General features: G+C 38.2%; 1 protein-coding gene across 2 annotated transcripts; it reads right to left on the reverse strand.

The window, feature by feature from the left end:
• Positions 1-411: 411 nt before the first annotated feature.
• LOC100891646 lies at positions 412-49,643 on the reverse strand. Of its 2 annotated transcripts, XM_003728043.3 has the most exons (3): positions 49,029-49,643; positions 23,456-23,677; positions 412-3,595 (listed from the first exon to the last, which is right to left on the reverse strand). In XM_003728043.3, the coding sequence occupies exon 3, from the start codon at positions 3,562-3,564 to the stop codon at positions 2,014-2,016; it is 1,551 nt and encodes a 516-aa protein (XP_003728091.1). In that variant the 5' UTR covers positions 3,565-3,595; positions 23,456-23,677; positions 49,029-49,643; the 3' UTR covers positions 412-2,013. The 2 variants fall into 2 exon arrangements, with proteins under 2 accessions (XP_003728091.1, XP_003728092.1); XM_003728044.3 differs by lacking the exons at positions 23,456-23,677; positions 49,029-49,643 and adding an exon at positions 19,140-19,480.
• Positions 49,644-68,823: the final 19,180 nt, after the last annotated feature.

Raw genomic sequence — 68,823 nt, forward strand, 5'->3', positions numbered from 1 at the left:
CAAAATACGGAATTAAAATATCACTTGAAATATGAGTTCATACCCAGTAACAGGTTTTCATTTTTTCAATCAACGAGTTCCTTAGGTTGCAATATGTTCGTCAGTGATATTTGATATAACTCTATTCCTACTACCACAATGGTCCCAAATCATATAAATACTATATAAAAAGGGAAGAGGTCGTTCAGGTTTACTTCTGCATCCCCTAATAAAAAATGTCAGCACCTTTATAGATGTTATTACATGTATTACAAAATAGAAATTTAGAATAGAAACTTATTACGTCACCATTATGTTAATGACGCAGCGTCAAGACCACCGTTAACTCATTTTATCATACCCCTCGTATACGAGGCGTCATTTTACCTGACGTAGAGTTGCGTCATTTTACCTGACGTAATACTACGTCATTTTACCTGACGTAATACTACGTTATTTTGCTGACGTAGGGTTACGTCAATGACGGCCGCGGTATTTGACATTCAATTTGAGAGTTACATCTTTCAAAAGAATTACAAGACTAACAGTGCAGACATATACCTTTGAATTACTTGTGGATGCGCATATACATGGATTCGACTGAAGCACGAAATTAAGACTCAACAGGACATTTTCGTAATGTCATCAAATGTAATGCACAAATCTTTGATAAGTGCCTCGTTATAGATTATTTCATTCACATGTTATGATTAATTAGAGTACAATAGTCAGAATGCGAAGTGCATACATGTGCATTACGTGCTGTTAGGTAGGATAAGCCATAATGTTTGTCCTATCTGGCAACAATTAATGTATGCAACTCGCATCTTGACTATTAAAATACAATTATTCGTAACAGGTGAATGAAATAATTTGTAACAAAGATTTGTGCATTAAATTTGATAACATTGCGAAAATCGTCTATTGAGGTGACTCCTTGCGTGCAATAAGGCTTACTGTTACTGATTCCCGCAATAAATGTTGCTAATGAATTTCATTGCCATGGATATATGATTACATACAATGTTTAATGATGGCAATCTATAATGTGAATTCATAATACTTTTGTAGACACGGAACCATTAAGGTAAATAATATGATCCTTTATCGTACAGGTGATACAAATACCGTCTTTGTAGAGAACATACTCTAACCGAACAATATTTTGAATACTGAATAAACAATTGAAAATGTAATTTCCCTAAAAAACAATCACCGATGTATTAAAAAAAGGTAACAAATGTTTAATGGCAAGATAAATACAATTGATGAAGATAAACGACGTAGAAAAGGGCAGTATAGTAAGGAATTATTTTTTTTTCGTAAATCAACAAATGATAATAATGATAATAGTAGTGAGTTCTTACATAGCGATCATATTCTATCAAACATTACACTCCTGGCACTTCACACAATTATCTCTTGTACTTTTCGGGGCCAAACAGCCTAACAATGATCAATGTTTCATCTCGTTGAACGATGTTTGAAGGAATAATCAGAATAAGTTAATGAATAATGAGTTAGATTTGATTGTGATTAATTATCGAAAGATGTCTGATTTATTCAATTTGAGCACACACCTTGGGTGATAATTAAGCTCAATGTAGTTCATTGATTTTGAATAAACCTCATTGTCTGTATATCAAATTGGAATAATGAACATAAGGTATTTGTAACATTAAGGTCAAGTTGGGTCATGTTTTAATAACATGATATCATTATGTAAAGAATTGATGGGACCGCATGATTACATTATAAAATAGTATAAAGATATGTTTTTAAAATATCATGCAAGACAGAAGCATAGATCACAAAATAATGTACCGCCACAGAAAGCAAAACGAAAATATTTTTTGCTTTTAAGAAGATCACAGATCCCTTCGTTGTTTTCAATGCATCACGAAGTTGTCTGATGATTCTTAAAGTCGGCAATGTCTCCTCACACCGGCAACGTCCAATGGATGTCACGTTGAGGTTTCACACAGCTGTTTATAGTGTTCTTTGTGAGGAAAAGTCTGATACACTTGTTCCGTGTCATACGGAATAGCGTATATCGGGCGGTTCTGTGGCGGCTCTCTGGTACGAATGTCTCCTAAGCCGCACAACAATAACCAAGAGTATAACTAATAAAACGAGCATGAAAATCAGTGCTAAAGGTGTGCTGATTTTTATTCTCCTTTCCGTCCGGATATCTTGTTCTCTTTTTTTGTCCCTACCCACTGCATTGTTTCTTAGTCTCTCTGTGACAGTTAATATTGCTGGCAGCGACAGCGTCGTTGTCGGCGACGCGGTCGTTTCCCTCGTCGTCGGCTCTGGAGTGATTATAGGTTTGCGAAGGATCTCCAGATTGGCCTGCCGGACGGTGACCAGTTTCTCCTGGCAGAAGATCCCGCATGCCATCACGTCAGTATCGTTCGTCCGCACGTTCTTGATGGCCATGTGCGAGCCGTCATCAGAGATGATGATATGGTCCTCGGGCGGTGGTTCGCCGCCGATTGGAAACCAGACAGCGTTGCCGTCCTCAAGCGTCGTCGAACAATCGAACTCGATATCGTCGCCCTCCGACGCGATCGGCATCCCAGGGTCAATGGTGATGATCTCCGGCGTCGTGGGAGAGGGCCGCTTATTGACGATCAAGGGTCCGATATTGCAGTTCCTTGGAGCGTTCCTGTTCGACTTGAGGCACTCATGCGATAAACATACTAACGAACATATGAACGTGGCACCAGTCAATTCAGGTGTCGCCACGACAGAATGTTCACTAAAAATAAATTCCGAGCGATCCTCGATTGGTGTGGATATCACATCGATGCTTTTATTAAGTTGTCGAAACCAAATCAAATGCCATGGTGGGATTCCCTTCTCCGACTGACACTCAAATCTTAAAGTATCACCTTCCACTACTGCTGCTTGTCTTTTGCCATTCAGGTAGCACTCTGGGTAATGCAACTCCGGCACGTACCTGACTGTGATGTCGAGAGTTGCTGCTGCTCCAGGGCGGTTGATGCCCCGACACGTGTACTCGCCGCTGTCATTACTATGCACGAATTCGATCGTCAGATTAAAAATGCGACGCGTATCGTCTGACGTATCGTGCGATACTGACATGCGTTGAACGTCCGCTGCAGGAGCAAGAATATCGTGCGTGCTCAATCGCTCCACCTTGTACCAAGACGCTGTCAAGATTGTTGGATCTAACACAACGCAACTAAGCGTTATCGTGTCCCCTTCCGCTGGATTTGATTCTACTAAAAACGCTTTGATGGCAGCGCCAGCAGTAAAGTTTGTCCTCGTGGAAGCGGTGGGCCAACCCGAGTGGACCTTACCAACGCTCTGTACCGACGTTGATTTGAATTCCTTATTCGGGATTGTCGTCTCTGCTAGGTCTGTGCTAGTTCTTTCATCTATCACTCCATCTCCTCTTGTGCCACCAGCTGCAACGAGTATTGTATCAGTTCTGATGTCTGTAGGGTGTTCTGGTGGGAAGTCGGTGGCCAATGGTGTTGACAGATCGACCAACTGAGAAGCGACGTCACTGGCAAGAAAAAGGGACATCAGGATGAGACTTGGGAGGAGTTTATCCATCTTGCTGTGTCACTCCGGGTCCAGATGAACTCTGAAAGATATAAAAGTAAAACAGTGGCATGATCATTTGTTAGGCTAGGAAGAACAAGACAGAGACATTACCTCGACAAAGAAATTACAAAACAAAGTGACTGCATATTGGTATATTCAAGGCAAACTAACATCAGTGTGGCCTTTGGAAAGAACGGAAACATGTAGAAGTTCATGTAGAATCTTCGAAGGTGATTGCACCACACAGACAGTTCATCGTTCCTGATTTTGCAATGCCCTGATATAACTCGAACGCTAATATGGCTACCACTCATTTTGGTTCAGGCATCTGGTAGCCCTTTCTGTTGTGATAGGTGCCATCGAGTCGTCCCCGACTCCTGGTGACTTGGTTGACAAACCCTCTCTAAGCTACTTTGTCCTGTGCAAGTACGTAGATCTCTCTTAACGAGCCCTTTTTAAGACACGCAATAAACACCAACGCCCATCTCATCCACTAAAATCCGTTCCAATTCAATGTCTCACTATCGCAGTACACCTTTCTATACCAAGAGTCTGAACTTCTTTAATTCTAGAAACGCCAGAAACAACATTCAATTATTTCCCTGAACTTCGTTTGAGTTGATATCTTCACAAACATGTTCAGGATGTACCTTCCGTATACTGAGAAGCTCGCTATTCCTCCAAATAGCAATCATAGAATCAGCGACGTCATCGCGACTGTATGTATTGATTATCAAAAAGAAAAAGGTATTTTCTACAAAGAGTGTCACTGTGATCATAAAAGTCATGTTTCATAAACCATTCGCAATATTCTTCAGACATCGTAGATTGATGGCTTATGACACCCATTGTCTGTTGTACTTTACCTACCTTGCAGATGTAAGGAAGTTTTGACAGTTACATTCTAAAGGTACTAAAGGTCTTTTTCATCCCATGTTTATACCCAATGGCGTATTCTGTATTATATCACTACAGGTAGTCCCGATACGTGCTCCGTCACAAAGGAACCCTGTAGAATCGGCTCAATTTTTCAATAGCTGGGTATTGTTGTTCATAAATATCTGGGTAACTTTTCAAAATATTTTAAGAGCAACACGATTGATTCTAAATCCCCTTGATTTGTAACGTCCCATACCGACCCAATTATACCTGAATCGAGTGTTCTGTTGTCAAACCTCAAACATCAGGGGATGGTGTCTAGTCGAGGTTTCGTTCTCCTTGTGTTCGAATTCTATTTCATTCTCAGCTGTTTCTTCTTTGAAAGCCTTCTCAGCACTATGAAGTGCAGTTAAATTAAAGAGTTGATAAATGGGTAGATGGAACAATGGTTGGAGTCGTTGGCCTATTAAATGGAGTGTCAGTGACCCTGTTGCAGTCAATCCTCTGCTTCTCCTCCATTCGTATTCATAGGTGTAACATGTGACTTTGACATAAGGTACTGTCCCCCAAGATAATGCAGATGCAGTAATTGAGGTCATACGACTACCAACTAAAGATACTCAAAGAAAACAAACATCCATATTTTCAGACGCATATGAACCAGTATTGCTGAAGGAACTTTAGCTCAGGTCTGTTAAAATGCACTGAGATACACACCATGAAAATAAACTGCATATAATTTGGGCTGGTCCTAGCGAGGATCTTTAACCATGATCGACAACAATGCAGATGCTTTTTCATTGCTCTTAAAGAGAGAATGACCATAGCAAAGACAGAAATAAATGGGACTTCAAAAAACAAGTTCATGTATTCAAATCTAATGCACATGTTTATCGCATCGGTTACTCTTGATGTTGAACATACCTGACATAGTAACAACTGATGTATGAAACCTACTGCACAAACTGTGGGATTAACTAAAAAACACTTTAGAAATATGATTGATATTACTATATTCTAAATGAAGAACCATTATTCATGAATTCTTAGTGTTTGTAAGGCTTATTTTAACGGAAATTACAAGAATTAAATCTAATTTGTGAGTCGAGGAACTGATATCTTGAGTGGCTTTTAGATGGTACCTTAAAACCCATATCAACGTCTCCGTCTGGTGCAGCGTTAGCAAGGAGATTATTGCGGTTTATTCTCTTCCATCAATAATAGCATCATCATTTTAATAATGGCGGTAAGGAATGACCTTGAACCAGAAAAATTACTGTAGGCTAATGCGAGGTCATATTATCTGCGCTTCAATAAATTAAATCAGTGATGTCGGAAACCTAGTTACCATTGCTCAGAGATTTGTTTCCTGTGTCGTGCACAACCCCTTTCAGCTTGCTTTGGTGCCTGTGTTAACACTTCTTTCTCGTTTCAGTGCATGAAGCAATGAAGGACACACGTTATGATAAACATATAGCCAATGTTTTGCAGAGTTGCAGACTGTGTTAACGAGCTGAGAGTCAAACCACCTGATCTAAGGTTTGCAGAACGTGTGTATTGGCACAACAAATCGGAGATATTCTACATTTGCTTCGCCAACATTTAGCTCAGATTGAATTTGGACATCGTCAAAGATTTGATTTTAGAGTTAGAGTGTTGGATCCAGCTGGGTTGAAGCTATGAGAATCAAGCTTATTAAAGCCCATGCTTTGAAAAGTTGTAGACTTTGTTTATGAGCTCACAACATTTGACGAGTGTGCGCATGGGTACCATCAGTATGATCAGGTAGATAATGTGGGCAGGAAATATCGAGGGTCCGACGTTTTGCTCCGGATTTACATTTCGTCGAAGATTTAGGGTTAGCGTTAGTATTGGATCCAGGATAGAATTCATGAGACGTACTCCTCCAGACGTGTAAAACATTGATCGCGGAGGAATTTGTCACTTGAGCAAACGTGGTACAATCGAAATACCGAGGGAGTGTCTGTCCGTAGGGAGACGAGGGTAATCTCAAAGGACCCAATTCAACAAAAGATCGGTAATGGCTTGATGGTTTGCCTTTGATGGTAATCACGGCTGCAGACAGTCTACGATCAATCACAGACAGAATGGATAATAGACTGAAAGGCCTGTAGCAGTGATCAAAATCAATATATACTACCTGTCCAAAGGTACAATATGACAAGTTCTGGGCCCAGTATTAAAGAGTTGCGACTGATTCATATCAATCGCAACTTAAAATCAGTCGCGACTGTGTACTTAATAAATAGGAGTTGCGATTACTTTCAAGTTGCGATTGATTTGAATCAATCGCAACTCTCTTTAAGACGGTACCCTGGACCGCGTAATATGAAGAGTTATGATTGATCTTAAGTTTGATCAATACACGATGAGCCATAGATTTACGCTCAATCAACGTTGTATTTATATTTAACCAAAATCCATGTTATTTCAACCATGGGTATGTCCATGTTTCAACAAACACATTCTGAAGTTTCAGTGTAGCAGTGATTCTCAATATGTACTTTCAGCTCCACATTTCTACTGTATTATATTATCTTCTTTCTTAAAGTACTGCTTCTCAAAATGTCATGATGCTCAAATGATCGAGACTATTGTTTTTGTCGGATTCGAGCGGTACTCGGATTCGAAATGCGAAGGTCGTTGGATGTAGCTATGCCATGACATGATCTTTGGCAGCCATTAGTTTACATTAACTTTGCCACTCTCCACCCAGGTGTAGTAATCGAGGTAACCATGGTAATTGAGTACTCCGTAAGATTTATTCCAGGACACGCGATGTGTTTTGGTAGCAGGTAACGGAGTTGAACTGGGGTCATAATTTTCAAAAGCACCTTGGAAGCGCGTTGATACATTGTATCATCATAATATGAACTACACCAAAAAAAAAACATCATTATTTTCATCATCATGTGTTTAGTTATTATTATGACAGAAACATTCACGATCAAAAGAGACATTGTTACAACCATACATAAAGCAGTAGCAAAGAAGAACCAAACCACTGTCATGACTGTGAAATGGATAAACGATAAAATGTGAATTACATTCTTGTTGGAAAAGAATTGATTTCAAATCTCCATGAAAAAAGGGGATTTGGTAAAATACCGATTTGGCGAGCAAGATCAGCAAGGCGCAGATTTATATCCATCTAGACTTGCGTCTCACACAAAAGAACAAAAAGACCATTGCGATTGCCCATCCAACCACCGACTTGACTTTGAATAACATTCAATATCATTTTCGTTCTCAAGGCAGAAATACGACAGTAAAATTGTATTTGCAAGCTCACGGGCACATCAAACGAGGAGAGACATCGCTTTTCCTTTATCTTCTCGTAGAAATTATGTGCAGGAAGTGGATTTTCTTTTAAAAGCCGCGGATTGCTTTTGTTGAAAATCTACCTTTCAAATCTCCTTTCTCTCCCGTAATGTATTTGTCATAAGTCTTGAAATCGTTCTGACGCCAGCGAGAGCTAATGGCAAACTTGAGCGACTTTACTCCAAAATTTAATTGTGGATGTGGTCGTTGGGATTGGGTAGGGTGGTTGGTTGGTGTTAGGGCTGTCCTGCTGCAGATACGTTGGACCATTGTCGTGAATGTGTTGCCATTACTATACAACCTATATGCAGCTTGAGGGTATCTTAAGTACAAGTAAATTCACACAAATTGTGTGGTTTTATGATACAATGGGAGGCCCGTGGTAGAGGGGGCTGGGGGTTCAGAGCAGTCTCATATTTGACCGCACGACTTGATAGACACGTGCTCACCACGGCATAGGGCACTTCACTCCCTTCCCTTTGAGCATGTTGAATAACCCCAATATTTTACTTGTGCCTGTGACCTGTGTAGCACCCCACTTGTAAAAAGAGATTCACTGGGTGGGTTTAAAAATGCTTCTACCTTTTGTAAAAGAGACGTCAGCTACGTTGCGTTATTACCTACGCTAATAAAGCCTATGAAGACAATTGGCGCACGCGCCAATAATTCAACGCAATGTTCTCGCCGACGATTTCGTAATCGCTTTCTATACGTTGCCACTTTCAGATGGAGCGTCGGAAACAGTGCCAATCGCTGTAACAGTTCTGCGTCAGAGATTGGCTCCGTGTGTGCAACGTGAATTGCATGTAATACATCATAGACGATTGATAATGCAGCAGATATACAGCAGTTCATTATAAAAATGGCGTCATGTTCAGTAAATAATATGATTCCACCTTATTCAATCGAGATACTTACCCGAACTGGTGAACTATAGGATGCGACATACCATGCATACCTTCCCCAAATATATAGATAGAAGAATATATATATCTTGGATGTCGGCGACAATAGCTCCTGCTATGTCCTGTTTATTGGAGCGATATGTACGTGCGAAATCACAAATATCATTCGTTGCAATGTTCAATTAAATCGAAGCACTCGGTTTCTTTCAAGTACAGCTATGTCATTATGAGCAGTGGATTAGGTGTGGGCGTGTGGGACCTATTCCAAGTTCTAAAGTACACGTCGGGTCTTCACTGCAGCACACACCAACATGACTCGTGCAGAAGCGCTAATGAAAAACATTTTCGCTTCAGAACTTATATCAAGCGCCGAAGCTAAAAAGCCCCTTCCTTCGTCTGCGACACAATCCCAAATTACATCCCAAACAAAAAGATAGCGAGGTATTAAAAGACTCGCTGACATGCCGATAAATCAACTTTCAAAGATGGCGAAAAGTGTAGCATCAGTACAAAGGGATTCTATTCAGAAAATCCCTCGTCAAACATGTCTTTGCAAAACCACACTCATAAACTTTGAACTTGAAAAGTCAATTATACAATCTAGCCCTCTCAAACGGCAAATCCCCATTTAACTTTGCTCTAACCTAACCATCGTTTTTGGAAAGAAGCACTTCTGGTAAAGAGTTTTGGGAACAAACAAATATTGAATAGAATTTCATTGCTAGTTCATTAACAAATGTCCGGAAATCGATCAATAGTATATGTTTTAAATATTTGTTTTGGAAGGTAACCTTCAGTATTTGGAAGAATGCAAGTACGTAAATAAGCTAAAGCTACTTCTCAACATGTGTAATTGCTGACTCGATACATTACCTACTAAATGGACCATGACATTAGGTCACGACCATCCCCGAATGCGCTCTTTGATTTGATTCTAAAGCTGAGGCAAGATTTCTTCATCAAGTTTGAAGGAAAAAAAGATATACACACTACAGTAGTTTTGTAAACTTTTAGCCTAGAGATTGTTATCATTAAGGCATTTCTTTGAATTTACACGCTTATAGCATTTGACCTTTGACCATGTTGATGATAAGTATGATTATATTAATTTAAATTATCAGTTAACTCGCAGATTAAAATGAAATGACTCACCTACATATAATTTGAGCAGAGCTATTGAGTGGAGTTTAACCTTCGGTACTCTTGATAATTAATTTGTTTAAAGTTTTTTTCGCAACTAATTGAAATGATCAGTTTGCTAGCATGAAGAAATCATCTTATATTGAACGGAATTTAACCTTTAATCCTGGTAATGATAATTACAAATTGCAGTTAGCATGGTTAGCGCGAACATAGTGATCAAATCTTAATAACTCCATGCTCTTCCCCAGAAATGTTCGTCCCCACCTAATCGATCATAATGTTTTCCAATTATAGTGAATTTGCTGCAGATGAATCGTTTGGGTATATCTTTAAAGGTAAAGACCAGTTATGGTCATGCGATTGCATTGTGAAAGAAACGTTGTGGAATCGATCAGAAAAGGTTGATCATCTAGCATCTAGCATCTGCAAGGTTCTGGAATCATCAAAATGATAAGAAATTTGGCCCATTCTTCGTAAAGTTACAAGCACTATACACAGAAAGATGTATATGGGACTACCCTATATCTCTCACAGACCATGAGAGAAAAAAATTTACGAAATATATGAATTAGTAGGCGGTTTCCCGGCAAATTTTGTATCATCATGCATTAGTCAAAACATATTCTTTCACATGATTGGTAATGAGAGCTACCATTTCATTTTTTTTTTAAATTGGGGCTTTTCCAATACTGGTCTTTACCTTTAAGAACATCTCTTTATCAATGCAAATACCATGACATATGAAAAGCAGTAAGTGCGGCCTATACAGGGGTATATTCAGGAAAGGGTAGCGCCGACGTACATGTATACAGCTCGTATGTATGAAAGCCTATCAAACCTGCCTAGGGGTACATTTCCCCCACCCCTCCAGACCGCGGAAGGATTCAGCCCCTATCTTTTAATTTTCTGGATACGCCTGTATAATGTAACACGATGATCCACAGATTTCATTACCCAAAGATTCAAGTTCATTTATCAGCAGTAAATGGCGTCTCATATCGATTTGAGCGTGAAGTTTACGATAGCCCTCCAGGAAACATGAGCACCTGCGTTACTTGGCTGGGTGTGTGTGATATTATATTCCATTTATTACCAAGAACACTGTATATGTTGCATTGTACATACAGTGTCTTTACATTGGAAATGCGACGATAGTGTTTACAAAATCCTTTCTACTTCCCATTGGATGTTTTATCCAACGTTTTATTCCAAATTATTCAAAGGGAATATCACCAGACAAGATATACACAGATATTTAAGCTATAACAAATTCGTAGTCAATGCATCGATTCGAACTAAGAATGCATTTCGATGGCAGACAGTAATTTTCGGCGATTAAAAAACATTTTCAAGGTTAAAATGTTCTGGAAATACCAATAAAACATTAAGTAGTTTAACCTTTTCGTCGCAATTCTTTGCTGTAAGGATAACTGTGCATTGCATTACATAATAAGTAGTGAACAATGATGTGCTCTTCTATTGTGGAAAGTAAATGTCATTGGATTGAACTAGATTGCAACGAACCGAGATACAATCTTTATTCGTGAAATCTCTTGAAGGATTCAGGAACAGTAGGGAAGTTTGTGAGTACTTATAACATAATGTATAAGTATTTGTCACGTGGTGGAAACCCACGTGATCAATATGGGTCCAACTTCGATGAGAACGCTGTGCATTTATGTTGAGTCTTTTTAATCTAAAATCAACATCTTTTATCTGCTTTCTTTTGAAATTTCCTTCAACATTAGTGTTCTGTCATTGTAAGCCTGTCCTGACAAAGAAAATCACCTTGTGATTCTCGAGATCAGATTAAAATAACCTGTCAGATTAATTCTGCTATCATAAATTTCCACCGAAAATGCTCATCCTCCTCTTCCTGCATTTAACGGTGCGGAAGAGCAGGGCACGCAAAACAAGGTCATAACGAACCATTGTTACACCATGTATTCCCAAAGACTACTTTAGGCCTGGCGGATAAAGCCGGTGACTTATGATGGCATTAATTAGTGTATATTGCCTTCCCATGTTTGAAACGGCCGTGGGAGAGCTATTCTTTGCCGTGTTTTGCTTTCGCTTTTGGCTCACGGATTCATGGCATTTAGTCCAGGTTATGTCAACGTTCAGTGCATGGTGGGAAATCCGTTTAAAGGAAGCAAGCAACAACAACAACAACGAAATAATAGCGACATTGGCATTGTGATCTCGCGTTAGTGGTGTTGAACATCAGACATTGGCCTCTCAGAGGCTCAGCCCATGGGGTACGGCGAACATAGCCAGTGGAACAGAACAGTTCTATAGAATGCTCTGTGCATATTTCATACAAGGCACTATTCATGTCCCACATCAATCAAAAAAATGTTTTATAACAATCCTTACTTTAACGATGTCTCGTTGTTTGCATTCTGTAAATTCATAATAAAAATGAAGTCTCCCATTCACCTGAGTGTGTGTTTATAGCTTATCTTCGGTTCAATCATATATACTGCCACCGATCATCAGATAATCATCATCCCACTGGGTTTGGCTAACGGAACAGATAGGTTCAACAGAGTACTGCAAGGTTGGTGTTCGGTACTACAGGTATTAATGTTCAACATCAATCAAAATGTCCATACAATATCCACTCCTTTTTTTTAACGATTTTACTTTATTTCTCGAATTATGTCATACATGAACAAGTATTCTGTTATTAAGTCGTCATGTTATCTGTCATATCATCACAATATTTGTGTAGCTTTTTGGTCGATGTCAACTGTCAAAGGCTAAAGAAGCAGAACGATTCCATGAAATACATGCGCATGTTTAATATAAGGTACTAACTTCATTCGATCCCCAGGTTGACGTGGTGTCGCTGTTTCCTTTAATTCTATTATACAATATCAACTATTCTTTTACAAATTCTCAATAATTCAAAGAAGAAAACACATTTCGCAAAAAGCAATTAGCATTTTGCAAAGATCAAGATAAAGTTTGCAAAGATCAGGACACATTTTTGCAAAGAACACGACCTCAACTACTTCCGTAAAATGATCTCAAGGGTAATTTCATTACCCTATTGTATATTATATAGAAATCATGTTCGTATTACGTAATACGTCATTTGTAATGGACGCGCATTGTTAAGGGTGATGGACATGGCTATTTAAATTGCCTAAAGTTGATTTTCAAAATAAGTTGCGAATGTATTAGAGATTAAGACACATTTTGTAAAGATCAAGACACATTTCGCAAAGATCAAGATACATTTTTCCAAACAGCTGCTACCCTGGACAACCAACCCTAGGACGAAGTTTTGAGCCGAGTCTTTGGGGTAGCTGTCTGAGGGTGTATAATTTAGCCCCTGGGATAGTTATCCGGGGGTAAATGTCCTAGGAGTCTGATAATGTCCGTAGTGTGTTTGTTCGTGGGTTAATATCCTAGCTAAGTTTTCCGAGGGAAGTTGACCGGGCATACACATCTCATAAAACAGCTTTGAAAACTTATAACGAGCAAAGTCTGATTATTCTTGATCCATAAACATTGACGACCATTTCAAGTTCACACAGGTGAGAAGCCTTGAAAGAAAACTTTCAATTCAAAAGTGTTAAATTTTATCGCAAGGTGTTTATCATAAATATAGCTTGTATACGTACTTCCTTTTGCTAGCACAACCTCCTTTGGGGTTCAAATTAACTGTGGTATCAAACATATTCTGCCGAATTATAACTTCTGCTGTAGATACAAACAAAGTGATTTTACTATATTTCTTCATTTTGCAGCTTCTCTTTGCGTTCCAAACACACTCTGCTTCCGTCATACATTCATCAATTAAAAAGAAAATCCTCTCTCTCTCTATCTCTACCGCCTTTCTTTATACCCCACCTCTCTCTCTCTTTCTCTCCTTTTTGTCTCCCTCTTCCTACCGTGTTTCGATAATAACTTTTCCAATCCCCTTTCTGGTGTTTGCCATTTTGCCATTAAAATAAATATGGTCTTTTCAGCTAACAGGCATTCGATTCAAGAACATCCTTCCGGTGTTAATGTTTCTCTTGCTTCGCTATTCATCGCTTGAAATCATGATAAAGGAACTACCTGTACAACATTCCACTTTGTAAATTAGACAAAAGATTAACCTTGTTCTTTCACGGTGTGGAGAGCACAATACCAGGCACGTAAGAAATGAATTACTGTCATTATATAGTGTGCTTGATAAAGATTAAAGGTAGTCCCCAGATCAAATGATATGCCGTCCAGGAGACTCTCCAACAGCCAATCAGAACAGTGTATCACAGTAAAGCAGTGGGCTTATCTGTGTCAAGATTGGTTTGCAGGAAAACACATTTTGTCAGTCAGTGTCTGCACTGCAAGACTAGGCTGGCATCATACTGCATTTGCTCTGTATCTAGTTGCTCCGGGCACAGCCAGAGACTGACAGAGCTCATTTAATCAGTAAGCATGCATTTCATATCAAATTGTTTTTTGCAGATATCCTACTTTTGGACCTTTGAATATTCATTGTACGGGTTAGTGTTACTCTTAATAGTAAAACTCTACATGTTCTTTTTGACAGGTCTTCCCTATCAATATCTATATAGAAACGCACAACTTTAAAAGTACGAAGATAAACCGATAGCAAGGTGGCCTGTTCTTCAATAGAACATGTAGAAGATACCCTTCAAACCCATTATAAATACTTCCAAGAAGACGACTGTTTCACATGCTGTTGATTATAAACCAGACAGACACAAACAAATCAGACAAACCGCCACTGTCTGTAAAAAGTACTATGTTCTCGGCAAAGGACATACCAAGGTAACGTGAATTTTTTGTTGTTTGCCCTTTTGAAAAGGCTTCCGACTAGCTTCAACGCTAACGGCCCCAAGCAAATAAATACAAACTTAGCATCAAAATCGATTATTAACACTGAACTTGAAATTCAATTAGCCAAAAGAGAACAGATTTAACGTTGCACAGAGAGCTATTCTAGTATTTGACACCAAGCACCAAAATGTTAAACGCGGAACACCGGCTGACTGCGAGGGAACACACGTAGTCCAAGTGGTCAAGGCTTATACATACGCGATGCCAAGCACCAACACTTTGACTGTTTAGCACCTTTAATGAATGTTTTAACCCACAGTGCCCCATGGAAGACCAATTAATGTTGAATGGTCTACCCTGTTAAAAAAATAATTTTATAAATGAATAAATAAAATTAAACGAAAACGCTCGAAGCTTTCATAATGGATTTCTGCGTGAAAAAGCAAAACATCCACACTGAAACTCTACGAATTGGCAAAATTCTACTTTGTTTATAACTCACTGACTACACTGAGTATACATTTATAATGGTACAGATCTAGGCCATGTAGGCCAAGCTTCGAACACCTTTTACACCAAACGATCTTGAAAATTTCACGAAGGTCCCGCGTCGGCGAGCATGAGCTAAAAAGTGCGTACAGTTCATGGCTACTTGTCTGCCGTGTTTAATCACGTGATCTTTCGCATCAAACCCCGAACAATGGCACCCAGTAAGACGTCTCCTAAACCCGTCCTCCTCTTTTCTTCTTCTCCCTTTCCCCGTCTTTTCATTCCATTTACTTAGAGCACTTTCCACACCCTTGAAACTCTTGTCCACAGGGGCTTCAACTCGGCACCACTCATTTAATCCGTCCTTTAATGTTTCCCTTTTCTTTTCATTATTTGCTTTGGTTTGAAAGTGTCTAGCAACATCATGAACAATGACATTATCCATGTGGTAATACAGTCGTAGCTTTAATCTTTTTTCCTTCTTCAATGTGTTATCATGCCAATCACGGTGTATATCTAAAGACTGTTCGGTTTGCGTATTTCTTCCACCCACTGTGTATTTCTACATCAGCATGAGATCGTCAATGGGTATGCACTTTATTATCATGATTACAGACAAATTCACTGAAAGAAAATTACATTGAATATGAATAAGCACTGCCTTTATTTGTTATTGCTTTTTGTACAGCAGTTCCTTCAAACTTCTCACAAATGCTGAGCTGAACAAAATATCTCTTTATTGGTTTATATTTTCTCCTCTCATCTATTATCTCAGAATCTTAACCCGTTGCTTACTGGAACCTGGTGGTCCCTGTGTTAAGCCTATGGGAATTAGATAAATCAGTAGCCAACGGGTTAATAGTTTTACTCCGTGTTTGCGAGACAACCTCTATTTCATTAAGCTACTATGAAGCAGACATTCTACGCATGGCTCTTTCTCTTTCTATCACCATCCCTCTCTTCCTCTCTTTCTCTCTCTCTCTCTCTCTTTCTCTCTCTCTCTCTCTAGACCTCTCTCCATTCATCCAGCCAACCGATCACACGAAGTTCATCACATCCATCCACCCTCAAGGTGACCTCTATCCGGCCCAGTCGATCAACCCTAAAATATAAAAAGCAAAAAATTGCCCAAAGGGACTACAAACCCAATATTTAGCCGAGCAAATTGAAAAGAAACCTTTCAGCCGAAAGGATACGTTTTGATAACAGTGGTAAAAGAGCGTGACAAAAAACGAAGCTGTGGTCAGTTAGAGCTCTATGCCTCCCCTCCGAAAGCTTTGTATACCAAATGAGCCGAATTGATGTATTACTCTAAATGATTTTTATTAGATCGCTACGGTATATTTTTAGCTCCCCCTTCCTTTTGAAACGGCCGGGGAGGGTAAATCAATGGAACAAAAGACGTAGAGGAAACCAATAATATTGACAAGGGGATGTAGACACTGATGGGTCAAAAGGGTTGAAAAACCATGAAATGTGATTGAAGGAGATCACACGTTTTATTTTGTGCGGTCTCGATCTTTACCGGTTGCAAATTGGTGCATGTTGAAAGGTGAAAGGATATTGATAAATCAGTCATTCAATTTAAAAAATATTTCATATTGACACAATAACAAGAGACACTGAAATGCCACTCTGTGATTTATTTCTAAAATTGATAATTTGATGATGGTCAAGAGGAAAACGGAAGAGAATTACACACACAAACAAAATTTAAAAAAAATAGTGCTCGAAAAGGCGGTTACACATTATGTGGCTGCGCTCAATAAATCTGCTTGGTTTCGTACAAATACAACCGAATACACAGCTTCGTCAAATAAAAGTATGGTTGGTGAGGGTTCTTTGGGGGGGTAATTTGAATGACAGGCAGAGGTTCTTTCATATTAATGAAGAAGGTACAGGATTGTTCCAACTCTTTTTGGCAACTGTCCTCCGACGTTTAAATATCATCTGATGAATAGAAAAAATGTAGTTCGACTAAAATGGGTTCAGTGGATTAAAAAATACACAATAGATGCTTTAAATAAACTTCCCGACAATACGTTTTTATCAAACAATTAAAGTCTCAAAAATCACACTTAAAAGTAGACTTTTTTGTTTAGGTGGGCAATTTTTATTTACTCTTTTTCATATCCCTTCTAATCAACACAGTACGTACCACAGATAACTCTTCGGTTTGAGATATTCATAACAAATCTAGTCAGTGGTCTTTGATATCCTTTTAAAATCATTTGATTTTAATCTCGCCTGATCTCGCTTTTCAATCTGATGTATGAAGTGTATGTATAGCAAGGAGGGGATACAAGGATATATCGAATACGATCGAAATTGGTTAATGTTATGCAACATATACGAGAAAAAAAAATCAAACAAAAAACAATAAATGAATTGGGAGCTGGAATATATCATAAAACTTTTATAATTGTTGTGTGCTTTAAGAAACATAACCTGAAAAACATGAACATACGGGCTGTCATCACGCTCCATTCGCCGTCTACATTAGTGAAGCACGTTTTGTAACGGATGCTCAGTTTTATTCCAGGAATTTTTCTCAATTTCAAAAAGCACTTTTGGGTAGGAAAGTGTCTCTCCATAATAAATAGAAAAATGAGAGTTGATTAGAAGGACAACGTTCGATAGCGGTGACGGGAGCAGGAAAAGCAACCTCAAAATAGACCAATTTGAAATGAAAGTTGACACAAAAAAGGGTCAGCATTGTCAACTCGTTGTCGGTAAAGTACAGGGGACCAGGGTCGAGTGCATGGAGGAAACGATTATCACCTTTTGGTTGAGTAAAAGACCGCCAAAATTAAACGAAACTGAGAGTGATCGACTCGGTAGATAACATGTTATCAGAAGGGGAGGTCTTACCTCAACGAATTATTAAAACAGAACTTTAAGTCTCTACAGAATTACTTGAAGAAATTGCATGTCAATCACAAATGAAAATGTATACTAGATGACCGATATTTGTTTGGTATCATCAAATACGTTTCATTGTTGTTTGATACGAAAATATATTAAGGAACAAACATTAGGTTAGAGCATAACCATGTTTAATTCAAGAGAACTGTATTACAAAAGATTTTTTAAATCGTTAAGATCGCTAGAATTAAAAAAAGACATAACGTAAATTGTATTATCACAACTCGTCAACTCGAAAAAGAGGTGGTATTTTAGATTTGCACAATATTCCTGAGATAGTCAGTTGGCGTACTGATATAAAAATGTTACTATTGCTGAAACAACACGAAAAGGTCTATAGGACGAAGGAATCCTGACAATGTGCATAGTACATTTGCCACTCTCCACCCAGGTGTTAAATGGGTACTGGTAGGAGAGAATTCTTTGAGTGACGTAAGCACCGAAATCGGTGGCCTAGCAGAGCCAGTGGAGAGCAATGCACCTTGAGTACCCTGCGTGGTGGAGAATTATGTGCGCTATAAAAATAACCAATACTAATATTTTCATGATATTTTTTTGTTTTTATATCTGACTGATATATTACTGATAATACAGTACACACTATGATACACACTGTGATACCCATTATGTACCCACAGATAACGTTTTTCTATTTCCTATGAATAAATTATCATCTTGTAAAATGAGAAAATCACATTGACAAGATGGGGCTGAGGCCATAGATAAAACAAACTACCAGCACAAAATACATCCTTACAAAATCAATCAATGCAAACTCTCTCTTTTTTTCTCTCTTCTCCGAATCAGGAATAAAGTACATATAAACATAAGCACAGGTAAATTCACTACCATGACCAAGCAATACCACTACTTTTCCTATAAACAAACGTCAATAGTAAAGACTAATTCTACCATTCACGAATATTCAAAACTTCCAGCACCAGATATACGCTTATAAAATCAATAAGTGCACAACTCTCTTTTCTTTCTTTCTCCAAATCAGGAATAAAGTACATAAGCACAGGTACATGACGAAGCAAAACTATACTACTATTCCTATAAACAAACGTAAAAAAGTTATACCATTCACGAATTGTTTACCTTTTTGGAAGCCCCTAAGACCATCTGTGCATCCACTTCACACGTTTCGTTGCTATCCACACGAATAAATGCGTAAAATTAAAACGGGTGATGCAACTGAAAATACGTCAACAAAATAATAGAGACAGAATGTGTGGGCGGTAAAAAAACACCGGTTCGATGCCATACCACGAGGTACTTCGGATAATTCAATCCTCTCTTCGCGCCGGCGACCAAAACAATGACAGACGATTATGGGAGAGGATGCGTCTCATCCATAATATATACATGGAATCATAACGCAATAATTAAACGGCCATGCCCCCGCCACGTGGAGAGTTCCGTCGATTGTTTCCCTTGGGGAGAGTGGGTGAGAGAGAGGGAGAGAGAGAGGGTGAGAGAGGGAAAGAGACAGGGGAAGTCAACGATCGTGGTTACTATGCTGGAGTGAACTTTTCCCCCCTGCAAGGTCGAATTTGTTTGGGGGTATAGTAAGTGTGCATGTGCCAGTTCCATTCATAAAAACCTCGACCAATCAGACGGGCGCGAACATTCGTTAATCGATTTCCCGCCAATTTATTCTCCCACACTCCCAATCACCTCCGTCATGGTTTTGTAGACATTTGGAGTCACTCCAGCGGAACAAACGAAGAAATAAGACATAACGAGGATGGGTGGGAAAGAGAAAGAGAAAGAAGGAAGAGGGAGAGAAAACCACAGACATAAATAAAAGCGATGTTTGATCTAAAATGAACCGGGGGAAAAATCGAGAAGAAAATATTGGAAAGAATGGAGGAGAACAAAGGCTGGAATGCACCGCGCATCATGTGACTGCCATGCATAGTAATTAACCCGTTGAGTCTGGTTCACCTTCGTCTGACCGGGACAAACGTAAATATTGGAGGACAATGCATCGGAGAACTTCTGGCCCTGCATGTGGTGGAATACCGCTGCGTCATTCACCTGGCACGGTTGTACTGCTCTCTGTTTTATATGCAAGTCGAGTGTTAATTGCGCGCGCGAACCCACCGGCGATTATCGAAAAATCGATTATCGTCTCAAGGCATGATTCCATTGTCTGTATCCACAACACAGTCGGGAGAAAATTATAAACCAGACGAACCACATCAAAAAGAGAGAGAGAGAAAATATGTCCACGAGCCAAGTTTGTACATCAAAGTGTAAATCAACTCCACAGCTTGGTCTAACACACAACAACATCAACAACAACAACAACAACAATTTATTCAGTAAGTTGGACGTGATCATGAACGAATAAACTTGATCATGAGTTTTAAGGAGGTAATTTGTGAAGAAAATCCATGAACTACATAACCTAATTAATGAATACCAAATCAAATCATTCAAATGGACACATTCTACACCGATGGTTGTTGTAAAGCTGAAAATTGTATGGACATAGAACCCATTCTTATTTTCAGTTGAGATTGAAAATACAGTATAAAATGTCCAATGCTAATGAAGGAAATCAAATGCTGATGCACAGAAGCAAAAGAAAGTTGAAGTCATGTACTTATTCTCAATCATAGTCTAACGAATTGACAAAACTTGCACTTAGAAATAAGAAGAAAAAAATCGGGAAAAGTATATTGCCCCAATGACCCCGATATCAACCCGCCACCAAAACATTGGGGCATAACAATGCAAAATGGCGCCAAGGAATGAGATGAAATTCAACGCATACCTTTCAGACTTGGGTTCAGCATCCGGAGGTCATGTGACATTCAATTGACATTCGCTTCCTCTTTTATCATAATGGGCTATTATCGATCTATATTAGATATCACACGTGTCGTCTGCCGTGAAAGTGGGCTTCATAATAGGACGATTTTAGATCTAGAAACGTAAACTCGCTTTAGAAAAAAAAAACTCATGATGGGATCCAATCTGCTTTAATAGCGATGGTCGACATGACAGACAATAATGCTTTTTATTTGTACTTAAGCTCTTAATGACAAAAGAGTTAAGATCTATGACCGTGAACTCGCTTTAGAAATACATTCTTTAAATAGAATACAGGAAATGTATATGCTGCAATCTGTTGGTCGCCATTTCAATCTGTTGTTTATATCAAGAGATCAGATCTATGTTTAAGAAGTCACCTTTAAAATGGGTTTTATACATAAAATACATAAAATGAATATTCTGTTTCAATAGTGGTTGTCGCACTGGTAGACAGATAATTTTTTGTTTTTATTTTGAATCTCTTAACAGAATAATTATTGTGAAAACGCCTTTGAAAACATATATTATATAAAATACAGGTAATGTATCTGTTGCAATCTGTTTTAAACAGTGGTGTTTGCACTGGCAGACATTAAACAAAGAATCTGACTTACTTGACTCATTGATAAAAAGAATGAAAAACTAAAAATATGCTGATCTTTGTAAGAAGTCACAATTTTGGACAAATTCCAGCAGATTTGCGATTATCTGCCAGTAACTTTCAAATCATTGTTTGTCTTCATTAGATGTGAGCTTCGTGTGTGTGACAAAGTTATTAATAGGACGTTTTTTTATAGTAATGATCAATTTAATAATAAAAACACATATGTCCTGAATTTGTGTTTTACAGAACATACCGATTCTGAATTTATCTTTCTAAGATCAGTTAAATCTGCACACTAGCATCCTGTATGATACCAAACTTGAAAGGGTCGTCAGACAGTGCTATTTTATAGCTCGCCACCCCTGGCCTCGATCACACGTGGGAAAAATCATATTCCATCGAGGGAAACAAATGTTATATTTTTAGTTCATAGTTATGATAGTTGACAATCTGGCGGAAACTGTACCCAGGTCCACGTGAGAACGGTGTTGCTATTTGTTTTACTTTTCTACCGTTGTGGGCTCGCGTGGGGGTAATTCATATTTTTGTTCAATATTTCTCAACAATATATCCATACTGTACCCGTTTTCATGCATGTACAAACACACAAAATACAACCGTTATCGAAATCGAAAGCACTGCCCTTCAAAATATCCGAGGCCGTTTACTTGCACTATAGCAGTGTAGACAGTCGTAATTGTATATGGTTTTACGAATATTGATTTTCTTAACGACTGAGTGTAAATAATAGTGCAATGCGAACTTTTGGACTCGTGGTTTTACTATGTCAACAGTAAACGAAAAAAATACATCGGTTTGTAAATCAGAAGCTCCATAATTATATATATACCTCCTGCATGTACACACACGCGCTCATCTCACACACACATACAAAATGTATGATGAACGTATGTATGTATGAATATTTGTATATATACTTAGCTTTGTAGGTTGAAGTAGTTATTGTCCTATTTTTTTCGAAATGTAACTCGTTCCTTCGCCAGGTAGGTTACACAATTATATAGATGAATTATAAAGATATAATACTTGGCAGAAATGTATTTTCAAATCGTCTTTCTTATGTTTCTTAGTAGACGCAAATAAGTGGACATAAACGTACATAACTATACATATATAGGCCTACACACACTATATATATATACATTCACACATAATGTACATATACATACATTATTGGCAAGAGTACAAGTTGATATACACCACTATAGAAGCCGGTCCTCGTGGAAAATTCCACCACTCCTAACCAATATGCATTTACAATCGTATTCCCTTCGTTGGAAGCTACCTTCCAAAGGTGTGCGTGGATTGGCGTGTGCGCAGTGGCGTACGCAGGATTTTTTCAAGGGGGGGGTTTTGAAATCGCAACGACTCAGGAAAATTTGAAAATCGCGCCGGCCAAAAAGTCGCTCAGTGGGGGGGGGGGGGGGGGGGGGGGGGGGGGGGGGGGGGGGTAAGCGGACACTTTTTTTTTTTTTTTTTGGGAGTCCAAAAAAAAATCGCAACGACTTAGCCAGCCGAAAAGTCGCTCAGTGGGGGGGGGGGGGGGGGGGGGGGGGGGGGGGGGGGGGGGGGGGGGGGGGGTAAGAGGACACTTTTTTTTTTTGTCTCGAAATTTGAAAAATTGACATTTTGCTCCGTTGGGTGGGGGGTAAGGTCACCTTTCTTAGGTCAGCCATGGGGGTGATTTTTTTTTTTTTCTGATTTTTTTTTTTTAATAATTTAAAAAAAACAAAACAAAAAAAAAAAAATCCAAAGGGGGGGGGGGGGGTTTTAGGGATTTTTAGGGGATTTACACACATAAAAATACCAAAGGGGGGAGTTTAACCCCCAAACACCCCCCCCTGCGTACGCGCCTGCGTGTGCGTGTGTGTGTGAGGGGGGGGGGGGGGAGGGTAGACATATATATTTGGGTTGAAAGAATAAGATTTAGAATAGAGTACAATAAAGTGAAAGATTTTCTTTTTACCTGAATGTCTGAACGTCGCCACGGCGGATGGAGCTTGTAAACCAGGGGTGTAGACGTATGAAATTGGGGGTACAAGCCGGTGTTTTTTATTCCTTTTATTGACGGCGGGAACCACTCGATCGGAAGAATCGCTCCGGTTATGCTCGATCTATTGACTGGTATTCAATGCATCCAGGGCTACACCTTCCATCTCAAACACTCACCAAAAAATCCAGAGGTGATCTATATAAAGAACGAAAAATGAAGAACATTTAACGATAATATTTTACGTCTTCTATAGATGATACAACATTGAAGATAAAACGTTAAGTACGAAACATGCTCGGTGATCGTTGTTCCATAGTCAGTATCCTACACGATCCGAAATCTCAACGTCGGCTTTGGACCCAATATAACAGAACTACACACAACCCTACCTTGAACCTGGAACCAAATCGCATTCCTAACCCTGAATCTTTGTCAAATGAAGGCCGGAGGAATTGTCGCCGGAGGAATTATCGCCGGAGTTTGGAGAAGAAAAGACAGTCAAAAAAAGTGATAGGCTAGATGTCGTTGAAGGTTGTAGACAGACATGACAGTCAACAATATTTTCATTCATTTTCACTTCCTCTTCAACCCCACTATGGATCCTATTCCAAAAAAATACAACGATAGTGATATATTACCGGGAGACGAACTCCAATAAGCGATATCAAAAAGTCTGAAACGTGTACCTGAAGTCCATCCAAACATGTCCCGTGACGCTAGCCTTTAAGGTAACATAAAAACGCCACGAAATCCACAGTAAGCATAGAACGCTTGATATACAATAATCAAAACATTACCGTTTCCCAGCTCTCTTTTCCATGTGACTGAAAACAAATAATACCAACTACTGAACCAATCTTTTTGTTATTTATCCCCTGTCTGCCGAGCAATTTCACACTCTTTTATTGGACATTTGCCAGCTTTTGAAGCGCTTCTCTTTGTGTATTTGTTTAGTATTGTCTTGGTGCCCTACTATATAAAGCATTCTGCCACCTGTTCTTGCAAACCATGCACGTCAACTTCTCATTATTCTGCTTGATTAAGCTCTATTGCATGCATATCTCAAATGCAAGCTGAACAACCACACACATTAGTGACTTGCAAATCGGAACAAGTAGTTACAGTCACAGTGACATGTCCTTGACAAAATTGATACGATTACTATGATAAATCACACAAAAACCATTAGCGTTTGCGCTGTTAAATAACCTGAACAAATTCCTTACTAAAACGAGATATTTCTGTAATCATTATTCCCGCTTTCACTACATCGACATTCGAGATTTTCCTACATTTTAATCACAAGCTGAAAGGCACCATATTATTCAACATTCTGGTAGCATTTATTATGTGATGGATGTTGCACAATGGTTGCACCATCTCTGTTGTTTCTTTTCGGGAAAACTCGGCCAATTTCGGGAAATCACGTGCAAACTCGGGCAGGGTCGATAGCACTCAAGTGTGACATTTTAACACGTGGCTCTGTTACACAAAAAGTTTTGACCAATCAAAAGTCAGAACCATTGTAATTTTTCGAGTATGAGCCAATCAGATTCCACCTTTTGACGTGTCGTAAACCGACATCATTCATAATTCGCTGATGCTAAAAGCTCTTTACCGACGTCCAACCAATCAGAACCGCTCATTAGCAATCAAAAAATTATGGCGTTAATTTATTATGTTTTGTAATTGCGTCTTATCTCAACGTTTAATATAAAACCCCAGGTATAGAGATAGATTGTGACTAATTATTTATATATACTATATGAAATGTAACAGGGCTCCAGAATTGTGACAAACAAGTGTGTTGTCTTTGTATTCTTACTAGTGGATGATAATTTTAGCTGTTAAGTTTACACTACGTTAATTCGAAAAATCAATATAAAACACAAATGCAACTAGACTTTCGGGAAATCAACCTACGACAATTTCAAAGGCCTTGTACATCACCTTTTGAAATATGCAAGCATTACAATGAGGTATTACGTAATCTGAACATGATATCTATGGGACATACAATCGGGTATTGAAAATGCTAGTGAGTTGATTTTTCGAAAGTAGTTACGATCGTGTCCTAAATAGTCGATTCGTTATACAAACTGGGCAAGTCACGATGAAGAATTGAAAACTTCCTCCCTCTCTCTCACATGGTGCATCCGCAAGCCTACTGTATATCTACATCACCATGCAAGCCGATACTTACAAGCATCTAACGAAAGAAAGTAATCATTTATTTATTTGTTCGTGTTTTCTTTAAAAGGCAGGGTAGTCCAATTCAGAGCCGCGGAGGGCATGCTTTAAAAGTGAGCCCTGCAATGAATGCTAGTTAATATTTATGTAAGATATCTATATGAGATACGGATGCCTTCGTTATTCACATTTTCAATTTTCAAAGCAAACCCGCTAACCTTCAGCATAGCACTTAAGATGGCTGTATACCTTAATAAACTTCTTCTAAAAAGGCCTATAATACGTATAAACAGCTTCCGGGGAAGGTTCCTTTTCGGGACGGTGTACTTTTGTGGCGACCATATCCAAATGCCCTTCTCAGCTAGCCTAAACAGATTAACATCCGCCAATAATAGCTACTATAAACAGTCATATTTTGCCTGCCATTCAGGCTGGTATAATCCGATTTTGACGGTGAGCGCGTTGAATACAAGAGAGAGGAAGAAGGGCTAGATAGCCTGCAAGCATGTCGGGACGATATCCCAGCAGTAAGCCATTATTATAACTATACCGAAATCATAATCATATTGTAAGCATTTAATTGTAGATGGGTGACGTAGATTACACAGATGGCGATCGTGTTTTCAGCTTAAATTTCCTGCTTTATCGCCTTTAACTCGACTTGACCGCGGCGCTATGGCTTCCCAATGTGTTATCTACAGCTGACTTCCGAAGAAGTGAATATAAGAACATGGATTGACCTAGAAATATCATCTGTTAGAGGGTGCCGAACAGGTTCTAATTTTCTCCTTTTAGAATACCGACTTGGTAGCCTACTTTTCCATGCAATTGAGCCAAATTCCGGAAGGTGAATGCGGGGTATTAAGTAAAACACAATAAGTGAATTATACAGAGGTGAATACCTTGATTTCAGGGATCCTACTAGATATGTATTTAGATTAAATGCTGATTTTGATTAAGTTAGTTTGCCCAATACCTTGTATTTTTGGATAGTGACGCAAGTTGTCCAGGTTGCGAGTACACGAACGTCACAGAACCTAATCCCTGCAGATTCTGTTCGCGATATCGTGATATAGTTTACAAACGTGGTTTCGTGTCAAAAGAGGTACCAAAAAGGACAAGGAACCAAAAAAAAAAGGTAATTCTTAGCTTTGAATCAACTAGACTGCCTCCAAAAACCTTGTATCTATCTTTAGAAAAATGCCGCTCGACCCAACCGATCAACGTCAACAGTTTCCTTATCCGAGAGGACCCCTGATCGGTACCGGTTCCGCTGCGTGTACAACCGAAGAGAGATACACGTCTTGCGTTAATGCGCGATTTGCGTAATCAACGGCGAAGGACCTCTGGGGGATATCTTTCTAAGACACCCGAAAGGCACACATCTACACGTCTGTCAATTCAAAGGAGACTTCCGTCTTCAATTAGAAGTTTTGCTAGGGGTAATTGATTCGACATGACAAACCTGATATTCAGTCTGATGGTGAGAGCGGAGATTAATGTGTCTCTTGTTTCTTTTCGAATGGAACTTCGCTCTATTTGGCATGAAATGAGCCATGACATTTCTCTGAATTAGAATAGGGTTTTTAATTTGTCTGAATGTTTCCATGTCTGATGCTCGATTGTGGAGCAAGCAAATAAATCTTATTTTACCGGTTTGACATTATAAAACCATTGGTTCATTTCGTTTGAAAGACTTTATAATATTTGTGTTCTTTGGACAAATAATATGAATAAAGAAGCAATATTATATTGTGCAACTCTGTATCCCCCTGTCCGACAATACCGAAGAATGTAATGTAAAGTGACTGACAAATGCAGTCGTTTCGAAGTTAAGACGTAATGGAATAACAAAAATTTAAGAATAAGAAATTTAGAATAAGAATTTAGAAATAAGCTTCGTGAAACCACATGCTATGTCAGATATCTATCATGTATATTTCGTAATCGGTTCATTTAAAATGGGCAAAAATGTCTTATATTATTAAATAACCACATCATTTAAATTTAGTGAAGTATAATGTTAAGTATTTACTGCACTAAAAATAAACATAAGTCATGACCATCTCATGTTTCCATCTTTATGACAATGTCATCCTCCTGCTTGCTGATTGATGTGGAAATTTTGGCATCTCTAAAACCATTGTCTTTATCGAGAGTCATGAATACATCCGATGACGTCATACTGATACCACAAACGAGGCCAGGAACATATCCATGAGTGATACGTCCGAACCATGTTCTTTAACGAGAAACATTCGCGGCAAGAGTTGTATTTCTGCTTTGTTCTTTACAAGTTTAACCTTCACATTAAACGAAAAGACAGACAATAACTCATAAAGAAGAAAAAAAGTTTTAAATATTTTAAATAAAGCATTGTGATGTCCGAAGCTCAGATTGTAACGATTCGGTGTTAAAGATGTCAAATTGGTGAGCTGGGTAGCGTTTCACAAAACTTGTCATCAGCGACAAATGACATTCTTTGTTATAAGCTACAGAAATCCTTGTTTCTGATTGGTTATCAGCAGATTTGTCACTGATTTTTGTCATTTGTCATTGAAAAAGGCTTTGTGAAACGGACCCCTGGTGTTGATCATTGTAAGTGTTGATTGAAGGTAGGTGTTTCAAACCTCCATTAGAAAGCAGCATACAATAATACTCAAAATAAGACACTCAAGTTTTCAAGAAATTGCTTCTTACCGGGCACCTATTTACTACCCCCGGATGGAGAGCGGCGAATGTAGATTAATAATAATAATAATAATAATATTTAATTTTTATATAGCGCTTAATACAAATGTCTCTAAGCGCTTTACAAATATACTATTACCCCGGTCATTGGATTCAGTGCTTGCCCGCACACATATATCGTACCAAAGGACATTATTTCAAACGGCTGTTTGTATGTGTGTGTGTGTATGAGGGTGGGGGTGTCACTAGAGGGGATGGGGTGGACTCGTGACATACTCGTTTGAAATGGCGTCGCGATGCCCAAAACGATCATGACCTATTCTGTAAAGTCGCATTAATTTCATTGCGTAACATTTCCTTTTATCTGTTGCCATACGTTTAAACAACGGAAACCACAATTGAACTGCCTACAATATGATATTCTAGAATGCAAATGAATCAGAGATATGCCTTCTATATACTCAAACCCTTTTAGACGGGCGATGATGTTGATACAACCCATATCGGCACATTATGTCCATATATCTGTATCGTTGTCCGCCAAATAAAAGGCGTTAAAAATGGGTCTACAAAGAGAGAGTGAAAACGTAGATAAATAAGAGAGGAGCAAACGGGAGGACAGAATAAGAGACATTCAGTATCATCAAGGGAAGGGAAATTGGGAGAACAGGAAAAGTGTGAAAATAGCAATACTTTCGGCTAATCTCGGTAAAAATCCCCTTCAGAAGTTGGCCCAGCGATGTCCCTTGGTTATAAGCATGCACGGCGGGCGGAACGAAGGGATTTCCTTATCCTCTGTCATTAAGGGAAATCAACCGTCATGATCAATTTTAGTCAAAATTAAAGAACCGTTTACTCACAGATAATAAAGTGTATGTCAAACAATTTAGAAAATACAATTTCATACACTTATATTCAAAGTACATGTAATAATATTGTAGTAAATCTATATTCAGAATTAACATAAAACCCCTTTCCAATCTATTCGATGCTTACAACCTCAATAAAGATATATTGAACAGAAGTTTACTTGAGTCATGGACTTCCTAATTTATTTATGATGTTACTTCAAGTTCTCAACTAGTTATAGCTATAAAGGTGTGTATATTCAAAATATGATTTGAAATGAATCATGGGTCCAGGTGTTCGAATTACGTACGAGTTGGCAGCAGTCACGTGTTTTTGTCATGTGATCTGTATCCAACTAGGATTATACATGTACATTTGCTACAAAATTCCCCCTTTTTTAATCCGATCGGGACACTAAGCTTAACCTCGGTCACCTTGTGGACAATTAATACATCCTTTCCAAAAAATTGTCTGAGACACACGTGGGCATAGTCTTCAACCATACAGACACCAATTAATGTTTGTTAGCAGTCTAAAGTTGATGATTTCAAAAAAGCAAAAAACAATAAATATTAATGTTGAAGAGAATCACATCTGATATGGACAGCACAATTTGATCAACTCATCTCTTGCAAGCATGATACACCACAGCAAATACAGTATTGCATATATAAATACACTTTTAAAAGAAATTTATGATGTTTATGTACATTACATTGCACAATCTCATATATTTTACAATCTTTTGAAAAGTAAAATCATAATGTAACGTTAATTTAATCGAGAAAGTGAGAGAAGGAGAGAGAGAGAGAGAGAGAGAGAGATAGAGAGGGAGAGTGGGGGAGGGGGAGGGGTGGAGCAGAAAAAGAAAATAACATAATTGAAAGGAGAGTCTGAGCCATTTCAAGGATCTGATTCATACCCATTTCATTGACATTTTGTTAAAGACTACTATTATAACCACAATTAAATTATTAAACTAGAATGGAAACACGGTCTCACCTTCATTGAAAGCCGTTAAGACCTTTAACCCAACATTCAGTCGAGAAGAAGCAAGTACAAAGAAAGGGTAAAGTACAGTCTACTTCAAGCCCCACTCAACACAAAACACACATTTGGAAATCGAGAAACATTGCACATCGGTTCTATTCATCCAAGCTTTTGCACAAACACTTGCAAACCTTTATGAAAATTATGTTAATGAGATAATACTGTCTACCACCCCCTCTTAACCTACACATATGATTTTGAAGGAAATACGAAGTTCTGAAAGAATAATATTATGGCAAGACCAGAAGTCTTTAATAAGCTATGCCCAAATTATGATGACACAGTTTATGTTCATGTTATAGGCGAACGGGAAAGGGGTAGAGGCAAGATATGGGGGGGGGGGGGATTCCATACAAAAATTATGGATTGACGCATAATGCATCATAAATGGCTCATCAACACAAATTCGTAAATATTTGTGCTGGCTCGCTTCGGTAGCTCGCTACATTTAAAAAGATGGAAAAGTTGATATTCGACAAGACATGGCAGCCCCTCCCCTCCCCCGGCAAAATTGTGCCTGATGGCCCATATTCATTCTTCAAATCGATCTTGTTGATACAATTACTATAATTAATGTCGGTCGTAAGTCGTTTCCTCCCAGACATGCGTGGACGATATGAAATGATCTTATCTTGTACCCACAACTTTCCTGTTATTCTCTTTTATCCCCATCTAAAGTAATTAATTTCTTGTCGACACCATAATGAAACTCAAAGGAGAGTGGCTGGAGATATAGCGTGTATGAAGCATAGGGGCGGCATGGGCGTAGAGACGGACGAACAGTGCCTCTCATCGAATGCCAGTAGCTACGCCCCCAACCCTCCCCCCCCCCGCAAAAAAAAGGGAAGGAAAAGAACAAGTGTCAAAGTAGTACGGGAAAAGACGAATGAAGAGAAAAAGAAAAGAAGAAAAAGAAAAAGAAGAAGAGGAAGAAGAAGAAGAAGAAGAAGAAGAAGAAGAAGAAGAAGAGAAGAAGAAGAAGAAGAAAAAGAAAAGAACAAGAAAGTCTGAGTATTTACAATACATTAGGATGTATGCCCAGACAAATATATAGAGTGCCGTTGCTAGTCATTATATTTTACAGCTAGCAATTACCAAATAAAACCACGAATACCTATTCTTTTGAAAAGGAAGTGGTGATTAGCAATTGCTTTGAAGATCAGTAGAAGTATGAAAAAAATTCGCTGAAAGAAAGATAGAGTATGTCTCATATTTCTACCGAATCGCATTTCCGCTTGCCTTAAAATGTCAAACGCATACGGATATCATAAAAGCATTTGAAATCCCCAATCTGACATTTCAGAAGCAGCACAGAATTGTTATCATACAGAGACAATATGAAATACAGTCAGCAGATGTATTCAAGTGAATTATCTGCGGAAACTTTGTGGAAAAGTGATTGCAAAGAATTTGTATTCATTATCTCGTGAAAAAATTGAAGAGGAAATGTAAAAGTAATCCACAAAAATAATTCCCAATAATAATGGTAATACAAAAATAACAGCAACAAAAGAACTTAAAGGTAAAGACCAGTATTGGAAACGCCCCAATTTCAAAAAATGAAATGGAAGCTCTCATTACCAATCATGTAAGAATATATTTTGACTAATACATGATGATAAAAAATTTGCCGGGAAACCGCCTACTAATTCATATGTTTGGTAAATTTGTTTCTCTCATGGTCTGTGAGAGATATAGGGTAGTCCCATATACATCTTTCTGTGTATAGGGCTTGTAACTTTACGAAGAATGGGCCAAATTTCTTATCATTTTGATGATTCCAGAACCTTGCAGATGCTAGATGCTAGATGATCAACCTTTTCTGATCGATTCCACAACGTTTCTTTCACAATGCAATCGCATGACCATAACTGGTCTTTACCTTTAAGCCAGGAAATTGTGAAATAATTTGTTTTTTCATTTTACAAAATATATAATAACTAATGACAAACAAATGCATGTGACTAGCTAATCGTATTTTTTTCACAAACTCAATAACCTTCTGACATAAGAAGAATTAGGTACATTTTTACAAAGCTCAGCCAAGCTTGCCCTATTTGATGTCATTCATCTACTTGAAATTCCAGGCCCTATTCCTTGTCACATGTATTACCACATTCTTAAATCTAATGTGATTGGGACCTTGGGGCATGATTTCTACTTGTGTTAAATTGAAAAAAAGGGAGAAGAAAAATACCATAGAATATCTTTTTTTCTAAATGAGACAATTATTGTGACCATTATGGTAATCATCGAACCTTGATGTCTGCTGAATTGAGAGATCAACTATATGGGGCGATGCCAGAGTATATGTTTGTTTCTTTCTTTTTTGTCAAGGGGGGGGGGGGCATTGGTCTATTAAAATCCCTGGCACTGGCCCAACAGATTAGCAAAAAAACGATTCTCATTTTTTTCTTCTTGAACAGTGTCTAAAAACTTCTTCTTTTTTTGGGGGGGGGGGATTTAGCAAATTATATGGAATAATTCCCCCATTCCCTGTAACAACGGCATACGTTCTAGTTAAACATTTGATTTATGAGAGTACAGAGTTAGCTCACACCCCCAACAATAAAATGTTAAAATGACCTTAATCCTAATGTTGGACTCGGGTAACAAAAAGTATGTGTACTTCAAAAAAAGGGAGAAAGAATGAAGCATTCAAATAGAGGAATCTTGGAAAAAGAATTAAGATGATCAATTTATCAGGATTAGAGCTAAAATAACAATCAGGTACCAGACATGATGACATTAAAGTGTAATACATAACCCTCACATCGATTCGATTCAATTCCCGTTGTAGGTCAAAATATTGTAATGAGTTTGCAAAGAGGTATACAAATTCGTCAATATTCAAGATAAAAGATTTGTTCTTTATTTGATGTATGAATACATTGTTAACAGTCAGAAAATGAAGTTACAAAACAGCAAACGGCTTTTACAAATAGGAAAGAGACCTTCGACTAATACATCTTTAGATTGTTGAAGATGTGTTAATCCTAAATCTGAACACTCTTCCTTCTAGCGAAGGTGAATAAAAAGACTACTTTGGATGAAGAATAGAAAAACACTATGAGTTATCAGTTTGTTGCAGCTTACTATCACAATGCTCAACGAAAGAGCTGCATGTATGCAATTGCTTATGGCACATTCGCAAAAACTTTCAAGGTTTTCAACTCAAGGGCAAATTTAATATCCTCTAGTATATATCCGTATGTCCAAAGAAATCATATTCGGATTATGTAATTATATCACATTAGTAATAGACAATGCTAGTGACCTTTTTCCAAATGCCTTTGCGATGATATATGCTTTACTCTTATTAATTTTACACTTTATCTCTCTGTTCCTTATTATGTTGATCTTATTTAATATTTCATATTATCACATATTTTTAATTGTAATTATAATTGAAGTATCCTTGTTTTATATGCATTTAGGAAATTGTGAACAATTCAGCCATTGGTTGCCATTCACATATTGTAATATCTAATAAACCATGAATAAAATCTTATTTCATGTTATTTATTGCGCAATACCTAGAAAGATTTCATTTGGTATTCGGAAGTATATCAACACTTCCAACACATAAATGTGTCTTTAAAATTGTCCATTCTTTCATTTTATTCAAACGCATGAGTTTCTATAAAAGGGTGCAGGGTGACCTCTCGAAATACAATGAACAAAAAAACATTACTGTTTTCTATGGATTCCCTCCGCAACATCAATCGGATACATGACCTTTCATTAATGCTATCAGACAGGATTTAAAAAAGGGTTTAGCACCATCGGATTTGGGATTAAGCTTAGAGTCAGATTAGATCGTTTTCCACCAATATTGAACCAGTGATGGGTAAATTCGAGTCGCAAATAGGTCATTTAACTAACCACTGAAGATGGCATCGAATTTCATGGCACACTTTTTTGTTTCGGCAAGCTAAGAACTTTTCTAAGCTTGTCATCCGAAAAAGAAGGTTGATTTTTGGTAAGAGTGAAAAATGCTTTGTGAGATTTCAAATTCTCTGTACGATAATTTGGAGGACATCGTGGGATAAAGGGTCCACATCGCCCTATTTTTCAAAATATGACAAGAAAGAGCTTGAAAGTATAAAGATACAAAGATGTGATTGCAGATGATAAAAACATATTTTATTGGAAGCGGGTGCAAATCAACATCACATATTATAATAGACAATGTTACTATCAATAGGCCTATATTTTTGCATATTAGAAGCAGTTAAAACAGTAATGTACTAATTCATTAATATATTCATATTCTCTGCGTATTTCCAATAAAATGGCTCATTATAGGTCGTGACGACTCCGAAGCTTGTTCCGACATAGCAACAACATAGCAACAACTTGTGTAAATTTTGATTTATCTCTATCAGCTCAGACGCACAAGGCAATGCAAGCCGAGTTTTTCACCAGGCATTTGGGGGAAAATGAGTCCATAGATTTCAATACATTTGTGAAGTTATCAATCAAACAGTATTGCACCTATCAAATATGTATGATAACATTTATTTGACACCGAGCACAAATGAACATACTATAGACATAGTACAGTCCTATTCTTTGTCCAAAATGTGTGTTGAGCGACACCTCTGCCGCACCTCAAGCACAAAGTCATGAACGAGAACGAGCACACTGCAAGTTCCGGGACCCTCTTTGTGTATCATACGATCAGACATCAGGTATAAAGGTGGCAACGAGAAATACAAACAGAAAATGTGAGGAGCAGATGCACTTATTCATTAACATATTTAGATTATCTGCATATTTCCAATAAAATGCTACATTGAAAGTCGTAACGACCCAAAAGCTTGCTCCGACCAGGGAGGTGATCGAGGTCTCCTCCCTGCTCCGACATAGCAACAACTTGTGTATGCATTTTGTATTCTGAGTATCTCGATCAGCTCAGACAGGGCACTGCAACACTTTGTCACCAGGCACTAGGGGGGGGGGGAGGAGTTCATAGATCTCAATACATTTGGGAACTTATCAATCAAACAGTATTGCACCTATCAAATATGTATGATAACATTTATTTGACACCAAACACAAATGAACAAACTATACAGTCCCATACATTGTCAAAAATGTGTGAATAACGACACCACTGCCGCACCTCACTCACATGAACGAGAGCGAGTACAATACAAGTTCCTGGACCCTCTTTGTGTGGAATACAATCAGACAATCGGTAAAAAGGTGGCAATGAGAAATACAAACAGCAAAGGTGAAGTGCAGATCACACTTTCTGCTTGCTAATGCTACCCAGGATAAATAGTGTACTGTTTATTCATGTACGGTTCCCACATGTCGAAAACTGAATACATAGTTTGCGCGGGAGCAGCCCAACACACAATAAATTGTTAGATATCGTCTGCAGTTGTTGGATGATTGTTCGCGCTGTACATTATGACTCGTAACAACAAGTGCCAACAAATGAATACTTTTTTTTACCCAAACTGTATTACTTTGATAGTCAACTGTTTATTAATGTTGAGTTTTCTCCCCACAAAAGAAGTTGACTTTAACAATAACACTGAAAATCATTCATAATAATGCCAGTTATGTTCATTGTCATCATTGTATGGTAATGTTTGCTTAGTGCTTATGTTCCGGGGATTCACTTGAAGTGCTTCTAAAAGTACCTCACTCCCAGGTAAAGTTAAACATGAAAACATCTCACTTCCTTCACAATATTAATTTGATCATTCGCCCAGCTAGACCGAAAAGATGTCGGGAAACCCCTTTGATCTTTTGCCCCAATACTTTGCTGTTCTGAGCCCACTGAGCCCACTGATCTTTAAAATAGACACGGCTTCATGTTTACGGCGGCCTTAATAACCTAGACACACCACCGAGACCGACACCAGGCCGACAACAGACCGACCAAAAGAATTACATTACTATGCTCGGCCGAGAATCAGTCAGTTTGGTGTCGGGTTGATCGGGTGAGGAGATTTTAGTATAACTGTAAACTGATGATAGCTCAGTCGGTAGAGCAATGATCTCGTAATCCGGTGACCCGGGTTCGAAACCAAGTCGATTCGCCAGTGCCCTTTGGTAAGGCATTAATCCCCATTATCAGGTCCCTCGAAGAGGACCTAAAGCCGTCGGCCGTCTGGTTGCTTACTTACAAGCATTGATGCTTTCTTAGCAGTCAGGTAAAATAACCACCATCAACAACCACCATCAACAACCACCAACTTGAAATCAGTTCTAGAGCATGGATCACATTAAAACATTATCAAGCTAAATCATGCGTTTGATGTCATTTTAAGGTCATAATTTCACGATGAGTCATGGTAACGTATGGGACACCATGGCCGTGACCAAACCGTCTGGACTTGGACCTGCAGTTTTATACCAAGAAACCAGTTTTCTTTGTAATATAAGTTTTGATTAAACAAACAAGACATTAGACTTTGAGTTCAACGTAATTTGTTCACGGTTATCGTCTCGGGAAATGTATACTAATGTAGACATGTATCATTATGAAAATACATCTTATCTTTGATCAATAAAATTAATGCAAACTTTGATCAGTAAATACAAAATCTTCAAAAATAAATCTTTAAACATGTATAAATTGGACTTTGGTGATGTATCTAACTCCATTATTGTTTGCTCTTCGTATTAAAAAAAATGTATGTATCTTAATATACGTGCTAGGTGTAAGCTGCAGGCAATCTACAGACACTGTTTCTTTGAATGCTCTTTTATTTTGTAAGAACTACAGAAATTCAGTCAATCAGTGTAATATTTTCATTCTTATTGTACTTTCCCCATCTCTAATGGTAATTCATTGTTACAAAACCATACTGTGTTTCATTAGTACAAGTGATGCAAATTGTACATCTAATGTCTTTTGTATGATCTAATGGTAGCCTTGAAGAGGAAATGAGTTAAAGAACCAGTCAATCAATCCGTCAATCAGAAGCAGGCCCGAGACAGTTCCTCCTCTTTTAACAATTAATTCGCAATTAGGTTCTAGGGTATGCTGATTATCAAGCTTTTATTGGGTGCTACACTTTGCCCTCAACCACATATCCATCAAGTGCTAATCAAACTGAAGGCTTCCGCTAATTTTCTTGATCATGAGCTGGGCCCGTGGGCAGTTTGATCTAGGGGTCCGTTTAAAATGCGGGTGCAGCTTCCATAGTTTGTGCTGCTGTGTATCATGAAGGACTATAAACGTGCCATTTCGCAAGTCGTTTTCAAAAGAGAGGAAGAAGAAAAAGAAGGAAAGGAAGAAGAAGAAGAGGAATGAATAGAAGAAGGAGGAGAAGAAAAAGACAAACAAAAAAAACCCATCTTCGCCTGCAACCGATCAAAGTTCCTCAGAAAATTTACACTTTTAAAAGCACTTGGCAAAAGGTGACCTATTCGATATTCATTACCCCCAACGGCTACTTAGAAAGATACTACTAAGTTTGTCATTTAACAAAATGCTCAATTAGGAGTCTCTAATAACTATACTCGCTTTACACTGTCGGCCTACTTCTAAGTGAGTATATTTTATTAATAATTTGTTTTCCAAAATTTGGCCTACGTCTAAGATTTGAATATTTTTTCGACATGACCTCCTGTCCCTTCTGCCCGCCCCTTCTGTTATAAAACAGCATGGCGTCATTAACTGACTTGGAGGGGGATCGGAAGGAGATCCTGGTTTCTGTCAATCTCTATTCCATCCTACTATGAATAGATAATGTCAGTTAAGTGCCCCTAAAACCAGACCTGGCAACGCCACTAAAGTGCCCTGCCAGGCAGGGAGGGGAAGCCCTTATTAAAGATCCATTTCCTCATCTGTCACTGCACGCGGCACGCTATACACGATGTTAAGTACAGTACATTGTGAAAGAAAATGTCAATTTGAAGAAGATTAACCATAACTTTTAAAGGCTAATTGACTACAAATAACTGTTTTTGTTGAGACTTTGGTAGCATAATAAATTATACAAATTAATTTGACATATTATTTTTGCTTTAAAAAAATAGCATTGTGTTCAGGGCCCCAGAGTTGCGATTGATCCAAATCAATCGCAAGTCCTCCAATCAATCGCAAGTTTGCAGTTTCCTTTCTCTTATGTACATAGTTGCGATTGATATCAATCACAGATAACTTGCGATTGATATTAACTCTTTGTAAGACAGGGCCCAGATGTGGATATAATATGGACTTTTAGATGTGCATGTCGACATAATGGACAGCTACGTGTCACGTCCTTTTAAGGCACTGGCCGTCACACGTAGCAGTCCACTATGTCGACGTGCAAATGTTAAAGTCCCTAATAATAATTATGGGAGTATACGTCAGCGTGTGGCAATTTTCCGTCCTTGGTTTGTAAACTACTTTTCGTCGTGTTTTGAATATGACAATGAGGGCAAAGCAAAAGCGATATTTGTTACTCTTCCATGTCGGAATAGAAATAATGAGAAACTCACAAACAGCCAGAACTCAACCGGCTCTTTATAAGAGAAGGTTGAGTTCTGGAAAGAGGTGAAAATAATTTGTGAGCGTTATCATTGCATACTGCAATCGTGGAAGAACATCATATAAAAAATGTTCCGTGAAAAGCATGGCTCTTCAAATGCCTTAATATTCTAAATATGGCATGTATAACATTGTAAAAATCGGGACGAATTTTTATGCCACATGTTCGTGTAGTCCCATATCCATCTGTCTGTGTACAGCGCTTGTAACTTTACCAATACTGGGCCAAATTTCTTATCATTTTGATGATTGCAGAACCTTGCAGTACACGCCTATACTATGCTAGATGATCAACCTTTTCTGATCGATACCACATCGTTTCTTTAACAATGCAATCGCATGACCAGAACTCAACTTTATCTTTAAGCAGCATATGAGTTATAATTCTGGATTGAGTCCAGTTTGTCTGCGGTAAAAATAATACTGCAGCAGAAGATAGATTTATTTGAATTCATGATTCAGCGGATTCAGGGACATACTTCTATGTTGCCAGTCTTCCGTTTTGAATTTGGGAACCTCCTTTCAAAAACAGGTCACCCTTATAAATATACAAGACAGCAATGGGAAAGTATAGGGTGTTCCAGGAAAAAGGAAAGGTCAAGAGTGACTCAAACCTGGTAAAACGTACTGTGTGGTCTCCTTAAAATCAATGCGTTTGTCACATCATTAGAGTATTAATCTATTTCCTGTTAATTACAAAATGAATAAGGCTCGCATTTACAGAAAATTAATGATGGGAGAGGAGAGAAGAGGAGAAGGAGAGAAAGAGAGAGGTTTAAACGGCGATAATTATAACAGTGATCCGACATTTGCTCCGGCAACAATTGCTCACCACTTTATTACGTAAAAAACTATAGGACTAGGGTAGGTGTTGATACTGGGTTCTAAGTTCGGTTTAGGGTTAAAGGTGATGTATAGTGTTAGATCCACGGTTGAAGCTAGGAACTTGGTTATTGTATGAAATTACCGCGGAACAATTGTCTTTAATAGGAGAATGTACCCTATACAACGCATAACTCTCGACAAGTCTTCTCATCACACAATGTATTGCTCAAAGATAAAGTTGAGTTCTGATCATGCTATTGCATTGTGAAAGAAACTGTGCGAGTAATTGGAAAATTTTGACCAAGTAGCACATAAGTATTTACAGTAAGGTTTTGAAATCACCAAAATGATAAGAAAATTTACTAAGTCTTGCTAAAAGTTACATGCACTGAACACAGGTATGTGAGTATGGGACTTCTCAAATATGTGGTATGAAATTTGTGGTCCGAAACCCTTAGCTGTTACTTGTCATTTTTCGAATACTGTTTGAGGGTATTTGAAGAACCATCCTTTTTTAGGGGAGAATTTATTCTATGAACTCGTCCTCTCATTTCGACTCATTTCATATTTTGTGGACCAGTGGATCTGAGATTAAGCTATTAAAAAAGGAAAAGGAAGAAGGGAAAGAAGAAGAAGAAAAAGAAAAAATATTATCAAAAACTAAAGATTTATGAAGAGTACGAATTTACAAATAGTAAACGAAAAAAAAAAGTGAAATGCGTAAATATTCTCAAAAAGAATGAAACGCCGATAACACACACAAAACACACATACATAAAACACACTTTTTCACCTTTCCCAGTAGGCCTACCTAGCCTTCTCTTTGAGAGCATGACTGTAAGCGTCGAAACTTTAAAATAATATCATGTAACACTTACCCTATACTTCTGCAGTTTTCACAGTGGTGTTATCAAATACGGGGCCTACACATTGCTATAAATTGCGTTTACAATAACACTCATGTATTTATATGTTTTCATTTCATTCCAAATTGTGAATTCCTCGTTCGACATGAATGATTCTCAAAAGGGGTTCACCGTTTTCATTACGTTGATTCTAAAAATAATAACAGTTTTTTAAAAGAAATATTGACATATATGCCCTTCACCTAACTCTGTTTTATTCGACATCATGATGTTCCAATATCCAAATTAAAATGATGTGGGGGAAAGAAAAAACAAATAAATACCCAAATTAGGAAATATAAACACGTCACTCAAGGAAATAAAATGAAACTATTATTGTTCTAAAACTTATTTTCGTTATTGCTTTAATATATCTCCCGGATATGATATTACATATTTTAAATCGTATGGCTATTTAAAAAAAACGACGAAAAAAGCTGTAAGTTCAAAAAGTAAAAGTACATAACAATTTGTCAAGGGGCACAACAGATGAAAGAGTAAGAAGCTGGTATAATTCTAAATTACCAATGAGCACTATGAGTGAGGATTATTCTTCATGTACAAATTGTCAGATTCATTTGGTTTGTGAAAAGAAAAGAAAAGAACTCTTGTACGCCGGTTGTGAACAGCGTGTTGCACATTATCTAAAGGGATATTCCTTTAACAATCATCGGGAAAAACCGAAGTTCAAAATCTCTAGCTAAAAGTTCCTTTAATTAGTGTAAAAAGTGCTTTGTAAAGCAGTTCTCTCTCCTACTAAAAACATACATATTTATTCTCCTCTCAACATTTGTTTAAAATCTGACCGTATAATACGGGATTTGATATCTAAAATCGACAATATACCGTACCTTGCCTATGGTTATACCTTAAACATGAAATAGCAATGAGCTAGACAAAAATCACTCCTTCTTTTTTACATCAACTTCGTCTTTATCATAAATCATATCTTTATTCTTATGAGTAGCCTACATACATGTATTGATTATTCTGATTGTATGTTTTTATCTTGGCCTGGACCCCTTTGAAAAACAGCTTATAGGTGACAAGGGCAATCCATTCCATGAGTGGAGAATAAATAAATAAATAAATAAATGTTGCTGGTTTACAAACCCTGTCTATATTTATCAGTATTCTAGACTCGTCAATTTAATCAGATGTCATTCCCGTACGTCACAACACGACAATAGGTAATTACAATTCTGTAAAATATCAGACTTGTTCAAATAAATCCGCAGACTTGCTGGTATTACTGTCGTTGGCGAATTGCCGGAGTTTTTTAATCCCCAAATCATTACTGTTTTGTTCCATCTTTTGATTCCAATAGTGATCCGCACCTTCACACGTTCTGTGCGTGAATCCGCCATGTGAGACATACAAATCGGAACACAGTGTAGAAACTACAGCACAATTTGCAATTCATCCTTTATTTATATATATCTATCTATTGTCTCTTTGATGTAAATTCCAGCCTTTCTTTCCGTATTTGCATGGGATAAAGGAAAATCGGAAATTATTCATTCATGGCCGAATGCCGATATTTAATAGCGTTTCCAGGCATGCTCAATACCTGCTTGGCAACTATATACATTGGGCATCGTTAGAAATACCATCGATCCTAAATGGAAATGCTCATTTTAATAAAAAATACCATACAATAATTCATATAATTATAAACTTGTGTGTGTTTATCACACTACTACTATTACTATTGCTACTATATTATTACTACTACTACTACTACTACTACCACTACTACTTCGACCACTACTACTAATTCTACTACAACTACTACTACTTCTACTACAACAACAACTACTACTACTACTACTACTACTACTACTACTCATTATAATGATAATACAATATTCATAATAATGATGATAATAAGAAGAATACCGATCACTTATGAGCGCTAAAGACTATAAGTACAAAAGCTTTATAAAATAACAGAATGTGAAGAGCAACATGAAATTTAGATTAATACAACACAAACAAGGCAATGTAATTTGCATGCATTTTTGTTTTGCGCGTGTCTACACCAGATTTTATTTCATTGATTCTATTAGCATTAGCTAGTTGGAATGTGAGGGGGTGTGGAGAGAGAGAGAGAAAGAGAGAGAGAGAGAGAGAGAGAGAGAGAGAGAGAAAAGAGAGAGAGAGAGAGTGATATGTACAGATGTATATAGAGAGAGAGAGAGAGAAAGAGGGAGGGTTGAAATAGTCAGCGAGGGGGAGGGTGAGAATAGAGGGAAGAGGGAAAGAAAGGGTGAGGTGTACGAATAACCATTTTCCCGGCGATTATAGACCTAAGAGCTCATGCATTCCTGACAAAAAAGATGACATTTGCGGACTTAAAATATCAGTGTGGCTAATTTTTTGTCAAAAAGGTTTTTTAGCTAGGAAGTTGGGAGGAAATCCTTAATTATGCTTCCGTGCATGCATGCCTCTGAAAGGGCAATATCGGGAGCCAATTTGTATGGCCTATAGTGTTTCAAATAATTCAAATAAGTCAAATAAGGAATTAACAATAACAACCCAGGAGTGCCAAGTATGACAGACATGAGCGATACACGAGAACCCACTATTATTACCATTATTTATGAATATTACAAGTAATTGCAAAGTAAAACACAGGTTTGGTTACGATATGTCGTAAAATAAGGATTATTGTTCAATAAAATAGGTAGCCCAAATGCAATTTAAATGCAGGTTTATTTTGATATGAGGTCATATGGTATTGTACGAAGAAAACAATTAATGTTCAGTGATATATACAATCATGTAAGGTAATTTTAGATATAGAATTAATGTAACAAAAAATGAATGAGATCTTAATAAAGTCTCAAACAACGCCTACAAATCCTTACAGGTTTTCATCGGGGGGGGGGGGGGGTCATAAGGGGAACGGTCCTCTCTCACGAATTCATATCTGTTTGCCCTATTCATTGCGTTATGTGATGGGGGGGGGGGGGATAGTCGTGGGGTCGTCTAGTCTCCAAATGTTGGCTTGTCTCTTGGCGAGATTCCACTTGCATCTTTTCCCTACAACGTCATTGGTATTACCATTTGGTTTTCTATAGGTTGGCGGTTAGAAAGTTGATGATTTCTTTTACGTGACTGCTAAGAAAGCATGTGCCTGTAAGTAAGCAACCCGGGGACCGACGTTTTAAGGTCTGCTCCGAGGGACTAGTTAATAATAACGTTTTATTTAACCAGGGTAGCCACTTCATCACACGAAACTGCTCTTCCAGCGGGCCCTGCATAACATAATATGTTACAATCTAATATGCTGAGCGCCTAGCTAGAAGGCAGAAGGTCCAATTGTTATATATCTTTGGTATGACTCGACCGGGATTCGAACCCACGACCTCCCGTTCATGAGGCGGGCGCTCTAACCACTGAGCCACCATGCCCGGATCAATGCCTTACCAAGGGGCACTAGCGCGTCGACTTGGTTACGAACCCAGGACCTTCTGGTGATGAGACCGTTGCTCTACCACTGAGCCATCGCGTCTCCTATAAATAACGATCTCGCTCATAATCATCATCTACCTCGCAGCCATTATCAAGGCCGTATTGCAAGTCAGTATGATCATTACACGTCCTTGTCATACTTAGCACTTCTATCATTACGACTATTAATCATTGTAATAGTATAATGCGACTACTCGAGCGTGGAATGTGTTGCCATGGTTGCCGACGTATGGCGTCTCCCTCTATAATTCAGTAGTAGTCAAGTAAAGTGCAATTGCAACTTTCCAGCAACACGAAACTCATTATAAATTCAGACCATGTTACTGAGTGAAGTCATTAGCAAATGGGTGAAAAGTAATCCCGTTGTCATATCTGTAGTAATAAGATAAAAATGATACCTCAAAGCTATATTTATCCTATAAGGTTTAGGATGATGTCATTCTGACGTATTGCATGATCAGAAGAGTGAGTCTTGTGGAAAGAGCATAATGAGAAGACAGCATCATTATCATTTCCTTATTTAAAGGTAAAATAAGGGCATAGTGATGAAAATGAATATTTAAAAAATATTTTAAATAACCTGTACAAATTCATGCTGTATTGTTCAGCATACAGTACTGGGCTGTTTTAACCAGTATATAGCAACAACAAAAAACCAAAACAGAAAGAAGAAAAAACATCATACCTTTAAGTTTTTCGTTCATAAATTTGGGCTTTAGTAATGAAAATACATTCTCAGCAAAACTGTCAAATTTATTCTGTGTTATTATAATTCGGTATGAACCAAGAAATGATCCTTTCTTCTTTCAAAACAAGAACAGAGCTCTTGTAATACAAATTGAAGAAATTATTTGAAATTTTAATTTATGTACTGTTTTTCACACAGTATGTTCGTTGTTTGAGCCAGCAATCTAAAGAAAGATGATCAAAGAAAAAGAAACTTCCCCTGAAATGAAATGCATTGCAGATCACCGAGTGGCAGAGCAGTTTCAACCTCAAACCATTTTCCCAAGTAAGTTGTTGAAATTGGAAACCGCGAGTCAATATGCGTCGATAATGTTAATACATCCGCCTCCAGTTGTAATAGCAAAGAAACCCACATGCACCTATAGCAGTAGAATATTCTTATAAAGAATTGTAAACACACGTCATGAAGTAGGCCTACACCAGCCTTAATATTATTCTAAGTGCTCTATTTGGGGTGGATATAAATATAGATAATATACTAATATTACGAAATGATCATGAGCTATACGAAGGGGGAGTTTTTTTATATTGGATATGTATCTAAATTTAGGTTCTCACTCCAGAAATGTATAGCCAAGCCACATGGATTAACGTGAACAGCTCATAGGACAAAAACCTTTTTATCTGAATATTTGTCAAATTACTCTATTAATCTATTTATGAATTCAACGGTTTTTTATTTTGCAAGCGAATGTAAACAAACATTGCATTCATTTTTAATAATTTGCCAGCCCCCTTGTTGCGCTGGATGGTTTTCAATTGATCCTTATGTTCGACAGTGTAATAGTCATTTGATACAATAACCGCTCAGTGAATGAAAACAGTGTACAACAAATATTTGCATTCCATAACGGTAATGACAGTGGCTATTTCATTGTTTGTTATTAGTCATCACTCATCAGTATCCCTAAACATGTGACAGTAGGGTTCCTAAATCAAGAACTGTCGTTTCCTAAAACTCACGGAATACAATTTGAAATGCATATGGTCAAGGCAGCATTTTGTTTGATGTTTTGTTTCACAAAACAAAACTTCGTGAAATTTAGTAACCTACAAAATATCGGAACAACCCTTTTCCAAATGACTACAACCATGAACATTTGGGTAATCCTAACGAGTCATTATTTTGTTGGGGATATCTTTCATTACCTGGACATCGGTGTCATAATTGCGACCGTGAGGTTCAATCAAGGCGAAATGTAGATTTATTGATTTGAAAATGATCGTTGGCACATCGGTGGAAATTCGAGACAGTTAACAAATTGTGTGTGCAACAACGAACACCTGTCCTGAGAACATACATGTATTTCCCTTCTCATAACTAACATTACACAGTGTAACCTTTTTTTTAAATTCATATATACCTAAATGTAGACACATATTACTCAGGCTATACTATCCAATCAATATGTCCCGTACGACAAATGAACTGCAACAATTTCACACACACAAAATGACAAAATCCCCTTCATACCGTTCACTGATGCTTCATGGTAGTGATAACCAAACCTATTTTATGGCAAGGTCAAGAAATTTTTCATTTTTATGACTAAAAAGCAAAATAAAAATGAAAACAATACACAAACGACGTTCAAGACGCATTGCATTACATCTTCCATCGACATCTCTGTTGAAAATTTTGTAATGTTTTTCTTTAAATAATATACGATTTCTGACTCATGCGCTGTCTTAAAGGTAATGCAAAGTTTTGGTATGGGGTCATGAATTTGGTTCAAATGAACATAGTGGAAGCATATGTGATCCTACAATATTCAGTGATCGTTGTCGCGGCTGAAATCGAGTCTAAAGTTATGAAGTTGTTAATAATAAGCTCTTTATGTTGTATAGCTCCCTCTCAAGGTCAAGATATTAATTAAGCTATAAAACAATGTTTCTTGACTAAAATCGACTGATTAGCTATTCCCGTTTGGAAATTATATATCACAACCACATATTCTGAGATTTTCGTGGTCGCAGCTACCATTGTACAGCCTAAGGCGCTATTTGAAATTTATCAAAATTTACCGGGAGCACCGGTAAATTTGTATATTATATTTTTCTCGAAAGCTGAAGTGTTTTAGGGGCTAAATTTTCTAGTGCTTATAATACATCCACAGGGGCATCCAAATATATCAAAATTTTAAAGAATCACTATCCACCCAATTTTCAAAATTTCCCAAAACTTTGTATTACCTTTAAACTATTTCTATTGATGATTCTGATTCTACGAGTGCCAATCTCGAACATCGAACATGTACTAACGTCTAATTACGAATTCAGTCACACGTACATCTATTCCCAAGCTTCCTTAAAAACGCTTCATTACATTCTCTCTATAAATATGGAGTGGCGTTATTGAAATGCTCCCCTTTTCATGGCCACATTATTGTGGAATAATGCATTTTTAATAGAGGTTCATGCGGTCAGTCGACTAGCTAGTGGCGTGGTTAGGTCAACGATAATGGCATAATGGCTGATCATAGAAGTTTTCCTCGAAGATGGACAAAAAAGGGGGCCTTTGGTGACGATACAATATAGGTGAAACGAGGGAATGAAAGAAATGCTATTTTCTAAAAGCTGTTAGAGCCCTGTTGACTGATGGATAAGGTCATCTGTAGAAGAGAAATGGGAACCTAAAATAGAATAAGAGACTGTCATAAGAAAGGTTGATATATATGAAGGGGGAACGGGGCACATGATCTGGATATTAAACAGAAAACTTTACTCGCAATAAAAGAACCACCCTTCAAAAATTATTTTCCTTACCCTTGTTTCACAGTCATGATATCCAGATATAGGCTAGCCCCTCTTTAGGGAAGACGATGCAATCTCTTTTGCATGCAAGCCCCCCCCCCCCTCCTACCCCTTCCCGAGGAGAAAACTCGACTAAAACTTCACATGGGTAGTTGTAAAATAAACAAGTCGAACGTCGTTAAAGGGATCCGGTAACTTTAAAAAAATCCTTGATTTAGCTCATGCTGCAATGATAATTATAAACCTTTAGGTCAGTCAGGAACCCCATGACTTTTACAAGCCGATTGCCTGTCTGATTATCAAGATATTTATGATTGAAAATTGAAATCAAATTTTGCGTTTGCCAAACGGTTTTCATATCACTACAGTCTACCGGGGAAAACGAGTATGGTAAAACCGGTCACTCAAAGGTTTTTACTTTTCTAAGGCACTTCTTGATCATTTTGAAGCGCATTTCTATTGTAGGGCTTCAATATAACACCATACCACAGACACTGATAACACGCAGGGCCGTGCATCTCAGATTAACATTGTTAAACGATCCCTTTAATGTGCCCCCTACATAGTACATACATTGAATAAATGGATCTGTTCTATATCCATAAACAATAGATCTACGACTGTACAATTAATTGATTTGCCTGAATGATTGCTAGATTATTTGTTTTTACTACTTCAAGGTAAAATTGCATAAACGCCATTTTCTTTTACTTTTGATTAAAGAATTTAGAGATTGAGAGTATCTAAGCTCTTAACCAAAGTTTGATAGTTTTAATTATTCTAGTTCCTGAATGTTTAGTTTATATACAGTTAAAGTGATTTGTCCGTTCTTTTAAGCAAACATGTAAGTCTGAGGTAAAACAAACGTGTTTATATCTATAAGTGTTAAAAGCGATGAATCCCGAGAGGTAGTCAAATACTTGGGGTGTGTTGGATGCAACAGCCAGCACATTCGTGTCAGCATTAACACAAAACCATCCTTACACTACAAAAGAAATTGACAGCTTAGGGCCAAGCTATTTGCTTGTTCTGCGATCGGCAAGGACTACGGGCCATGGGCCTCACTATAGAATTACCGTGAAACTGCCCTTCAAAGAGAAGAAAAAATACACAAATCTTCTATTACTTTTCAATTGTGTAGGCTTAAAAATGTTTCATTGCATTCTTTATTGATACAAAATCCACGTTAACCTATTACCTGATTGCACCGATAAAAACATGACACATTATCATGAGAACAAGACGGATAAGCCTATAGAACACATGTATAGCGAGCTATAAATAGCTAATTGGCTTACTTTTCAACCGGAGGTGAAAACTCTGTTCAGGTATTTAACAGTTGAGGAAGGGGGATAGAGCTAGAGTCCACAAGACCCCTTTTTAATAGAACACTTAGGGATGACGTCATTAGATGCAGATCAGACACCTGAAATCGCAAATTAAAACTTCCTGCTGTACGTAAAACAGCGAGGGGCCGATGAAAAGAAAAAGGTAACCGGTGCACATAAATTGATATCAAAATATGAAATCGATAATATTCGAGGCTTAACTTTACCTGTCGTTGCATGGCGTGATGACAGTGTGTACAAACAAGCAGTAATTATCCACCAACAATCAATCCCTCAGCGGATTAAGGGCGATTATGAAATTATCCAATGTAAATGAGTTGTCTGGAGAGTAAATCCAAAAATCGGTAGCAGCTCACATGTACGTGGTAGTCCGTGCAGATCCGCAACTGCGTGTTAATTAAAAGATTTGTCGTCTGCCCAATTTGCACATGCACGGTCACATACGACGGTGCGTTTCTGCCAAAGCGTGCGACGTACCTTCGCACTGTCTGGATAAGTGTGAGCGCTCACAAACGCGCAGAGAGCAGAAATTACACCCTTCCAACAATTTCGCGCCCGTGCCGTCTGCGTAGCACATACAGGTCTCTAATAAAAGAGAACTTCCAGCGCGCTTCGCTGAGTCCTCCTTTATGTCCATACATTCAAGTGTAAAATGATCCTCCAAAACAATTCTCAATATGCGATTCACACTAACAAAAGAGAAAAATTGTTGAATTGTGAAGAGGGAAGGGGAGCGATCGAGAAATATCGTGAATACAAATCTTCTCCTGGGATTTAAGGCGGGTGGAGATTAACAATTCAGGTCGTTTTTCCACAACGGGCGAAAATAGAGTAGAGTTTATATGCAATGAAAGATTGTAAGGGTGCATGGACGTGCTTGGTACCATTACGTCTATGTTGGAACCCTGTACATCAAAGGGCAAAGTTTCGTTTCCCCTCAAATCCAAAATCGAAAGTAAACAATTGCGACAATGCAGTCAGATTTTCTTCACGGCCGAAGTTAAGTGCTGTCTTCTTCTTAACAGCTAAGTAAATCAAATTACACTTCGTGTTCGAATAGATGACGAATGTGCGAGATGTTTCTCACAAGAGTGTTGGACCATGACCCCCAGAGGGCGGGCGGGAGTGGAAGAGGGGGAGGGCGACCCCTGTCGGATTCTCGGAAGGGCTGTCTAAAACTTTTAGGGGTAGAAAGGGACCTGGGAAATCCGGGTTTTATTTCTTTGCTAGTCAGAGCCTTTCTCAGGTTTGTCCTCCGTCTAGTAAACCGAACCCGTATTTTTTGGACAAATTCGCACCCCCTCCCTTTTATTGGGCCCTTGATCCGCCCCGGTGTGAAGCCCTTGTCTTCGTGTGATCTCCTTTAGCTGTTTTGTCATCAGACATGGTCCGACAGCCCCTCCCCCATTCGAAATGTTCTAGCAATACCCATGAACCCAGTTTGTGTGCGCACTTATCTTATCCTAAATGATGTTATAAATGATCATATTACCCCGCGGGGTGTGAGGCCTCGATAACTCGATTTTCGATTTCCGAAATTGAATGTTTGCCCTCCCTGGTGCACTATGGACTCCGGGGAAACCCAGAAGCCTCATTATGTATCTCAATCCCTCCATTTTTATTATATTTTTGGTGATATTATTTGCTCTTCTTTCGTCTCACGAGACAATGCATGAGCCCTCCCCCGTGGTGCGCGAAAAGAAAAAACGACATAAAAATGTTATGTTATGTTAGAGTGTTAGGCATAGCCCCAGTCATGAGAAGGTGCGATGACTCATTGGTCGTGGAACGGGAGGTCACGGGTTCAAAACCAAGAGAGTATCCTCGATTCCATGATTCATTACAATTTTTGGGTTGCCTCGGGATGCCGACTCCTCTGGATAGGCTTACCAAAAGTGAATTAAATACTTACTAGAAACGATTACAGTTCTTCTTCTTTTTCTTCTTCTTATTCTTCTTCTTCTTCTTCTTCTTCTTCGTCTTCCCCTCTCCCTTCATCGTCTTCTTCGTCTTCTTCTTTTTCTTCTTCTTCCTCTTTTACTTCTCCTTCTTCTCCGTCTTCTTCTTCCCCTCCCTTTCCTCGTTTTCTTCTTCTTCTTCTTCCCCTCCTTCTTTGTCTTCTTGTAGAATTTTTACTGTCCCCTTTTTGGAGGGTTTGGGGCGCCCTTCCAGACAGGCCGAGACATTCGAACCCACGACTTTCACTATCCCAGTCAACCTGCTCGAACAGGATCACACGAGATACCCTTCTTCCAGTTTGTCTTTCTCTAATATTGTCAGACCTTCTTTTACTCAGGTTTCAATATTCATACTTTCACTTTTGCAAAGTTTGGTAAAGGCGGCAATATAGAAAAATTTAGTCCCCAAAAGAAAAAACTTACAAAAACACGATTATGGCCACAGTCACTGTGGATCTACTGTAAAATGATATGCTATGTGGGTGAAAAAATGTTCTGCAACACTCGTGCAAAGCATTTAAGTAAATATTCCGAAGAGTTTCACTAAAGATAATCTTAAAGAGACACATTAGATATCGGGGCAATACAAATAAGATATAGTTGCAATCGTGTAATAATCTAATAGAGCCCTAAGCAATTGCTCGAAGCATTTATATAAGGTTAGCCTATGTATCAACACGCTCATTAAAAAATTAAATTCAAAACAATGACATCAAAACATTTAGATAATGTGATTTCTTATTAAAATGAGGGTATTATGCGACAAATGGCATTACACTTGATGTAAGGGAGGGATATAAATGCATATATAGATATGATAACAATTATGCTGCACAACTAAAACTAGAGTCGCTCAAAATACAAAACGCTACTATCAGCAAGTGTGTAAATGAGAAAATCTATGCAGGAATAACTTAGTGTCTGTATCCATGACATGCCCCAGGTGTGAGGAGTGGGGGGGGGGGGGCATTCAGGACACGACAAAAACCCAACTTAGCATACTCTAACTATGTACAAAAAAGTTGCCTCGTATTGTTGTACCCCCTCCCCCTCCCGATGGCAAGATATTTAACTGCACTTGCTACTCTCCACCCAGGTGTTAAATGGATACCGGGTAGGATGCGAACGTTCATGTGGTTGGACGAGCAAGTGTGCGCCTGTAAAATGGCGACTGGCTGGAATGCTCCCCAGGGAGTGGAAAATGTGCACACATTGTGTGCGGGTAAGCCTGAATCCGATGACCGGGGTAATAATATATCTGTAAAGCGCTTAGGCACATCGTTGGATCGGTGTATTGAGCGCTATATAAAAAAACGGATTATTATTATTATTATTATTATCGATCCCCCAAAATATATACCTTAATCCTGTTTTCTCTCCTGTCAGCGTCAGAGAATCAATTTGGAGCTAGAATCCGACTTGCTTGAAGTGGGCATTGACACTATAAGAACATAGCTTGAAAGTGCTCTTCAGAAGAATTAACAAGAACCTTGTCTACAACTAATTAATCATGGCATAAAGACAGTATTTAACATACGGATTTCAAAGAAAAACGAAACAGAAACGAAAGAAGATGAGCGTCTACATAGGCTGGGTATTACCAAGATAATGATAACTATGAGCAAAGCCTTTTGACCTACTGCTTGCCTACTTAAAAACAAACAGAGTAAATTCTTCCAAAACAGGGTCCATGTGCCTCGCGATTTTTTTCAGAGGGGGTGGGGGCTTAAAGAATTGTTGGGACCCCAAGCCCCTTCTAGAACCTCTCTTCTTTTACACCACCACAACATTTAAGGCTTCACTTTGATAATAAAATGAACATATCATTAAAAACAGTAAATACACGGAGTCGATAGTCTGTTGGTATATGGCTTGTGTCATTGCAACAACATATCATAAACCTCCACATAATACCGCTGATAATCAAATATTTTCAGTGTCAGTCAACTATTTCACGCAAGCCCACGTTTGAGCATACAAATAACAATAACTGTTAAACAGAAGTGGGATATAGTTTGTCTGCCGGATTATTCATCAATAGTAAATTGATGGATGACTGAATATTATGACAAGTTACTAGGCTGGCTATTTACAAAATAATTTTATGGTAGATAGGATGGTAGGCTAAATAAACAATCCATTGTTAAATTGCAGGAATAAAGTGTAGAAAATGCAATGTTGATGACCGTGATCAAGTGATAGTGTTCCACTGTACATTGACGATGCATGTTTCGATGCAATTATACCGTGGATCGGAGCGTATGCGTTGACTTGAACGTTTTCTGTCTGTTTGGAATGAGGGGGGGGGGGCATAAAAAGAATGTACCTACAATTTGAACTTGGGTAATAGGTTTTTCAAATTTCTTCGCCTTCTTCTTTTGCTTTTTTTTTTTTTTTTTTTACTTATTTTTGCTCTTCTCCTTCCTTCTTCTTCGTCTTCTGCTTCTGGAATAAAAGGTTTTTCATTCACCCAAAACCATACATGCCCAAATTTAGCTCCATCAACATGATCAACATCCAGGTTCTTCTCTTTCGTGTCTTTTTTTATTTTGTTGGGGGGGGGGGCTGGGGTGGGGGCATTGCCATTCCTTTCTTTTTGAATATTTTTACATTGTATTTGTTATTATGTATTGTATTTTGTTGGAAATGAAAAAATAAAAATGAAATGAATAGGCTATAATGGACATTAAACATTTTCATAGGCTACACCAAGCCTGTCATCTGTTGTTTCTTAGGAGTATAATGTTGGCATCACAATAAATGCGCAGGAGCCCGAACGGTATGACGGGGGGCAGGCTTGGAGACAAAATGGAAGGGGCGGGATGTACTTAATTTAGAAGGGGCAGCGCATTCGTCTAACTCACACTATTGTCTTTTATGACGTCACCGTCACGACTGTCATTTATCGGGACTGTTCACATCCGCTAGCTATCAATGTCGCTGTTGCAAGCAGTGAGTCAATTCAGAATAATACAAAAAGGATTTGGATAAAAAGTGAACAGGTGTAAACAAAAGCAATTGGATGCCACTCACCCTGCTTAAAACACTCCCTTTTATTTCTCAGTCTACTTCTGTTACTGTACCTGCTTATGTTTCTTTACATGTCACTATAACATTGAAATAAAGGTTACAGCTGACAAAAAAAATGCTAACGGCGGTTTGTCATGGTTTTTATAACAATGATTACACTCCAACGTGGGATTTGACTACTGACTATATAGGGAGATCAATAAATAATGTACCAATTGGAAACTGAGCGGTTTGGAGTAGAATACTAGAGAACGAGCGAAGCGATTAACGCAAGTGGAGAGGGGGTTCGGGCAAGGGCGTCAACCCCTCCAACCCCCAAACAAAGAACAAAGGGAGAAACAGAAAGAGAGTGAGAGAGAGAGAGAGAGAGAGAGAGAGAGAGAGAGAGAGAGAGAGATGGATTGAGGGGCTGGACAGGAAAGGGCCAACCCATACCCCTACCGCTACATAAAACCACCTCTCTTTTGTGGGCACCGCTTCATTGATCAGCTTTCTATTTTAAATAAACTACCACTCCAGCTTTCACGGGCCTTTAACATGCTCAACTCCAACACTCTAATCCATTCCCTTTTCACTCTAACCCCGACAATACATGACCTTGAAATTTTTCTTTTGGCTTCCCTAATGTCTAATGTCAGAGGTTCACAGGCTTTCATCCTCTTTTCAGCTTTCTTTCCCGAGCTCGATCCTTTATCATTTTTTTTCTTCCACAAAAAGGCTTGATCCACTTTTCCGAACAATTGTCACTGCGATGATTGTTAGCAGTCTCGCTGTGCAAGGTGTCGCGTGACGTCACAACTAAGCCGTTTCCTCTGACTCAAAGCGAATGAAAGCAGCTCAGAAAGGAAAAAATGGCAAACGTTAGAAAAAAGAGTAAACTTTCTGACCCCTCCCCCCCCCATCCTCATCCCCTCTGTGCTCATCCCGAACAGCCAAATGGTTATACCACACACGATGATAATAATAATAGTCGCATTTTTATCGTGCCTGATACTACGTTTCTAAGGTTTTACATCGTAATTATTATTACCCTGGTCATTTCATAGGATTCATTTCGAATCCGTACATGACAGTGCAAATACTCCGCTCCCTGTTCCATGTTACAACTGCACATATGCCAACTCAACAATATTAACGTTTACATCCTGTCGGGTACCCATTTACCACACCTGGGTAGGGAGTGCCAAATATAGATTAATGTCTGGCCAAAGTGCCGCGGCGAGACTCGAACCGCGAACCCTGTGATCCACAGACCGGTGACGTTTTACTAGACCACAAAACCTATACGATGAGGGCTTGGGCGTGCTTAAATCAAGGAAGAATAGGATTAGATTTAGGTGTAGGGGCATGCACATTTGCATAGGATAAGGTTATAGGGGTAGGGTTGTAATGACACAGTGATATATTTGTTGCCCTTTTTGCCGTGGGGTGAAGGGGGGGGGGTGAAGTCACCCCGGCAGTTGTGGCATCAGACTGACAGGCAACCTTGTCATTTGAATGTTTAAAGAAGGGTTAGGCGTGGTTCCAACAATTGGAAATATTCTACAGATTGTGAATTTATATCAAATTCAAATACAAAATTCAATGATTATTATCCAAACAAATAGGATCATTCTCACGTTGTTTTTAACACAAATGACAAATAAAATCTATTAAAGTATAACTAATATAATTGAGTCAAAAAGTAAAAATTAAAACAAACTCAAATAGCAAAAATGTACGTTGTACAATAGCGCCTCTTTGGAAATATAATACAGTATACATAGAATGTGTGCTTTGTTGAAAATGAAAGTTGGAGGAAAAAGGAAAATTTGAGGTTGGAGGGAAGTGTCGGGCATGAAAGGTGAGGGGGAGGGGGGAGGTCGGATGCTGGTAGGAAGCCATGGTGCCCCATGATTGCCCCCACCCTATCCCATAGAGGATAGGGGTGTGTGTCACAACGTTTGCCCAGGGGTCTCCCCAGTAATACACCACATAAGGATTGTGGTTCACCATCTAAAAATTAACATGGCCTCGGATATCCTAGCAAAGACAAGAAAGAACAAAATGTTCCGGATTTAATACGAAAATGCATAATCATGATTCTAGTGCAGTTTTGGGTAACTCTCCTGAGTGAGTGAGGTAAACTTAGAGAATGATCATGTGTGTTTGGATTTCTTTTTTTTTTAAATTGGATTTTAATTTGTATAAGAGAAGTCAGATTTTAATGTGTGTGTGTGTTAGGTGGGTGTAGGGAATATCCAACAAACTTCATTCCCGAGTCGAAAAAAATCTTTATACACGGTACGTTCTTTTTTTTTTGGAGGGGGATGGGTGGATATTTTCTCCTTGCTCATGATACGTGAATGGTCAATATTGCAACTGACTATGTGAAATACAAAATGTGATATCATCAGAAAGAGGATTGAGTTAGAAAGTAGAATTCATTGCAGCAAGGGATAACTTATAAATAGTATTCATATTAGACTGTCCCCAGACATTTCAATATTTATCATCAAATGTAAACCATGGACCCTAAAAAGACTTTTTAGGTCCATGTGTAAACGAACAAATTCGGCTATATTCACGGAGGTCTCTATATTTGCATTTTTTCCAAAGCAAATATGTCTACATCCACCCCGCTCTACTTCGCTTTACAATCCCCTTCCTACCCCGTCTGCTTAAGATTTTCTTTTCTCGCAAAAAGTCAGAAACTCGGAGACAAATCGTTCCGCACTTTTTTTTTAGAGAAAACCGACAGGTCAACCTAAGAAAATGGACATTCATTCTGAACTTGCTTCTTTTCTTTGCCTCGGAGGTTTTTATTTCTTTCACCCTTATAAGCTTTTCTTCCATTTGTGTGTGTGGATGTGTGCCTAACCCGGCCACGCTTTGTACACCCCAATAATCCAAGTGGAAAATTGAACTAGAATGAGAGAGAGAGAATTGGATTTTGATCAATGTCTGGCGGAATATCTGCGGGGGGATTTTGTTTTCTCACTCTAGATAAATTATTTTCTAAACCTCAAAAAGATAAGATCAGCGCATTCAATGAATTGGCGACGGGGAATAGCTTTTGATGAACAGGTCGATCAATTTGGTATACAGAAGTAAATATTATTCTGTGTTGATTACATTTGAGTTAGGAGTCGCATTGTCATAAACTATTCACAACGAATTGAAATATTTCGCAACGGTGTTTTTCAAACTCCTTTTCGTGTGCTGAGAGCCAGTAGGGTGTTATCTATATGAAAGTTACATATAAGTTAACACCCTTTTTGCCTCCCACGAGACGGTATAATAAGTCACGAGTGTTAAAGAGAAAGTCCACCCCAAAATAAGTTTGTTTCGATAGAGGCAGATTAATAAGAAAATCAGGTGAGTGAAAGTTTGAGCAAATTCTGAATGAAAATAAGAAAGTTATGAATTATTGAAGTTGTGATCAATCAAATACAAATTGGCAACTCTGTGACTTATTATACGAGCTCTCCTTCATTTGCTTTGTGCATAATATTCCATAAAATCATGTTTTCTTCGTTATTGATGACGGAATATATATTTGTTCCTTGCAGGGGGAGTATAGAAACATATTTGCAATTATTATATTTATGGTGCATGTATGGTTGAAATTTTTCTTGAGGGAAAATGAAAATTTTAGATTTTTTTAGTACTGAGCAAATGAAAGTTGAGCTCGCATGATACGTCATAGAGTTGCCAATTTGTGTTTGATTGATCACAACTTCAAAAATCCTAACTTCCTTATTTTTAATCGGAATTTGCTCAAACTTTCACTGACTTGTTTCTCTCATTTTCTACTCCTATTAAAACTAACTTAATTTCAGGGTGGACTTCCCCTTTAATTATAAAATGTGCTCGTACAGTGGCTTTGTAAATGCTTTTGTTGTAAATAGGCAAGTATGAAAGAAGTGCCCGCTGTTTTCTTTTCATATTTGCTTTATTGTCATATAATTTAAATTAGACATAAATAACTTTAAATAAATACGCAATTAATGAATAGGCATATTAAATGAAATTAATTGTATTGTTCCCTCTGTTTTTCATTTTTTCCTCGTTTTATTTCGTTTCAATTCGAATTTTTCTCTTGAGTTTTATTTTGAATAATCCCTGGTTTTGCTTCCTCTCTCTCTGCAATACTCTCTTTCCTCCTCTATTTTCTCCCCGCCTTTAAAGGTACTATGTTCCATTTGCTGGCCAAAAAATGAAAAAGTTAAATTCCAACTGCATTTGAAAGATAATACTAATTTAAAACTTCCCGAAAAAGGTGGGGCTTGAAAATGTCTTCAAGTGGGAAAATAACGACTATTAGTTGTCAAATCGACTTTAAGGCTATAGAGCCCAAAAGTAATAGTCTTGATTTTCAGACAATTGTACTGAATGGTCATACGTTTTATGCTGCGCAAAGATTCAATCAGTTTAATCTTGGCCATCACAAGTGGGTTATTGATGTAGACAAATGCTCATGTACCCTTTACAACTCTTTTCTTGTATGTTATTACCAAAGAAGAAAAAAAGCCAGTCAATCACTCAATAGTGTCTGACAGTGAAGTGTAGCAAGTAAACAGATTTCCTTGCATAATTTGAATATGAGGACACTGCTAACGTTTAAATTTCACAGATAGGACATACATGACATATTCATAATTCCTGCAAAGTTCTACAGCATTTGAGGTTGGCTGCAAAAGGGACATAGTACCTTTAAGCGCATTGTGTTCAATGTAAAAGAAACTGTGTGGGAGCGTTTGGAAGTGTTGATCACGTAGCACATAAGTAAATAGCTATGGTGTATACTGTTGCGTTTTAAAACATAAAAATGAAACGAAATCGGCTCCGTCTTGTTAAGAGTCACATGCGCTGTAGACCTACACAAAAATGCTTATATGGGACTACACAAACATGTGGCATGAAACTTGCGGTCCACACATTTTAGCTGTTACTTTTCATATTTCGAATATGAGAGCATTCGAAGACCCATCCTTTTATTGGAAATTTTTTTTTATCTCATACTCTTCCACACTAAAATAAAAAATGATTAAAAAGCTCACACATATTTGTCACTTTTCCTAGCACTCAACTTCAAAATCAAACTTGATATTTTTTTTTAACAATCAAGCACACGTTAACAGATGAAACAAACAACAGCAAAAATAACAATAGCAGTCTGGAGATGCTGCAGAGAGTACATATTTTCAAAATTTGAAAATGGATAATAAAAGACGTGTCAATCTTACCTTACCTTATCTTTGAGGCAACCAACACATACTGGCTAGCAGCCGTCGTCCTCTTCCAAGGCAAGTTTTTTCTAAAAATTGAGTGCAAACAATAACGCCTATAACACTTTCACTTCGAGTTTAAAGAATAGCCAAAATAAAATAAATCATTGGTCGATCGAGCTTTTTTTAGAATACAGAATTTCCCCCACGTCCGGAATTTTCTTGCTTACAACCGTTACATGCAATAACGGGATTTCCCCTTTACCCCTCCCACATAATGCCACGGGGGATTTCCCTCATGACGTCATATGGGGTGCGTGTTTACAGTCATCATACTCACGTGATTTCTTCTCTCTCTTAGTAAGAGTCATGTGACTCTCTCCCCCTTTTCTCTCTCTCTCTCTCTCTCCCTCCCCCTCTCTCTCTCTCTCTCTCTCTCTCTCCCCTCCCTCTCCATCTTTCTCCATCTCTCTCCCTCTCTCTCTCTCTCTCTCCCTCGCTCTCTTCGTCTCTCTCTCCCTCCCCCCCCCCCCCCCCCCCCTCTCTCTCTCCTTGAGAAGCAGCGTGGGATGCCCGAGAGTGGCGTGGTTCTCGCGTGACATTTGAAAGATTCGTCATGAAAAGGTTGGCTTCTACCCACAGTGAGGGTGAATCCCCCATTTTTTGTTTTCATAAAGAGAAATGGACATTAGCCCCTTTTGAGGGCTTGCGTTTTGCGTCAATATTCGGGCCACCTTCGGGCCCTTCTCTAACAGGCCCTGGCTCTCAGTCTGAAATGAAGTCCAGAGCAATCCATTTATTTTCTTGTAACACAACTTCACTACCAAACCCACTATGGATTCCAAACCGACAAATTCTTGGCCATTCGGTTTGATTTATGTTGTTTTTTCTTGTCGGTCTGGACCCCATGTCACAAAACTTGTCATCAGTGACAAATGACAGTGTTTGTTATAAGCTAGTGAAATCCTTGATTCTGATTGGTTACCAGCTGATTTGTCACTGATTTTTGTCATTAGTCATTGAAAAAGGGGCTTTGTGAAACGGGTCGCAGGTCTCGGTCTCTATAGTGTGATTAGAGTTTTGATTGGTTAGTTCGTTATATTTTACGTATAACAAAAAACAGTATTTGTATCCACACATAAATATGAACATAAGCAATTATAGCAATTGATTATTTAAAAGTATGGCTAGATAGCTCTATTCTATTGTTTCTGTTTTTCCGAGAAGTTTAGGTTTTTTCCTTTTGAAGAAAACATTGTCTGAAGAAACGAACTCGACGTCACAGACATTGGGAAACACCAGTCTTAAACGGGACTTGGGAGATGACATGAAGAACAGAATTAGATTGCTTTGTGATAGTGTCGCACCTTACGGAATGCATGGAAACACTTTCCCTTTTCAACCTCACATCAAGACTGGATGAAACAAAACACCTTGCTCGAAAGATGAGCACGTAAACGTGTTTTCGTTTTCATTCACTTTCACTTTTCCGGTTTCAGTCTCAACATCAGTATGATAGAATCTGAAATCTTATCTTTTCCCCACCCGGAGGCCCTACAGCGATTTTTACATTTAGTCTTAACTATATAGAAAGCAACGAATGTTTTGCCATTTTGGATTTTGTCTTCCATCTTTTTTCTGTATCTCATGGCTATCTTGATTTTTTTAGTCGCTAGTTTTCCTCTTATTTGAATATGTATTGCCCCTCGGTATGTCCGATGTCAGCATTTCTATGCATTCTGTTATAACCCCAACAAAACTCCAACAAAATCTTCGCTAAGCAATTATCTTTATGATAATCTCTAACCCTACATCCATTACCTTTAAAAACAATTATGTCTTATCATGCCCATGGTATGCATCACACGTGTCCATTGTAAAAATATAAACTGATAAGTGAAAATAGATTTTAGTCTATTGTTGATCTCGTAAGTATACCATCCCTTTTATGTAGAAGGGGGTGTAGTTGCAGCAGACAATTTTTAGCTAAAGAAGAGAGAAAAGAAAAAGAAATTTTGAACACCCGTTTGTACATGGCATTCATAATCCATGCAGAGACCCGCGTGTTTACAGATTAACATGGTAATCACGTATTGCATGCTGGGCCAACATCGCTGGGGGAATCCCCATTCCCAAAATGTCGTAATGCATTGTGATTGGATAGCCCCAATGAAAGGTCAACGAGCCTCGAATCGATATCACCGCTCGTCCCCCTCTGTCATTCACATTTACAACATCTTACTAGCTAAAATGAAGAATATGATCAACCCACAATATGGACCAGCGAAGCACAGGCGCACAGAGATTCCAAACTAGGAATTATTACGACTCGTCGACTACCTCGACACGACTTAAAGAACTAGACTAGGCGTAAATAGTCAAAGTTGACTGAACGCCATAAATACAACAACCAACAGCAACAACTACACAATATGGAATCAGTGGTATAACAAGGGTACAGCCATTGAGGGGGCACTGCTAACTTGGTGGAAGAGGGGGGGGGGGGGGGAGGTGACACAGGAGAGGAAGTGAGGGTGTGGGAGGTGTTGAATCATCTTCTTTCCATAGTACCGCCCCCTTTACCTTCCCCTTTCTTACCTCATCTCCATTTCCTTTCTTTTTTCGACATTCGATTGGAGGGATGGGCATATACCCTGCTTGTCCCAATTTTAGTCATTTTATGTGTTAGAACATATCATGTGAAAGTAGTCCGGCACTACATCACATTGACATAACCGTTTCAGCCAATTTGAAGTGCCCATACGTAGAGTGATTACAACTTTTAAAAAACACAACTTTTCTTATATTTAGTTAAATATAATTGAAACTCTTATCAGTTCGCTTCTATGACTTGATTTGGATTTTTGTTAAGAGTAATTGTCTATTTGGGTAGGATTTCCCTTTAAAACTACGAAATTCCCTCCGATTACAAGGAGTGAGTTCAAATTGTGTCCCTTGATGCTATACAACTTGCTATTCTGTGTTCTATATCATTGTTAAACTTGATCCCCAAATACCTTGGTTTCTGTTTCTGTTTGGGGTCAAGCTCCCATGTAATGACTAGGATTCGCCCCGATTCCGAAATTGAAAGAAAAATGAAAGATGTCCTAAGAGAGAATGATACCAGTATCTTTATAAGCATTGTTTAAGTATCTCTATCTGACCCGGATGTTTAATCGCAATGTATGTGTGTGTTCCCGCGTATGTGTGTGTGGGTGGTTAAAATAACCTCCAGTTGTTGTTTTTTAAATATTTTTTATATAAATGAATAATATGTACAATTGACTTATTATTATGTTTATGTAAAGTACCTATGTACTTTAAGTTTACTTTCAATTTTTGCTCAGTTATATATACTGCAAATGAGTTGTTGTTTAATTATGTTTATGTATAGGCCTAAGCAATCAACATCGAAAACGTTAATTTATTTTATTCAATTGTATGGTTTGTATTACACAATTGTAGGAAATAAAACAAAATTACTTTAAAAAAAGGGGGTGTCTAATTGAGCACGTCGCCTGGGCAAACTGCAACCTGGTATATCATACATGGCTCCTCAGTTGCTTACATACCAAGGGCATCCCGATTATGGAACTCCCTCCCTTCTTATATCTCCCCCCCCCCCCACCCCCTGCACCAAACATGACCGATTCAAGAAAGATGTCAATATGTAATTAATTTCTTAATTGTAACCTTTTAATTTTACAATTTTGTACATTTAATTAATTTTTCTTTTTAAATCACACTGAAAAACTCTGGTATTATTATCAGGGTCGCTTTTCATTAGCTTTGATGGCAATATTAGGTCCTGAAATCTATTGTTTGAAGAAGAAAAACATCAATTTTTCAAGGGCAATAACTAAAAGAATATCATGCCCAACATGCCCAATCAAGATCTTTTTCGAAGGCTTTTGTCCGCGTTGTTTTCGCGCCAAAACATGTGATAGAAATCTAGTGCTGTCGATGGAGGTCGTTGGCTCCGTGTGTCAAGATGGGTGTTACATCGTACACTGAATTATTGTACAGTGATTCTTCATTGAAATGTTGTTTGGAACATGAACTAGACGATAGTTATATGAATGAGTTGTCAAATGAGTTGAGAATTGTTTACAATGGAGATTGGAGACCTGATGAGGCGCCGAATTGATCATGGGGGCGGATTGTCAAACATAAAATGGCAGACATTTTGGACACATAACAGTATATAGAAAGATGTGATAATTGTTTAACTCTTTAAAATCCTTTGGGGTAAATGCAACATTGACACGACCCCTCTTTGTCAGGCGGTTTTAGAATATTTATTTTATTTATCATTCGCAACCTTGTCGTGATTATCTAGTTCCCTTTTTAACTCTTTAACGGATAGCCCCACACGATAAATAATTATGAAACAATGTTATCCTGACTTTCCATGGCCTCTTTATCTTTTCCTCAATCAACTTTTATATTTAACATCCAATTTCCGATGCACTTTCGCGATAAGTTATCATACGTGTTTCAACATTCTCACTTCCTTACCACGAACAGTCCTCTTTCTTATTTTCCCCTGATGACCTAATTATAGATCGTAGGGCGGGAGGAGGGGGGGGGGGGGGGAGGTACGAAGATGTTAATAAAGCGATTATATCGGCTAATGTTGGATGAGCACGAACTAAGATTCTTTTTGTCCCGTGTATGCAGGGTCATGTATTCTTAATCGTGCCAACAATTCGCTTTTAGTTGGTAGGTTAAGCATTGATTCAAAGAGAGGTCCAAACTCGGTAATACTTTTAACACTTCTCCGGCTTCTTAGAAGACGTCTGGTTTTGAAGGATTATATTATGTTTGTGGGGGCTGTAAACATAGTGACGAATACAGTGCCCTGACAGACAAAGGATGTTACATTCAGAGGTAAGCTGTATTCATGAGTTTATAGGTGAAAAAAAATACTATGAAGAAAGAAAGAAAAAACTAACTTTGCAGTAAATGTTATGAAAATCACAGGATAATAGCTGGGGCGGGGGGAGGTGGGTGGCACTCTCTCTTTCTTGAGAAAAATATATTGATAATGCTTTTTAGAGCTGAAAATTGTTGCTTTAGTCTCTGCGGAAAAATTCTGCAGGCCTTCACACCATTTCAGGCCTTGGAAGGGCCGGTGGGATACCCGACAAAAATAAATCATGTTATATATGCCTCTTCACACCTACAGGTTTACCCCCTTCTGACAAGCCTCTATCCTCCCTTGTTAAACACGTCAAATGAAATGATATCTAGATACGAATTTGATCTACCAAAATATACACTCAGAGACGTTTACGAATAAATGATATCTGCCATTTGAACTAATTTGATTGAAATAATAGGCCTATAGAGCAGAAAGATGATCGGGTTCTTTTGGGATCATCAATATAGTCCCACACGTGATGTGCTGGTGCTAGTCAATGGACATGTACGTGTATAAGTTACATGGTTTTCCAGACAGGTTTTCCACAAATAATTATTACATTTTCCTAAACTGAACTACCTATTTCATACTAGTTCTTTCGAAACGGAGTTGCACTAAACGAATCCAAGAATATCCATATTTATTTAGTTAAATTGGATGAAATCATTATTTGATTAAATACCGCAATTTAGGCTACCTAACCAATAATATTCAACCTTTTAATACTTAATCATGTCTAAAAGCTTATAGGAAGAGGCCTTTTCGAGAGGATATCAAAAACATTGGCGGTTTGGCACTGGATCGTATTTCATAGATTAAATTAAAGGTATCGTAGGCCCTACAGAATTAGCAAAGACATTTATCCACCCCAGCTTCATAATGGAGGAGGAGGGGGAGGGGGCATAAGTTGGAAGGTTGGAAACCGATAGTGCATAATGATAAATAGTATGTAAGCTATCTACGTTTGACATTGACAAAAAAAAAAAATCAACAAAAAAATTGAGCTTAACTTTCTGTTTGAAATATCTAACCTATGACAAAGAACTATTAAAGTGACATAATTTGGGCCAATATGGTTTTGATTGACAGGAAATTGCATTACGTTCCCGCTCATTAAAGTATCATTGTAAGCGGATTACTCAATCAATTAAAATGTCATCATTTGACAAGCCTAAACCTTGGGTCGCCACGAATCATGCTATTATTGTCATGCACTTTGGCGTAGCTCCTGAATCGAATGTCAAAAATTATTTTTGAAAAGGTAAAGCGATATAAAGAATGGGAAAAGTGGCCATCGAAAAAGATTTACGTTGAATCTTACCAATGATCAAGGGTGAATATATAACTCAATATTGGTAAAAATGCACCCCATATTTGGCCCCAAAATTATAACCCCCTTCCAAACCGATCCTTCACTTAATTGCCTTGCTCTCTTGCATTTCATCCATCAATTAAGATATTGGAAAAGGGATGGTATCGCGAAAAATTAAGTTGACACCGTTCACATTCCCCCTCGCTCAATAGCCTTTGTGTCTTACATTTACCAGGTAAGACCTTTGCCCCCCCCCCCCCCAAGGAAGCAAACAAACATACAAAACATTAAATTAAAAAAAAAAACTAATTGAACCCATGCCACGCTTCTCAACAGACAAACCGACACACAAACAACAACTAAAATAGACAAACAGACAGACAATCAACCAGACACACAGCCAAAACAGCAAACAAACTAGTGCCACTTTAATGTTGAACCTACCCTACGCTTCTAGCTACCCATAGTGTAGAAAATGGATTTAATGTGGCTTTTCAACTCTGTTAAGCCCCTTCAAAGTGTTTGGAGCCCCAACAATTTGATAGCAAAATTTAACTTAATTATATCATAATGTAAAAGAGGATGTCATTTAAGACACATTACTGCAACGATTTTCAAAACAAATGTGTTTGAAGTCGAATATTGATGAAAGAATACAAAATTTAGGATTTTGCGTACAACAGGAAACCCAAATTAGGTATTCTTTTATCAATATATGTCTTCATACACATTTGGGGGGAAATGTTTGCAGATATGTGTCTTAAATTACATTCTCTTTCACATTATGATACAATTTCAGTGAAATGTTGCCATAACATTTTTGGCGAATTTGGGGCTTTAAATTTGGGGCTATGAATGCTTTAAATGCAAGGTATTCCATTTGATCTTAGAGCACATCAAAAGAAATTTCATGAACACTCTCAAAACTGTTGTAAACGCACCGGAGTCAATAATTACTACATCCTAGTATCTGTTTATGGTTAAAATCTGTTAAAATTGGACACGTGTTAAAAATAAAACTGTATCCTCGTTAAAGATACTTTTCTGATGTGTTACTCTCCACGACTAACGAACATATCAGAAACTTTTACTGATCTGTTCCTTTCCTGAGCCTGCTCATAATTATGTCTGATGATTGTTTTACCTGCATGACTGCTACTTAGAAAGTATTTGTAAGTACGAAGCCAGGGGACCAACGGCTTTAAGTTCTATCCAAGGGATTTGTTAATGAGGATCAATACCTTGTCAAAGGGCATGAGCATATCGGCTTGGTTTCGAACAAATTCATAAAGGTATGGACTAACCGTCAAACCTTGTCCGATTTCATTACGTGATTATATATCATCAACTAATAACAAGGGGTGCTTATCCTAACTTTCCAGAATTCTACAGCTCCCGAGCGCAGTCACCCTTCCCTGTACCCTTAAAATTCTCATCATTTTAAACAAGTCTTGTGGGAATCCATTAGTGCAAGGTCACGGCCAGTGTATTTACGATAATCAGTGAAAATGATTCGGTCGTTAAAAGTTTCAAAACTTCGCCTCGAATCTTGTGACCTACTCGGGGTATAGACTCCAGATCATCACGGGTCGGATATGATTTCCCTTTCAAATTTCCCCCAAGAAGGATGCCGATCCTTGAAGATAAAGCCGAGAACCGGTCATGTGATTACATTATGGTATTAACCGTCTAGGAAAATGTTGGAAAGGTTCACTATATGATACTTTATTAGAAATGAGGTATGCTAAAGGGATGGTGAAGTGGGCAAAATGAAAATAAACTGGCCCAATCTTGCTGGAAACAATTTGCACTACACACAGAAATGGGTATGTGGGACAATATGTGGCATGAATGTTTAACCCAACTTTACAGCTATTTCTCTTCATATTTCGAATACGAAGAAAGGCAATTGAAGAGCATTTCCTATTTAGGAGACAATTATATTCCGCTGGATATTCTTCCGAACTGACATAAAAGAATTAGAAAACTAAACAAAATAATGTTTTCAACTTTACCAGAACTCGACCCTTTTCTTAAACTCTAGGTCATGTGTCAAATATAATTTCCTTTCAAATTTCCCCCAAGAATGATGCCGATCCTTAATGCTTTCGATGTGCCACAGGTTAAGGGGAAGTATTTGTTAAATTGGGAGATGCTTCGGAGATAAAATAAAGAAGCTGTTTTCATGATCAGCGCCACCCCTTTCCCCCGCTCCCTCTTCAGGGAAACAGGAGGGCAGTTGCCTCGCAATTTTAACAAAAATAAAAGGGGGAGGAGTGGAATGCCCCTGGAATCAACGCCCCTGCCTGGACTAATCACTATCTAACCTCTGAAGAACCGCGTGGATGGACAAACAAAGCCCCATACGATCGGGTGACGACACTGGGGCTCTCGTTATCATCACCGAAATCGAAACAAAATAACTTTTGAAACAATAAGACGTCGTTTAGGGCTCCGGGTTGATATATTGCGATAGTTTACCTATTCGAACAATGCGCGTATTTAGCAAGGCCACTTCACCGGTAAGGCGGAGAGGGTTAGTCTATCTTCCTTTATCGTTCCCCCTTTCCCACAACCCTATCTCTCCCTCTTTCTTTCTTTCTTTCTCTTCTCTTTTTCTGACTTTCAATGGGGGAAGGGAATGTGTTGATCTTGTCACGTCGCTGCACGTCACCACGTCACCTTTTCACTGATCTCTCTCTATTTGTTTGTATTAATGTAGATTAGATATTAACAAAACATAACGAATGAACGAATTGAGTAAATAACTTTAGCGATTAAATCAAATGTTCTGTTCTTAAAAATTATGACCATCCTCCCAAAACGTCTCATTAGCTTTAATCAGAAGATTTCCCTCTTTTGTGTCTGTTTCTCAGTCGGGAGCACTTTTAGCTAATTGGGATCAAGTTATGTCCGACAGCTTAGAATTGCTTAATCCAAAGAAATCCACAAACGTCTGCCGAATATCCTATATGGCTACCGTTCTTCCCATGTGTATTGAGTGAAGGTTGTTGCTACATTGTATACTTACGTGAAGGGGCTGGATTGGGATTAGGTCGCATTATATTTGATTACTTTTTTCTTGGGGGGGGGGGGGGGGTAATATGAAAGCTTACGCTATTAACACGAATCGTGTTACTCTTTGTAAAGTATGTTTCAATCAGTTATGTGGTAATTACATCATATACAGTGATTATATTTTACCTTAATGAACATTGTATGAATGGATACGTTGATGAGAATAATTGAAGTTATTTATGTGGACGTCTTTAACAGGGGCGGCTACAGGAATCTGTGAAGGGGAAGGGCAAAGTTCTGCAAAAATATCACATTAAAAGGTACCATTTTACCCCCTCCCCCTCCCCAACCAAAAATATCTGACATGTCTGATAAGAAGCCTCTGGATGCCCTTGGGTCTACTACATGTATCTTCAAAAGGGCAGAAAAACACAATGGGGGGGGGGCACAATTTAAGCAATCAAAGTATACTATGTTACGTACCAAATTGTGTCCCTTTAAATCCGACATTGGTGGTTAACAAGTCCTGGGGGTGTTTCATAAAGATCC

Source organism: Strongylocentrotus purpuratus, unplaced genomic scaffold (assembly GCF_000002235.5).
Source record: "Strongylocentrotus purpuratus isolate Spur 01 unplaced genomic scaffold, Spur_5.0 spur5_scaffold_8, whole genome shotgun sequence".
Taxonomy (NCBI): Eukaryota; Metazoa; Echinodermata; class Echinoidea; order Camarodonta; family Strongylocentrotidae; genus Strongylocentrotus; species Strongylocentrotus purpuratus.

Bases quoted from the DNA above. Each gene is read 5' to 3' on its own strand.
- LOC100891646 (XM_003728043.3), bottom strand. From the start codon at position 3,564: ATGGATAAACTCCTCCCAAGTCTCATCCTGATGTCCCTTTTTCTTGCC.